Consider the following 57,332-nt stretch of genomic DNA (forward strand, 5'->3'; position numbering starts at 1 on the left):
AAGCCACTCCTCAATCTGCATATAAGGTAAGGTAGTGATACATTTGTCTCTGCTCTCTCAGACAGGCAACTACCTTATTGTGTCCTTTTCAACATTGACATTTCAACATGTGGAAAGCCATTAAAGACCACAGAACTCTCATCATGCTGTAGGTGTATATGGAGGTTTGATCATGCTGCATTGATGCTGTTACAACATATTATTACAAAGATTCTCCTTATCAAAAATCAGGGCTTTCTGTGCTACTCAGTGGCCTTCACATTTAAGGAGCCAGTGGCACTTTGGCTCTTCCCAAAATTTCTCAGATAACAGTATTTACCAAAACTTTCAGAAAACTTTTACTCAATCAAGAGTAGACTAGCAGACTACCTTAGATGATTTCCAGAAGACCACAGATAGGTGGCTGCAAGGCTTGTTAGGAACTGCATTAGTATTTGTAATAAAAAGAAGACTAGAATTTGTAGGTTGCAAAAATAGGAGGAGTAGAACTGGCAAAGAGAATGGAGGGTACAGGGCACAATGACTGCATTTTACACACTCAGCTCTGGGCAGTGATGCAGAAATAAATCTTGGGTGAGACAACAGCACAAACTAATTCCTTTGAGGTTAGTGAGGAACTTCCAGCAAAGGAGGAGGCACTTTGTGAAAAGGCCAGAGGTGATTGTGTAGGAAACAACAGACGAGACAGTGAGGACAAGTGTTACTGACAGAGAGCTCTGCTCAATGTGACAATAATGCTGAGCCACTGCAGAGCCAATTGTTCAGAAACTTTGACGAGGACAATGAGCTTGCCTTTCATGCTGATGAACCAGAAAGCCAAAGAGAGACTCAGACATTATGTCAGCAAGGAAGGTAATCCTCACAGTGCAATTCTGAATGAGCTTTTGGAGAGCACAGTGGAAGTGCAGGAGATGCACAGAGAAGTTGGGAACAGCTGAGGTGTGAAGTGACAGGGACACTGGGACAGTCAACAAGGCTGAACCTCTTAATCCACATGTAGGAAGAAATAAAATATTATAGACACATTGTTCATGTACAGCTCCACAGAGACTGCAAGATCTGATGCCTTGAGAGGCTACCTAGAACAGAGGCTGGACAGAGTTAAAGGAATGAAGGAGGTATTTAATAAAAGCCTTCAAAGGACACCCTTTGGGCAGTACAAGAGCCTGGCCAAAGCTATACCCAAGATGGATGACCAGTCACATGTTTACATGTTTTCACATTTTGTAAGCTTAGGTCCATTTACACATTGGGATTAATTGTCTAATTACAGCTTCAGATTATGAAGTCCCATCCTCCCAGATTGCTCTCCTCAATTTGCTGGGTTTTACACTTTTTGGGCCTGAAGCTGCAACAGTGTCCTTGGCTCTCTCTCTTGGAAAAGTATTGTTTGGTCTGACTAAACTGTGAGGAGAACTTGCTAACACTTTATAATGAAGTGCAGAGTTATACACTAACGCAGTACAGAATCTGGGAAATATGAAAGCTAAAACTTAAGGCATCATTCTATTCAATTTAAAGACCTAGATGGCTGGAAGGGCAGGGAGGCATTTACAGTACAAAGATGGAGAAACAGAGGTTTGTGACAGCAAAAAACCAGGACCTGAATGTATTGTGCCAAGTATAAGCTGTGGTAGCTGCCCTCAAGGAGGTGGCAAAAAGGTACTGATTTTAACAGGGCATGAAAAGACAGGCCAGCAATAGAGGGGAAGAGCTGTGAATCACCGCAGTAAGATATGAGCCAATGCCAAATTGATGGATAAGAGACCCAGAGACAGGCTCACAGCCATGAGGACTTCAGGGATGTATTACAGATCCTGATTAAAAGCTGATTAACAAGAATCAGCTGCTTTAAGAGAAATAGCCAAGAATTAGAAGGCACACTGGACAAAACACAAAAGCCAATATGAAATCTTGATTTTGGAAGTGATAGAATGACTTGAATTGTCAGATGACACTGAGAGGCCAAGGGAGATTCAGGTGGAATTGGAGGGCTGAGATCTGGGCAGGAGGAAGGCATGCTCAGCTTGGGACAGCATTTTCTGTGACTTGCAGACATCCACAACTTTATGGATTGTTGTGATGGTCAAGAAGGCAAATGAGGCTGTGCCAGAAACAAGGCTGTGGCAGTGGACAACACATTCCATTGACTTTGGAAAAAAAAGTCAAAATAGCTTTAAAGAGCACAGTTGATCATTAAAGGGCAAGAGGCACTGTAAAGGATATCTAAATCTATGGATGAAAAAGGAATGCATAAACACCACTTAGAAATTAAATGCTATTTCATCATTACAATTAATCAATGAGATCTGGATAGGATTAGGAAATCCTGTGTGTGTTCATCTGACTAGAAAATCAGGATAAACTAGTTACTAGAAAGCCTTTTGCCAGAGTGTGAAGGAACAGAAGTCACTCCCCTCCTCTGTCTCTCATTCATGACTTGTTTGAATACACACACACTCATCGATCATGTTTCTGACCCACTCTAGCCAGCAATCTGCTACAAGCCTTTGTTTAGAAGACACAAATTGTTGTTCCACCCTTGTTTGCCGTGACTTTCGTGTAATTTTAGGTTGGCTCAGCTTCCTTCATTTTGTGGCCTATTAGATGAGTCGCAGATTTGTTTTTCTAACCTCAAAAACTACAGGAATGACTTTCCAAGGAATACTTTTCCACACTAGCTTGGTATTTCATTTCAGAGGCCAACCACGAAGCCAAAAACCAATGAGTAACCCATCCTTTTCCCACTGCTTTGCTGAGATGACATCTGTGAATCAGACCCGTGCTATTATGGCAAGCTTTTGAAATTTTCCTATGCTGAGTTCACTTAGCATTCTGAACAGCCCTGTGTCTTCTGCCACTGATTAATGAACAGAACTAAACTTGCACAGGAGGAGACCTGAACGAAGGCATGCAGTTCAGCGAGCTCGGGAAGAAAAAGGAGAGGTAACAGACAAAGTCTGGTGGTATGCTAAAGCACAGACAGCGGTGTTTTACAGAAAGAGGAGTGGAGAAACAGGGTGGTTTCATATGGCAGAACCAGAGGGACATGGAGGAAAAGGACAGGAGAAAAAAAGTCCCAAGGGGAAGAAGGGAAAACCAGAAAAAGGCAGGAGAAGAGAGATTCTGGTCTTTCTCTGGGTGTCTTTACCCAGGTATTCAGGCAGTTGGCTTAAAGTGACTCTACCATCACTCTCTTGAGGGTCTGGGCAGGAAACTGGACAGGAATCTGACAGATGTTGGTTACTTTTCAGCACATATCCCTGAAAAACCCTAAAAAATCCAGGGTGGAAAATGGGTAGAAGCAGTGAATAAATACTTCAGCCAGCACTGCTGCCAAAAAAGAGGATCATGAGATCAGGGCCTGGAGGGAAGATGAAGCAAAGGGAGTGGATGAAGGAACAGAAGGACTAGGAGCAAGAGATCAAACTAGTGGTTACATCCAGTCTGATGAAATTTCAAGCTGCTGAAAGGTCAGTTGCATTCCCACCCCAAAAACCCTTACACCACATCTAGCACTCATACAGCTGAACACAGAGATATTTCAATGAGCTGGTGGAAAAAAAACTTTGATTTTTCTCTTTAATTTTGTTTTCTCCTCTTTTGTATCACCTCAGTGACTCATTTCACCTTGCAGCAGCCATGGGACCACCAGATCCAACACAAAGGAAACAGCAGGGATAGGGAATGTGGAACTACCTCTTTTCAATTAGGTTTTATGCCACACACTAAGGGGGCAAAGACCAGTCAATCAAGATTTTAAATAGGACATTATAGTAAAGGTTGCACGCTGAATAAAGTTGAAAGAGGACTGGGAGAATAAGAAGATATAACAGGTCACAAAATAGAGGAGTGGGGGGTACAGCAAATCATTCCTATCTATATTTGTCTTCCAGGGGTGAAAGATAAAGTAAACTAGGAAAGGTCAGACAACACAAGAACAAAAGATCTGTAAAAAAATGGACAGCAACAAGTAAAAGAAACTAGGAAAAAATCCACCAGAATATAAAAAGAAAAAAAAAAGCAAAACAGATGAGTTGGACAAAATGCATGTGTTTATTAACTGCAGACAGAAATGCCTGAGGAACATGAAGATCTGCCAGAGTCCCTGGAAAACCCACCTTGGGGAAAAATATCCCCAGGCCAAGGGGAGAGCAGAAGGGAGAAAGCAGAGAGGGCAGACAAAGAGGTCAGGCTGATTTCAATATGTTACTTCTTAATTTTCAGGGAGGCAGATCTACTTCACCTAGTCTGGGTTTAACATTCAGATTTTCGACAAACTTTTCTCACTTCTTGAGTCCCTTTTAATATGCAAACCCACACAGATACTCTCATTTGGGCAGTGTCAATATTATTCGAGATCTCCACTGGGAATCTCCACCGCAGTATTTTGCCCCACCTGCCCCTGGATTCCTGTTTAACACTTTATTTTTCAGTAAAAATGACATTTAGCTTTAGAACTCCTAAATCTTTGCTGACAAAACTGGAACTCAGTATGTCTATAAAACACTGCCACAAGCTTTCCTTTCCAAAATTTTGGTATTTGGAGGGAAGACCTTGATGGAGCTCAAGCCGTGATTTTATGATACAGTGTCCAAGAGTATTCATTGTCATCTATGCATTACCCCTTCAGCTGCCTTCCCCAGGGCTTGTAGGGCTGCACTGAGAAATCACAGTGAATTAGCCTGAGGCAGAATTAACTCTGTTCCTTTAAACCAGTCCCTTGTGTCACCTCACAAACACAGAAACACCAAGAGAAAACAGTGTGGGAACGTGACCAAGCAGCTGGGGGAAGGTGAAGCTGTGGGAATTATTGAAACACTATCACTGCCAAAGCCTCCCTGTTAAGAAAATGCAAACTCAGTAGGGAAAAAGAAACATAGAAAGACAGAACAGATTTGTTTCCCACTAAAATAATTTTCCAGTGTAAATAAACTGTTAGAATCACATGCACTGATAAACTAAGGGAGGAAATACAAATGTGTATGAATAAATATAAACCACACCACAGGCAGCAGCTACAATTTCACAATCTTCATCTTGGTATTTGCTAGCTTTTTTCAGAAATTTGTGCCTGAAACATTAGTTCTCCTTCTATTTTTACTGCAATGACCTCTATATTTTAGAGCAATATTTGACAAGAAAAGCAGCTCAGTTACCAAGAGCCATACGGTCTCCCACATGTCATTTATTAACAAGATTCATGACTTTTTTGCCCTTGGATTTCACAGCAGCTGCCACTGCACTGTGGCAATGAGCTGTTGAGACTCAATAGACATCAGATTCTGGAGGGGAAAATACTTCAATAATTATAGATTTTATAAAGCTCCACCACGACTTGTCCAGTCTCCCTCTCTGTTTCTTAATCTTCCGACCCAAGGTCATGTGCTTTTTTTTCTGTCTTAATTTTTCTTCTGCAATGAAGCCAAGGTGCCACTTCTTTGCTACCCTTCATCAAAAAAAGCAGATGACAAGGAGAGAAGGAAATGCATCCCATCTCCCAGATCCAGTCCTTAGCTTGTGGCAGAAACAATTTGAGGAATATTCCAGTGAGCTCTGTGATGGAATCTGCAAGCTCCATCATCCTCCAAGAGACACAAATCTAAAGTCAACTTGCTGCCTAAGAGCAGCAAAGGATGGAGCCCCAGCACAGTGCAGGACTTCTTTTTCTTCAGGAAGTCATAGAATCATGAAATGGCCTGGCTTGGAAGGGACCTTAATGATATTCTAGTTCCAGCCATGCAGGGACACCTCACATTAGACCAGGTTGCTCAAACACCAATCCAAACTGGCCTTAAACACTTCCAGGGATGGGGCAGCCACAGCTTCTCCAGGAAATCTGTGCCAGGGCTGCACCACTCTCACAGTAAAGATGTTTTTCCTAATATCTAATCTAAACCTACTCTCTGTCACTTTGAAGCCATTCCCTCTTGTCCTGGCACTCCACACCCTTGTAAAGAATCTTTCTCCATCTTTCTTGCGGGCTCCCTTTGGGAAAACTGCAATTAGGTCATCCCAAAGCTTTCTCTGTTCCAGGCTGAACAATCCCAGTTCTCCCAGCCTTTGCTCCCAGCAGAGCTGCTCCATCCCTCTGATCCCCTTGGTGCCTCCTCTGGCCTGGCTCCAGCAGGTCCCTGTCCTTGCTGTGCTGGGAGCCCAGAGCTGGATGCAGCCCTGCAGGTGGGGTCTCAGCAGAGGGGGCAGAGGGGCAGAATCCCCTCCCTGCCCTGCTGCCCACGGGGCTCTGGGTGAGCCCAGCACTCGGGGGGCTCTGGGCTCCCAATGGCCAGGGCATGGCCAGCCTCTCACCCACCAGCACCCCCAGCTCCTTCTCCCAGGGCTGCTCTGGGTCTGTCCATCCCCAGCCTGGATTGGTACTGGGGCTGCCCTGACCCAGGTGCAGCACCTTGGACTGGGTCTGTTAAACCTCATGAGATTCCCAAGGGACACCTCTTGAGCTTGTCCAGGTCCCTCTGGATGGCATCCCATGCATCTGTCTTTTTTTGATAAAATCAAAGAAAACACCCCAAGAAAACACAATGAAAGAAACTGCAGAGATATGTTTCAACACAGGAGCCTCTGGAAGATTACTTAGCTCTCCCATTAATAATCCCACTTTGACATGCAGGAATGCGCTGCACGTAATTTCCGTCAATTGTGGAAATTCCCCAGACGAAAGGATCGACCTCTTCCCAGTGTTGCCAACCAAGAGAAAAAGAGAGAACAGGCAAAAACTGGCGCCCAGGCTGTTCCACCTAAACTTGAGGAAGAACTTCACTGCGCAAGTGAACACATGCCGAAACAGGTTGCCCAGAGAGGGTGTGGAGTGTCCCTCACTGGAGATATTCCAGAAGTATCTGGGCGCAATGCTGTGCCATGTGCTCTGGGATGACCCTGCTTGGGGAGGGAGGTGAGACCAATGACCCTCTGCGGTCCCTTCCAACCATACCCAGAATCTGTGATTCGGAGCGCCAGCAGAGCCTTGACCGGGTTTTAATATCGTTTCCTGATCGGAACGATATTCCATCACCGCACCTTTTTTGTTTTTAGCCCCCACCTCTAACACAACCCAGCCGCCGCGGCTGCCGGGCGCGCTCAGCATCAGTGTCGCCGGTGCAGCCGCGCTCCGGGTGAGTCACGCCGGGCAGCCCCAGTCGCGACAGGAGCCCCGCCCGCCGCCCGCCCACCGCGCGGCGCAGACCAACTGCTGCGGGGGGAGCGCGGCCGCTCTGCGCCGCCCTGCCCGCCCGGAGGCCCGGGGAGAACCGGAGCTCCTGGCTGCTCGCGCTTCGCTGCCCAGCTCCGAGGCGACTCCAACCGCTGGGGTGCGGCGGGGCGCGGTCCGAGCCCCCCGGTGCCCCCCGTGCCGCCGGGCCGTGGTGGCGGCCCGAAGCGGCGGGCGGTGCCCGGAGCCGAGAGCTCCGGCGGCGGCGGCGCGGGAGGGCGGACAAAGCGGAGCGCGGCCGGGGCGGGAGGCGGTGAGACGGGACGGGGCTGGCATTCGGGATCGGGATTCGGGATTGGGATTCGGGATCGGGGTCGGGATTCGGGATCAGAGTAGGTTTAGCGGTAGGGGTTAGGGCAGAGCCGGGGATATCGCGGTACGGGCGGTGGAGGGGCGTCCGCGCCGCTAGTGCGCGGAGGGAGGAAGGGAGGGAGGGGGCAGCGATGATGGAGCTGGTGATGGAGTTGCTGGGGAGCGGGACGGGACGGGACGGGGCAGCCTTGGGGCGAGGGAAGGGAGAAATCTCGGTCGGTGCGGCCTGGCCTCAGTTTCTCTAAAGGGAAAACTTTGCCGGGACGCGCCCGCCCCCGTTGCGGGGCCCTCCCCCTCGGCGGCGCGGCCCGGCGGCTCCCGCGGTAACCCTGCCGTCCCTTGTCGCCGCCGTCCCCCTCCCCAGGGCACTATGAACGAGGAACAGTTCGTGAGCATCGACTTGGACGATGACAACATCTGCAGCGTCTGCAAGCTGGGCACCGAGAAGGAAACGCTCTCCTTCTGCCACGTCTGTTTCGAGCTGAACATCGAAGGTGAGGTTGGGAGCAGGAGCCTTGCCGGGCCGGCCCGGCCGGGGGCTGGGCGCACAGACGGCTCCTCGAAAGCTTCCGTCGGGTTCGGGTTTGGGAACGTCTGTCTGTAGATGAAGTTTTAAATCAGTTTGTTTTCTAGCTCGTTTCTGGTAAAGGTGGGTGCTGCTCCTCCAGACGTGAAGGTGAGCCCCCTCTTTGCAGAGCCTCTGAAATGCCCTGGTGTTTATTCCATCTCCTGGCATTAGACCTCTGATGTTGGACTTGGGGTCTGAATCACGTTCTGCCTTTATTCAGCGGGTTTGCTCAATAATTCGAGGGGTCTATGTATAAAGCAAGCTTAAATTGCAATTTTTATAGCATGCTATTTGGGGTTTTTGGAAGCAGGTCACTTTGCTTTCACTAGATCTACTTAGTGGAACAGAATTTTTGTTTTCATATTTTCTTTTTGAAATTATGAAAGAAATTTCAAATTTTCGTTTTGTTTCTATATAATGTTGCCATGTGTAATATAGCAAAACAAGGTTCATTATCAAAGCTTCCTAAAGTCAGCAGATTGTAAAGTAGGAATTTTTGCCATCTTTTAAAAGACTAATCTTGTAGAACCATTTTGGCCTCCAGAATAGTATTTTTAAATTTTTAAACCTGTTTTGGTAAAGAATTTCCCCATCTTGTTGCTTTTGTTCATGCATGAATGAGCAATAGATTATCTTTGTCCCTTTTGAAGTCAAATTGCTTGATTTTGGAGCAGCAAAGTAACTTCTTCCCCTTACATAGAGTGGTCTTTGCCAATTATATGTAGATATGAGCACCCAGAGTAATTTATGTTGCTGTGAGGCAGTTGAATATGAGGATCTCAACAGTGTTAGGTGATTAGTCCCATCATTTCAGTTATCATTTCTTGATAACAGATAGTAGACTTTTGTTGCTAGTAGAGGCAGTGTATTTCAATCTGACCACTACTTGGATACTTCAGAAGTATCTCAATATGGAGAGGGGATGTTTCTCTCTCTAGGCTTTGAAAACATACCAGCACACTGAGAATTAAGTGCTTCCATTACACTACTAATCTAGTTTTGTTTTGAAAGTGTTGAAAGTGATAGAACACATTAAAAAATTGCTGGATGGTTTCAGTGCTCTGTTGTTTGAGATAAGCTGTGGATTTGTCAGAGCTGCTTGTTATGGCTGTGACTTTCCAAAGTGATCATGTGTTTTAAGTGGAATAGGTTTGGGATTTTTTGCTCTAAATAGCCTTGGTGGTAGGAAAGACTTAATCTGTGCAAACCTTTACATAATCTTCTGAATTTCCAGCTAATTTTAAATGGAGGCTGCATAGAATAGAATAGTGATAAAAGCTTCCCTGAAGTTACATAGGCCATTGTAATTCTTTTATTTTGCATAATAAAAGTATACGTATCTTTGATCATGTTAACATCAAAATGCCTCAATTTCTGATAGTCTGTCTTTTGTGTGCCACTTTGAAAAGATGTACTGTTACTGCTCATAGGGAGGGGAGGCTTAAAAGTGGCAGTGGCTGTGTCAGTGACTTTTTATATAGAGTCATTATAAGGCTTTTTAGCTGAACTACTGCATGAGTCAGCTCTTTACCATACCTATGGTCACACTTCTCCTACTTTTGACATATCTCTACATTCCTGTATTTTTTTGTGACAAAGGCTGATTTTTTAATGTGTCTCAAATAAGTCTTTAGGCAGCCCTGGGTGCAGCATGAACTGGGTAATTTACTAAATCACAATGTTATGCTGGATGTTTTCATACTGACCTCCTGGTTATGTTTTAATGGAGTTCAGATGCATTAAAACTTGTTGAACAGAATCAGCTGCAAGTTGCATCAACTCCTGTAGATGTGTTATCCCACACTTACAAATGAGTGTCGATCTCGCTGATAGTTTGTCTTTTTATGTAGCATCATTTTTAAAACTGTCAGCAATTAAAACCCATACATATATTAAGTATTTCAGGAAGTGAAGTAGGCAATTCTAAAAAGATACTCATGCAACAGCTAAGACAGGCTTGCTCATTTTTGGTGTTGATGTGCATGTGGAACTGCTCCCTCAGAGAAGCAGGAAATAGCTGCTGTTGGAGAGCAGGCAGGGTATTAGTCACAGCTCAGCATCTTGCAGGATGCTTGAGTACTCCCACTGTTTGCAGCACCCTGTTAACTTCCATGTGTTAAGTGCTGTCTGACTTAATTGGAATGTGTGGCACCTCTTCCATCTCTCCTGACCTGTGCAGTCTGCACCAGGAGCTGGGTCAGGATGGAAAGGAGCTTTACAGATGGGTGTGCGAGGGCTAGCAGTGGGCTTGGCTGTCTTAGGTTAGCAGTTGGACTCAATGATCTTGAAGGTCTTTTCTGACCTAAATATACTTCTGATTTGTGAGTCTAGGTATGAAATTCTGGAAGTAGGCTTCCCAGCTCTCTTTTTTTAGCAGGGCATCATATTAACAAAACTGCTGAGGACAATTCTGTTTCCTCTCATGCCAGCAGCATCTGTCTGCTTAAACCTGGACATGGCAAATCCATGTGCTGGGAACTGGTGCAGCTGAACCCTCGAAACAGACTTTCTCAAGTGTCTGTGAACAAAATACTACAGAAATAAAATTTACTTAGCTGCACTTAATTACAGTCTAATCTAGTGATGGTGAATCTTTGCAGCTCCTGGCATCTGTGAGTTCAGCAGCTGTACAGGTTTGCCTGTGCCTCGATAGTGATGTTGTTGATTGGCTTGGGTCAGTAAGAGAGGAATTAGAAATGGGGGACTTGGAGACCATCCCCATCTCCAATAATGACTCATTTCTGGATTAGTGTTAGGACATTGCTCAGCCCTTACTTTCCTGACGCTGGAGTGTTTATTCGTAACCTTCATTATGTTTCTACAGTATCTTGGTAATGTTACATAACTGGGGGGGGAAATGGTGTTTCTTTTATAGTCCTTTATAGAGAATACTGCTATACAGAAAGCTTAATCTGTCTTCTGTCTTGATTAAATAACTGTTGAATTTCTATTTAAGGAAGTCAGTTACTGTGCCATAAAACCTTTGGTTTTTTTCAGATATCAAGTCTCCATCCTGATTTTTCTAATAATAGATTTTTAATATTTTAGTGAAATAAACTGTGATTATTCTTCTTACTAAGTTCAGTTAATTCACAGAAACTGCTGGTTTGACTGTAACTGGGAGATCAGCTATGGTGTCTGTCCCAGAATTTATTCAGGAGTGGTGTATATGGATTATAGGATCTATTTCTCTGAAGCTGACTTGAAGGAGTGTAGCAAGGGGAGAAGAAAAGAGAACATGGGCCTTGGAATAACTAAAGCCAATATGCAGGTTTAAACTTAACCCTGTTAAATGTCATCTGTCTTTCTTGAACAAGGAAGGAGCAACATGCTCAGCAGAGTTTAGTAGGTCTGGTCTTCAGTCTGGAAGGGGTGAGAGCAGTGTTGTCTCTGCGAAGGGCAGTATATTTTTCCTGTTGCACTGGCTCATCCAGCTCACTTAGTTTGAGGATTCACACTCAGGGAATCTGAGTGTACTAAGCTACACCTAAATACTTCTGTTGCCAAACTAGCTTTTGTGTCTGAAGGTTCTTAGTCAGATGATATAACACAACAGAATATTAATGTGCTTCTTAAAGTTTAAAATATGCAGAGTACTTATGTGTGAAATACTAAACATTTTGAAAAATGAAGCTGATTGTGGACAGTGTTTTTAAAGTTTTACATGGGCTTTAGAATATCCTGGTGGGCAGGATCTGCTGGACTTTAATGTTGGGCTTTGTTTGCCTTGTGCAGATGAAGCGAGCATCAGAGACGGTGCATTGTTTGCTTTTCTGAGTAGGTGTCACAGTAGTAATCAGTGGATTGAAACAGGAAATGTTTTAAATTCATCTGTGACTGGTTTGCATAAGCCAGGAAATCACGTGTTGTGTGTTAGTGGAAACAAAGTTCTTCTTTTTAATTTCATTAGAATATGAGAAAATGATTAAGCAAACTCTGCTAGCAGAGATAAAGTACTAACAAATCTGCAGTGATACATCAAGGATGGGGAGAAATGCATGAAAACTGAAAAATACATGCTTGTGTATGTATAAAAACATGTCTGTAAAATGTATACGTCAACAAAACAAAATCCTCTGCCTGAATATGGTGTTTTGAAACTCCAGTTGTAGCATTTCCAAGTTGTGGATGCTCCATCCCTAGAAGTGTTTTAAGGACAGGTGGGATGGAGTTCTGAGCACGCTGCTCTAGTGGAAGGTGTCCCTGCCCATGGCAGGGAGCTGGAATGAGATGATCTTTAAGGTTCCTTCCAGCCCAAGCCAGTCTGTGGCTCTGTGTCACCGTGTATCCTGTGTCCAACCCCTCACACAGCAGCAGCCAGAGGGTCCTGCCTGTGGTGCTGCTTACAGGTGTTCAGGTTCCTTCCCATGGGAAGGCATTGCACAAGGCAGCTGTGTCCTGGGATCCTCTGGACGCCTATGGAATCCCAGCTTCAGGATGTTCATACTTGAATGGTTTTGTTTGAACATCAAACTTAGAAGTCTATAATAATTATGACTTACCTTTACATTACTTTACGTAGTGTATCTGTCTTTAACTGGGTTTATGCTGGTTTTTCTTAATGCAGAATTATTTAAAGTCTGCATTTCTTCACATTCAAGAGTTGTAATGGTGACAAATGGTAATAGAAGTGGGAAATGTGATTTTTTGAGATGATTTTTAACTCTTTTGCTTGTCCAGTGCTGCTAACTACAATAACATCTTGGAGAATGCTGGCTGACAAGCAAACTGGCTCACTTCCATTTCTGTTTACAGCTGAACAGCTGAATAGCAAATGACAGTTCCCATCCCAGGTCCTGTAATGTAAGAGACAGTGTAAGTACTGGGCATCCATTCCCCTGATTTATATTGAAGTAGTTAGGTTTCCATGGTCCTCTAAAGTGCTGATAGACTCAGCTTTTGAGGCAATTTCAGCGTCAGGCTATTGCATCTGAGTCTCCAGGCTGAGACAAGGATGTTATAAATAAGTCTGTCTTACCACATAGCTTTTTTCCTGTTAAGGTCTACAAAATCTTGTATAATATTCTCATTCTGTGTTCATAAAAAAAAAAAAAGGAGGGGGTGGGTTTAGTTGTTGCAAACGTGTAAACACTCAGATTTCAGGGGTTTTTTCCTTTTTACACCCTATAGAAGAATATCTCACTGAAATAAAATGTGTTGTAAGGTATAGTTGAAACAAGTAGAAATCACTGTTTGATTTAATTCTGTTCCAGAATATTACACATCCTTATTTTTTTAGTGTTAATGAAATGATAAACAGTAAAATAGATTATTCTGGCAACAAAAGCTAAAAATTTCCATCGTTGCCCTTTAGACTAGCCAGATGAGAACTTGTTTCAAGGTAGCATTTGCAGGCCAGGGGTATGACTCATTTCTGCAAAGTTGAATGGACATGTGAAATTAACTCTTAACTACAAATTCAAGTCTGAACATGATGGGACGTGATTCTTACTCTGAATGGTGTGCTGTACACATACCACTGAATAATGCCAAGCTGTGGAGCTGGTTCAATAAAAACATTTTTGCATTCTTAATGTGCAAATTTGGGAGGTTTGTCCATGCAAACAAGATAATTGAGTATTTATGTTACCTGGCATCATCCAGACTGCAGAAATACCAACTTATGACTTCCACTCTTTTCTAGGTGTATTTAACAGATTTTTCTTACAAAGTATGTGGCATAATGTTTTCATCAGAGTGCATTGCTTTGTTTAATACCGTAGCAAATTCTTCTTGTTTATAAGGAACATGATTTTTGAAAATATATGTAAGGGGCCAGCTGGATTTCTGTTCTGTCTGATATTTTTGCTCTGTGCTAAAATACAAACGAGCTGATAGGAATGAAGTGGGAGGTGATTTGTGTGCACACTTGATGTATGGAAAGTACTGGCACGATCATATGAAAGTGAGGAGAGAACTTTAATTTATGAACAAGATAATATCTAGTATTTGCAAAGTGTCTGTTTTAGAAGTTAATGAATGGCACTGGCATCTTCCTTCTAGCCAGTCTAATAAATCATAAGATTTAACTCTCAAATGAGATTGCATGTAAACCCTTAAAAATTGCAGTTGGCTTTACATCTTGTCAAGCAGATGTACTGGAGATATACATCTCTAATGATCCTGCTTTTCAATGTTGGCAGAATTGTACAGCTGAAGAGTAGCAGGCTTTTGTCATTTAGACATGTGGATAACTTGTTGTCTTAGGTTATCGTGGGCTGCTTTTGTCTCATGCATTTTGAACAGGTCTCGGGATCTGCTTTTCTGGGAACCCCCCTCTTTCAGCACTCTTGGTTAGCAGCCTATGCAGCAGTGGCTTAAAATAGATAGACATGAGCATTGGATGTCTTGTGAAGCCTTTCTGTCTGCTGCAGGTCTTGGCCCTGCACACGAGGTAAACCACACTGGAGCTCTCTGACCTTTGTGTTCCTCGTGGACACTCACCAGATGTCCGGGAGCTGTTCCATGAGCTGGCTGAACATCCCTGTTTACAGAGTGCTCCTGAGGTGGACAGCTGAGGGGAGCAGCAGCTGGAACATCTGGGAACACACAGTGAAGACCAGGGCTCTGAACGGGGGCAGCCAAAGGCAAGGGTTCTTGCTTACTTTAGGATTAAAGGAGAAGAGCAGAGGTGTCTGTCAGAAATCTCTCTGGAGTTTGCTGTTTCTGGTGAGGTGAATTGTGCCTGAGAAGCATCACTTCACTGGCTGTGAAATACTGACCTGATAGTCTCCACAGCTAACTCAAACTGGAGGCAGAAGAGATGGTCAGGTATAACTCTTACCCATAAGTATTTGTAAATTCTTTTAAGAGGCTTTAAGTAACTAATGGCGTAGTACAAATTTATTATTGACTATTCATGTGTCTCCAAGTATTCCTCTTAATTTTAGTTCATCTTAGATTCAGGGGGGATTTTCTACTTCAGCTGCTATTCACCATTGCAAAAAAACAATTAGTGTACAGGAGTACATTGGAAAAAGCCTACATCCCCTTCTTAGCATTCTTTAACTTTATTTCCAACTGATGGATCTGAAAGACCAAGTATGAAGTTTGGTTGTTTTTTTTTTTTTTCCTTAAAGAGAATAGCAAACAAATGGAAAAAACCCCACTGCTGAAGATAAGCAGGCTAATGATCACTGATTATTTTTTTCTATGGAAACATTTGTGAAGGGATGTGGAATAATTTTGGTATTCAAGAACATTCCTTTTGAATTGGTTGATTTGTTGATTATTGTTATAATCTCCAAATAGGACAACTCTTCTAGCCAGCTTGAGCAAACATTTCACTTTTAGTTCTCTGTCTTTATAATGAAGAAGGGTTATACATAGTTCTCAGTGAATCAGTTCAAAGGCAGAAATAGTCTTTGTAGGTTTCTTACTCTAAAAAGAGCCAGAAAGCAAAAAACTTAAAATGATGGAAACTCATTTACTATCAAGTACAAATGCCTTGATACGGGGTAGAATTTGTTGAGATGTGATTGCTCACCTGGTTATCTTGTAAATATTCTCGCTGCTCTCAGCTACTTTACAGTTATGAATAAATAGAAGTTACAAAAATGTGTATTAAACTGCCTGATTGCTAGTCATGCATTTACAAAATTACTTTGTAGGAGTGGATTAGGAGTCATGTTGACTGGCTGCCTTGCATAGCTTATAAATTGAAAGTCAGGGTTTGGGTTGAGGTTGGTTTTTTTTTGCCTAAGCATCACGCACTTATGTAGGAAGTCCTGTTCTTCAAGTCAATATACAAAGATATTGTTGAGTGAAGTGATATGTTCATGTTTCATCTAGGACACATGAATTAATAGAATCAGAAACAAATAATGGATTGTAAACAGTTATGTTGTTTTATGATTTGTCTGGAGGTTTGGCATCAGCCTGTGAATTATGTGCACTTGAGGAATGATCTCTGGCATGAGCTTGTTTCCTAAGAGCATCTGTGCTGTCTTAAGTTTGTTAGATATGGTCTTCTAGGTATTAATGAATTTTGTGGGGTTTTTTTTCCCCTGTAGATTAAACTTTTCTTCTCTGGGCAGTTGTTGAGTGGGTTTTTTGTTGCTTTTTGAGGGGTTTCTTCCTTCTCTGAAAAAATAAACATGAAACTTAGGGTGCACTTGGACATAGTCTGCAATCCTGTTCTTGGTAAGTAAGACAAGGAGCAAATGCACATACCTGCAAGTGGGGGAGCAGGGAGGGGAAGTTGATGGGTTTATGATTGCAGATTTGAAGAACCAGACAAAAAGTAAGAAAGATTGAGGTTGATGTTAGCAAACAGAAATGTGGAGACAGAACTGAAACCCTGTGAAAGTCCCCGAAACTCAAAATAGCTGTTTATCAAAATTACATACTGCTTCTTGTTTTGTACAGAAATCTTGCCATGCTTTATTCATCTGTTGGTGTATAGTGTTGAATAAAGTAATAAAACTGAATCATTTTTATATGTCACTTGGTCCATGCCAGCTCACCAGATTGTAGCTTTTTCTGAAGTTGTGATGAAGGGAAAAATATCAAGTAGTCTGAGTGGAGTATGAAGTCTTCCCAAAAAGAAATGGACATCTTTTCTGCCTCATAAGGCTGATGGTATTGCCCACAACAGAAGGATTTGTTCCAAAGAACCATGCCCTAACTGGCTGGAATTCTAGTGTGTGGTTGTTAGTTTGTGCTGGCACAGCAGCTGCTGTCCCTGCTCAGCTCTTCCAGAAGGTTATGGCTGATGTTCTCTGCATAGGAATGGACTAATTGTCACCTTAGGACAAAAGAGAGATGGATGGTTGTTTTAGTTTTGTGTGTGATTGTTGCAGTAAAAATCCAAACCAGTTATGTGAAAGCTGAAGCAGGTCTGTTAGCAGTTCTCTGCAAAACTGTTTTGGATGTGCACATTTTCAGTTCCTTACTTTATTCAGGATTCCTTAGATAGGACCCCTTTGGGGGTTTGCAGTGTAATAAGAGAAGGGGTAGGATGTAAATTCTGATCTTGTATACTGGAAGTGGTTTGCAATAACCTGCCTTGTGCTCAGAAAGAGGGACATTGAGGCTGATGCGTGGCATATAAATAGCAAAGTTTAAACTCTTGAAGTAGCAAGGGTTTTTTTTTTCCTCTGTAATAATTGCTCATTTCAGGCACTCTATTACTGAGTTCAGATAAAACAGAACTCTTTGAGCAGCATGCCTTTAGAATGGGGAAGTTAGCAATGTTCAGAACTCTTAAAAGATAAATTCATCAGAAGGAAACACTTGAATAACCTTGAGCTTAAGACTTGGACATAATTTAGTTGAGGCTTCATGAGGTCATGCTGCACTTGTTCTTTCTTTGTGTAACAATTTGTGTGCTGGCTATTTTGTGTGTTCTCATGCTCCTCTCCTACTGAACAAGTAACATTTATTCTCATTGAAATAATGAAGCAGCCTCCAAGGAATTTCTTTTTATAAGTGATACCATCACTATTCTGTCATGTGTTGTGCAGGTGTGTTTGTTAGGTGGGTTCCTGAGCATTATTGTATAGAAAATTGTGCAAAACATGTTTTTCAGCCCATTGATTATTTTCTGTAAGTAAAAGAAAGCACAATGAGCAGCACCAAAGTAGAATGTTGAAGAATCACTTGGGTAAAGCAAGTAACATTTAAGAAATCACTCTAGTTTTCTAGGGTTTGTAGTGTTGTGAATATATTTGCCTTATCATTTCACTTGACAGTGTTTGCTTTTCCTTGATGGCTTAAAGACTTAAGGTTTCCATCATGCTACTTCAGTTAAGCAGGTTTGCTCTATTTAAATGGTGCTGGTAAGTCATGAAAACAAATGACTGTCTTTCTTGTTTTCAGTAGAAATGTTTGTTGGGGTTTTTTAAGTCTCTGTAAAGATATAGAGGTAAAATAGCATTGCAAGTAGGCAGCAGATTATGCAGAGTTTAAGAAAAGTTGGTATTTGTTTGCTGAAAGAGGTTGAAAAGTATTTTGAGGTATGCAGTGAGAATCTTGGCTGCCCACTGAAAGTTCCCCCTTACTCTTACTTCTGGAGTAAGGAGTGTACTTTACTCCAAAATTTCTTCCTTAAAAGTTGCCTCTGGTTAATATGTGAGTTTTATTTCTTCTAATAGTTACCTCATGAACAGAAGGAACATCTGTTTTCATGACTTTACCTTTTTCCCCTGATGTTAAGAACAAAATTAATTCCACTGCTCTTTTATTTTCCAGTTTTTTAGATATTTTTGCCCCATAAATTGTGTGCACTCTCAGGAACTCAGCCAGAAAATAATGCACTTAAATTTCAGTGCTGCCCAAAGAGTGGAAAATCAACAATTTGTAATGGCTACTCTAGATGTTTGAACTCTCCAGCTTCAAACAGCAGATACCAGCAAGTGAGACAATCAAAATGAAGTGCTTGGATTTGTTTTCAGTTTCATGTTAAAAATTTTACTTTTTCGGATTAGTTATGCGAGTAGTGTGGGATTTTGTGGGATTCAGTAACTTAACAAAAACATTGTATCATTTGTTAATTGTATGGGGTGGGGAGATTACCCTTTACCACAAGAATTTAGGAGGGTAAATCAACTAGAACTGAGACTTGTTGTAACATGTAGCTTTGTCCTAACTGTCTGTTAATGTCTCTGTTACCAGCTTTTGTTACCTGTTGCATTTCATGGTTTTTCTTTTATTTTTAGTCACTTTTAATGGCTAAAAGATAGGATCGCTGCATGTTAGTTCATGTTGCTTAGATTCAGAGATCCAGTTACATTGTTTGTTGTTTTAAATACTTAGTTCACAGGTATGTTGTTGTTATTTGCAGGGACAAAGTTGTTAGACAGAATTGGTTTTCATTCTATAGAAACCCTCCCAAGTAATATATGGGGTACTGAGATAAATGGCAAACTGTTTATTATTCTGCACTTGGATTCTGAATCTACTGTGTAGGTGAAGAAAAATAAATATCCACTGAAGTTGCAGAAAGTAATTTTGTAGTGGGGCACTATTAACTTTCTGGAATAGTCATTTCTCATACCATCTGTGTTCACTCACCAACTGCAAATCTTCACAGATTGTGTTCCTTTTTAACCTGTCAATCACTAGCTGTTACTTAGAGGTTTAAGTTACCTGCTGTAGCTATTTGAACAGTCTTTGAGGGAGGATGAGCAAAGAGGAGAATAAACATCCATCTTGTGTGATGTCATGGTTTAACCCCCGTGGGATGGGGAGAGAATTTCAGCTTGTGGGTTGAGACAAAGAGAGTTTCAAAGGGAGAGCAAAAGCTGCCTATACAAGCAAAGCAAAATAAGGAATTCATTCACTGCTTCCCATGGTTGTGCAGGTGTTCAGCCATCCCCAGGAGAGCAGGGCTCTGTCATGCATAACGGTGACTTGGGATGACAAATGCCATCACTTCAAGCATTCCTCCCTTCCACCTTCTTCCCCCAGCTTTTTACACTGAGCATGATGCCATCTGGTGTGGAATATCCCTTGGGTCAGTTGGGATCAGCTGTTCCACCTGTGTCCTTTCCCAGCTCCTTGCATGCCCCCAGCCCACTCGCTGTCAGGGTGGTGAGAGAGGCAGAAAGGGCCTTGACTGTGTAAGCCCTGCTCAGTGATAATGAAAACACTGCAGTGCAAATCCAAAACACAGCCCCATATTACACTGGGATAAAAATTAACTCTATCCCAGCCAAAACCAGCACACCTCAAATGAATTTCAAGACAGTTTAATGTTGGCAAGCATTGGCAGTATTAGAGCTTGCTTCCCTAGCTAGGCTGCAGGCTTGTGCCAGAGCAAAATCCTAAACCATGACTGACATCTGAGTTACGTTTGACCACTTGAAGGAGACAAGCCTGCACCCTGCAGTATTTGAGCAGATGGCTTATAACATTATGCATAGAAGATGGGAGCATGTATGAGTGCTGTCAGACTGCTCTTCAGGATCCTTCTATAGGACTTGCTGGTACACAAGTTGGGTTTATTTTACTTCTGCAGCTTATACACTTGTGTGTAGGGGGGATGCAGCATGTGTGGAGTTGTCAGTTGGCTTCATCTCTGTCACCGTGCAAGAGGCACACACTGAAGTCCTGCTCCAGAGATTATGGTGTGCAAAACATTTTGCCTGACAAGGACTCAAGCCTGAGGGTAACTTAACAAATTTTGGACTCTGAGGTGCCCTTGTTTGCTTCAGGGATAAGACTGTTAGTAGGAAAGCATCACTCAAGTTTTTGTTTTCTTGGTTGCTTGTGAGTAAAGATATTAAACAATTTGCAGTAAGTGAACTTCTTTCTGTTGTGTCTTTACAGGAGTACCAAAGTCAGATCTTCTACATACAAGATCTTTAAGGGGGCACAGAGACTGCTTTGAAAAATTCCACTTAATAGCAAATCAGGACTGTCCACGGTCAAAGCTCTCTAAAAGTCCTTATGCAGAAGTAAAAAATATCTTGAGCAAAAAAATTAACTGGATCATACAATATGCACAAAACAAGGATTTAGACTCTGATTCTGAAAGCTCAAAACCATCCCAACACCAGCTTTTTAGCTTCAGACATCAAACTGATAGAAAATTACTCCCACAGTTTGACTCCCCAGTACCTAGATACTCTGCAAAATGGATAGATGGGAAATCTGGAGGCATCTCAAGCTGCTCACAGGCTCTGCTGGAACCAAGAGAATCCACTGATTTCAGACTCGGTGCTACCTTCTGCTGCAGCAGCGTTTTGTGGTCCAACCGCAGCCAGGTCCAGAAAGCTGAAAAAGCTGAAGATGATTCACTTGCCAGTGTTCATAGGAGGCATCCTCAACACAGCAGGGAGGAACGTGAGTATACATCCCTTTACACACAGCCCAGCAAGCAAGGGCATTCTTTCAAATGCCTATTGACCACTTCATGTCTCCACAGGGCATTAGTTCTCATCCTCAAGTCCAGCATGTAAAATCTTTGGGGGAAAAAAGAGCTATCTGGCTGAGCAAATAGGATGGTTTGGCTGGTGGTTTTTGTTTTTGTTTTTCTTTCTTATTTTATTTTACTCTTAACTGTAACCCAGTGTGATGCAGGACATGCCTAATTTATGCAAAAAATTTAATTTCCATATGTCATTCCTGGGAGTTGCACAACCCTGCTTGTGGAGGTGGAGGTTACTCAGCTCCTGCAAATCTCTCTCTTATTGAACTTGCACAGTGCCCTGAATTCCATTTCACAGAGACCTGCCCTAAACAGCAGGGGAAATTAGAGGTCATATAGCAGAACAAACTTGTGAAATAATAGTAGCAGACTTTCCAGTGCATTTTACTGGATTTGTTTTTTCCTTGTGTTTGTTGAGTTTAGGAAACTGGGAAGGCCCTTCTGCCATCATGTCCTTTTAAAGGCTGTAGCAAAAGACCTGAACTGTCTTTTGATGACTGTGGTGATGGTGAAAATAACAGAAAATTAGTTTCCCGGTTAAGAAGATCACTAGAAGAAATCTTTAGAGAAAGCTAGGATATTTTAGTGTCTCTGGAATCAGGCTGCATGAAATGTGTTAGGAATAGATTCCTAGAGGTATGTGCTGTTACCATCCTGCTTTTTAGGCAGTGCTTGGTCCTGAACTGGTGTATGTCCACTCCTACATTTGTAGATAAGGAAAGTAATTGGAGACAGTTTCTGAATTTCAAAAGACCTGAGAAAGAAAACCAAAGCACTGATAAAATATTCCAGGGAAAAACAGGTGATTAAAAACAAGGTAGTAATGGAATCAGAATGTCAGAAGAGTCAGAGAAAGAGGTACTGTAAAAAGTTGGAATTGGCTTCTTTAGCCTCACATTTTTTTTAACTAATTGACAACTCTATCCTTGCAAGGCTGAGTCATTTCTCATTCTTTATGAAAGGATTTTACTTAACTGCTGCATGATGTGTCATGTTGCATTTGTAGTGAATTAGTAACCTTAAAGCCATAAATCAAAACAGATACACTGGGCTGTTTGACCACCTGTCCACTGGAGTCATAAATTGGGATTACATAAATCAGGACAGCATATAACAGAGGAATTATGGAGGCTTGACCTGGTTTATGGGGTTGTCTAACTGAAGTTAGTGACTTGGAATTTATCTCCAGTCTTTGATTTCAGGATGGGAACCTAAATCTGCATTGAGCACAATAACAGTTTTTTTCTTCTGACTACATACTGCAACTTTGAGGTATTTTTGCTTGTATTTTGCAGTATTTACCATTAAAAGACATTAATTTGGAGGCTCTGTGATTAAGTTTGTATGCTAGATGTAAATTTAGACTGCCAGAATTAGGTACCTTCTTACTGCAATACTTTCAGTCTTAACAACATAGCTGTCTACTGAAAAACAGTATTAATGGAAATGTAAATAGCTTGGCCACTATTTTTTCAGAGTTTGCCTCAGCTGTGGATAGAATAATATTTTACCATTTAAATTCAGTGCTCTGTTCCTTCTCCCTTTCCCTTATGCATCAGAATAATGTGCCATGAAACAGTCCTGACACAAAACACTCACATGAAACATGTGAACCAGTCTGTCTGCCAGATGACAAAATGTTAATGAAAATACTGAAGAATGGGGAATTAGCATCCTACCACAGGGTGTAAAAGGGGGGGGGAAATCTTGACATTTTTAGCTGTTAATTACTATATTACATTTGGTCAGGGTTTTTATGGTGCTTAAAGGGTGGTAGAGTGTGAGAAGGGACTTTTCAGGTTTATTGATAGCTGAAGGTAGGAAGGAGCACCATTTTACCTGACTGATGGAGTAGAAAGGTGAATCTGTTTTATTCTTAGCTGGGATTATGTCTTGAGTACCAAGTCGTAGCAATTGCCAGCTTCTTTGGTTTGGCAGTACTGTCAGCAATTTAACATCCCACAACTGCCAGCTGTGAGAAAGTTTGAAAGGGAAGGCTTAGGATAATCAAATAATCCAGTGAGTAGCTAAACCCCATCTTTTCAGAATTCAGGACTTTAAATTTGCCATGTAGAAACCTTCTGCACAGAGAAATCTCTGGCAAAAAAGCTGCAGCATCGTTTTTTCTCTCAAGTATGTGATGAGAGCTTTGCTAAGCTGCAGCAGAAACAGCTTTGCTGAAGTTTAAAAAGAGCATTTTAGGATTGCAAGGTCTTAAAGCTTGTGCCAGTGCCCAGTACCCCGTGTGGTGTTCAGATTGTCACTTTTCACCGTGGTGACAAGGGCATCTCAGCAGCAGCCATGGCACCATGTGTGTCCACTGCAGGGTTGAGGGAACCCCAGGAAGCAGGCCAGTGCTTCCCTGCTGTTGATCAAGGGCAGTGAAGAACTCCTTCACAGTTCCCTCCTCTGAGGCTTAATGTGTATCTTCTGTGAGGGTGATCAATGCACACAACCTGAGATACAGAAGGGCTTTTGAATGATACAGAGGATCCTCTAGTTCTCACCAGGAGCACAGAAGGAAACCTATTTTTATATGCTGGTCTTCATATCAAGCCGGGGTTGTCCTTCATTATTTGTCACTGAGACACTCAGTGGAAACTGTGCAAGTTATCCCTGTATGCATAAAGCACAAACCTTGATGACCAAAACAGGGAGCCAGATGCTGAAAATTCTGTCAGGAAGCTGCTTCTTGCAGGCTGGGAAACATAGCAGGTCTTAGCTCAGAATTGTCCCCTTTTATAATTGTCCACAATTAAACAGATGTGCTTTCCTGGGTTACACTGGGGAAATCATGTTTGGCAGTCAGTGGAGGGTATAGTATCTAAATGTGCCAACAGTTCTGACTCTGGATGCCACTGTTTTCAGGGCTTGATTTTCCACCTTTTTGACATTGAAGAGAGGGTTTTCTAATGGAGTAAATCCTTGTCTGTGTCAACATTAAAAAGAGAATTTTCAAATTTTCCCCAAATCACTGATAAGTACTGTTGTGTCTGACTTACTGCCACACATCTGTTGATTATTAGGATGCAAATAGGAGAAATCTTGAGAAAATAGGAGTCTGCTTAGGGATGTTTGTGTGACTTTGGCAGTAGTAATAACAGATTTTATTGTTGCAGTGGCTACAATGACTGTAGGAGAGTTAAAGCAACTTAATGAAAAACTGCTCAAGCAAATCCAGGGTGAGAATTTTTCAATACTCTTTGTTTTGGGTTTGTGGTTCTTTGTCATAAAAAAAGGTGTGATTTTAAAAAAGGAATTTTGGTTGCCTTTCTGTCAGTTATGTTTTTAATGGATGTCTCTTGTTTTGCATGGAAATGGGTGATAAAGAGAGATTTCTAGGTGCTCTCATTATGTAATCTGCTTTGGTGCTGCAGACTGGCACAGTATTCTCTTCAAGAATTTTACTAGAACCATAGAATTGTTAAGGTTGAAAATGATCCTTAAGATCATCAAGTGCAACCATAAGCCAGCACTGATAAGTCCCCCCCCAACACCAAGTGGTTCCTAAATCCCACATCTCCATGTCTGTTAAATCCCTCCAGGGATGGTGACTCTGCCACTTCCTGGGCAGCCTGTTTCAGTGCATGACAGCCCTTTCCATGAAGAAATGTTTCCTAATATCCAGTCTAACTTTGCCTGGTGCAAACTAAACCATTATCTCTCATCCTGTCACTTGTTACCTGGGAGAAGAGCCTGATCCCACCTGGCTTCACCCTCCTGTCAGGCAGTTGTAGAGAATGATAATGTCCCCCCTGAGCCTCCTTTTTCCCAGGCTGAGCCCCCTCAGCTGCTCCTCATCACACCTGTGCTCCAGAGCCTTCCTCAGCTCTGTTGGACACACTCCAGTCATTCCATCACCTCCATGTCCTTGCTGTGAGGGGCCCAAAACTGAACACAGGACTGAAGTGTGGCCTCAGCAGTGCCCAGCACAGGGAGATGATCCCTGCCCTGGTCCTGCTGCCACACTGCTGCTGATACAGGCCAGAGTCAGCTTTGTTTTCAATTCTATACTGATCCACCTTGGCTCAGGTTGTCTATAACTAGAAACAAAGTGATGCTGTTCAGTTTGCAATGCATACAAAGCTGTGCTGGAACCAGGAAAAGCAGAGCTCCTGTGCATGATCCCACTTAAATGTCTGTGCCTCTTCCCCAGTGTTGTTTGTCACTGCTTCCTAAGGCTGTGTCAATCCAGGGACCAAGGGCATTGACCCAGTGCTGTTGTTGCAGATGTGTTTGAGGAGCTGGCACAGCAGGTCCAGGAGAAGGACTCCCTGGCCTCCGAGCTCAATGTGCGCCACATCGCCATCGAGCAGCTGCTGAAGAACTGCTCCAAACTGCCCTGTCTGCAGATGGGAAGAGCAGGGACCAAATCCAACGTCCCCATATAGAGGGAAACAACTTCCATCCCCCTAGAGCAAACTGTCCCTAACAGCATTGATAACCATTAAGTACAGCTGCACCCATATTTAGAAGCTTTTAAGAAAACTTGGGCAGCTTTCTCTTTGTATTCATAATCCGTGGGAAGTCTTATTCCACTTTGGGTTTAACAAAAAGGGCAAATATTTTGGGTATTAAAATCTGCTGTAATAAGGTTTATTCACATCTGGGGATTATTTTTTTTCCCATAACTACGCATGAGCCTTGAAATGAATTCTGTGTTTTGTTTATAATAAAATTGTTTCTAGCAAAGAATGACCTGAAGCCTGTAAACCTGCCTCCTTCATACAGAGGACAAAATAAAAATTTGACTTTTGATCAGGTCTGATCCTGTTACATCCAAGAGAGCTTTAAAGGGAGAACAGTGTTAATAAAACTCATGTTTTCTTATTTATTATGAGCAATATTTTATTATTGAAATTTTATACTAAATAAATATCACTATTTTAGGTACTTTTCCAGATCTCTTTATAAAATGTCTGAGTTACTCTGTGTAACGTTTATGCCTTGTGTATGATTGTTTATCCTTTTTCAGGTCTGTATCTTTCATGATACGATTTTAAAAAGTATTGTTTCCCAAAGAAATGAATTTCACATGTTGAAGAAAAAACTAGTGGTGTATCAATTATTTTTATCAGCTTTATAACTGAAGAATTTGGTTCATGAGATGTTTAAAAAAGCACAGCACTTGCTTTAAATTAAAAAAATAATCCATACTTTGGTTTTAATGCATAGAAGTTGTTTTATATGTGTGAAATTTTCAATGCTGAAAAATTACTTTGATGAAACTCAATAAATTTGTAATACTACACTGCCTTGTTATGATTTCTTTATAAAGTTGGATCAGACTGATAAAGTGTTTTCATTCTGAAATGCAAGTAGTAATGATGCATAATAAATCAGAACAGCCTTTGTATTTTTTAAACTTATGTCAGTCTGCTATGACAAGAAATCTTAGTCTGCCAAAAATACTGCAGGGCTGCATTTGAGTAGCTGAAAGTTGCTGAGTTGCACTGAAAAAATCTGGGGGAGGATGGGATGAGTGGAAGATACAGACGCACACAGAGAAAAGTTAAAAGTCTATGTGCTTTTAGCTCTTGAAGTGAAAAGGGAGTAACTTCTATAGCTGAGCTGAAGGCATGCCTAGTGTGAAGAAAGGTTTCAGTTTGATTTTAAACTCAAGCTGAGAAATAAGCCAAAGTTCAGAGTAGGTTTCTTGATTGGCCTATGTGTAGTGGTAACTGGGTATCATAGAACAGGTTGGTTTTATTTGTGTTTTTATTGTTTTCTTCCATATCCTCCAGCTGTTCCAAAGCCCCTCTACAAATGCATGAGTAGGGACTTGAGCTTGTCTCAGTATTGCACGGTTCAGGAGGGGAAAAAATCAGTAGCATCATTGCTTGTGTATGCAAGTGGACCCATGAGTAAGTGGGCAGCAGAAAATCCCTGATTCTCGTTGTCAGAAGGTGGATTAATCTCCGCGTGCGAGTCTGTTGGTAAACCTTGCTGATTCAATACCAAGGTAAGGCTCAGGTGAGAGGAGCATCTCTGAGAATAGCCTGGTGGAGAACCCTCTCTGAGGGCCTTGGTGGAGAGCAGACTATCCCTGAGCCAGCAGTGTTCTTGTGGCCAAGAAGGCAAATGGCATCCTGGGAGGCATTAGGAAGAGCATTTGCAGCAGGTTAGGGAGCAATCCTGCCCCTCTGCTCAGCCCTGGTGAGGCACCTCTGGAGTGCTGTGTCCAGTGCTGGGCTCCTCAAAACAAGAGAGACAGGGAGCTCCTGGAGCAGCTCCAGTGGAGGTTACAAAGATGATGAAGGGATGGAGCATCTCTCTTATGAGGAAAGGCTGAGGCAGCTGGGGCCATCCTAAAGCTCCCCGGCACAACCTGAGGTCAGGGTTTGGGTAAGAAAATGAATCCATGGGATGTGGAGAGGGTGGCAGGAGGGGCAGCAGCACTGTATCCCCTTCTGAGAAGGCTTTCCCCCAAATGCACAGGGGCAGTGTGGGGAGAGGGCTGTGTCCAGCCTGGTTGGGAGGGCTTTGGGATGCTCGTAGGCCCCTCTGCTCCCCTGCCTGACCCTTGACAGCTGTGGACACTGGTGTGTGTCCAGCATGCAGGGCCACAGCAGCTCTGAGCACTTCTTTGCTGTGGGGTGCACACAATGGGGCTGCGGCAGCCCTGGGCAAGTGCCCAGGTCCTCTCTGAGCCCAGGGCCTGGTACAGGGGCTCTCAGGATATCTGCCAAGGACATTGTCCTCCCAGTGGATCCTTTTTTCTCCAGGTGGCTGCATGCCAAGCTCCCCAGAGCCCAGACCAGACCCCAGCTTCCTGCAGCTTCTGCCTGCCTCCCTCTGCCCCAGGCCAGCTGTGGGCAAACAGTCCCTGGCATTCCCTTCCTGGCGAACAGCCAGCCCAGCCTGGCACACTTGTGGCCAGCTGGCAGCATTCATTGGGCGAGTCTGGCCTTGAGATGTTTGTTTTGGGGTGCTGGCGGGTGCTGGGCTTTGTCTGCCCTGGTCAGAGGATGCTCTGAGATGGGAACTCAGGGGGAGCAATGAACCTCCAGTGGGAGCCGCTGTCTTGTGTCTCTGCAGCAACATCATCGACATGTCGGCAGCGGATTCCCAGGGCATGGAGCAGCATGAGTACATGGACAGAGCCAGGCAGTACAGGTGGGAGCTGCACTTCTCCCCTGGGGTGCCTGCAGTCCTTCACAGCAGTGTGTGTCCCTGGGCAGGTCCCAGGGCTTTTGGCCTGGGAGAGTGAACTCGGCATGTAGAAGGGCTGCCTCATCTCAGAGAGCAGGGTGCAGCCTGCTCAGGGAAGGCTGCTGGCAGTGCAGGCAGCAGAGCCCAGGACAAAGGGCTCCTGTGTTCACCCAGCCCTTGGGACAGATGGTGGGGGGCTGGATGTGACTGCTTCTGCTTGACAGGTGCCTGTGTGGGAGAGCTGGAAGCTTCCTCATCCTCCTGCTGCAGGGAGTGAAGAGGGCTGGATGCTGGGAGTGCAGCACCTCTGCTCTCCCTTTCTACCCCTGGGGAGTGCCGGGTGCCCGGGGGTGCAGCACCCATCTTCTGGATGTCCCCATGTCTTGGCATGTCACTGATGTTCACTGCTCTCCCCTCACAGCACACGCCTGGCCATGCTCAGCAACAACCTGACGCACTGGAAGAAGCTCCCACTGCTGCCATCCCTGACTAACCAACCGCACCAAGTGCTCGCCAGCGACCCTGTCCCCTTTGCAGACCTGCAGCAGGTGAGCAGGGCTGGGCTGAGCCCCGAGCCCTTGCGATGCTCCCAGAGACACATCCTCTTCCTGGAGGAGCAGTAATTCCCAGAGCCCTGACACAACTTGTTAGAGCGGAGGGCAAAGCCTGGGTCAGGTTTAAGGCCTTGTTAGAGGTGGAGGCAAAGTCCAGGACAGGCTTAGGGACTCATTAGGGCTGGAGGCTAACCTCCTGCAGCAGTTTCTTTGGGACAACTGGGGGTTTCAGCAGCCACCAGTGACACGGCCATGTCTTCATGCCTGCAGGTGTCCCGGATAGCTGCCTATGCCTCCAGTGTGCTCTCACAGATCCGTGTCGACGCCAAAGAAGAACTGGTTGTACAGTTTGGCATCCCCTGAACCTGCCCCCACCACTGCTGCTTCAGCGCTTTGGGTTGTTTTCGGTTTTTTCCTGATTTTTTTCTCTTTATATCCCTTCCCTCCCCATGCTGCTGCCACAGAACTTGGACAGATACCCTGTTTCCTACTAAATGCCAAGGCGCCCATCATTGGCACGTTGAGCCCACCTGCTTTTCTTGAGGCTTTCTCCTCGTGGGTGGGTGGGTGGGTGGGTGTGGGGAGCAGGCTGTGTCAGCTGGATGCTGCCTTGCACCGGGACAAGCACAAAGGGAACAGGCGGTGCAAGGAGGCCCTGGTGTGGGTCAGCACCATATGCCCGGTCACCAGGATGCGTGGGCTGGAGCCAGGCAGATGTAATGCTCTGCATGGGGCCTGGTGGCTCCAACACCATCCCTTCTCCTTTTTACATGTTTAGACCTTTATTTTGGTTGTTTGTTTTTGTTTGGTTGGTATTTGGTTTCATTAGTAAATTACACACTTGGTTTTAATCTCATTCTACGAAGGATGTTTTTCCAGTGATGCCCCACAGTTGTTTATTGCCAGCAGTCCTGGCTAGACTCAGCAGCCATCCAATTATCTGTGTTTGAGCCATACACGTTAGCTGCCGTCCTCTGGGAATGGGATGCTGGCTGTGTCCCGGCGGCAGGCCGAGCGTGCCCCCTGCAGCCCGCCCTGAGTGCCGGGCCCCGCCCCGGCCCGCCCCGGCCCGGCGGTGCCCAACGGGCGGCGGGGAAGGCGGGCCGGCGCGGCCCTTCGAATAACAGCGGGCCGGGACCGGACCCGGCAAGAACTGGAGCCTCGGCAACGGTGCAGGAGATGAAGACGGACACGATTCCCCGGCCATGGTACGGGTAAAGCTAACACGAAGCGGGCTCCGGTGGTTCCCTCGGCGGGTCCCCTTCCCTAAGGGCGGGCGTGTGGATCTTCGTTTCTCGGGGCTTGGCCAAGTCGGAGCCTTCGCCAGCGGCATTCGACGGCGGCGTTCCTCGCGGCGGGCTCCTTTGCTATCCCCATCGCCGGTTTGAAAGAACCTTCTCCTTTTGCCCTTCCTGTGCCGTGCTCGGGGCAGCCCCGTCCTGCGGCCCTGAGCCTCCTCAGGCAGCCCCGGCGCTGCGGAGATGACTTCCGAGAGTCTCCGGAACAGCAGCGAGGGGTGAGCGTCCCTGCCTCGCCCGAGTCCTCCCTGGTCTAGCTGGTGACCCGTAGGATCCGGTTCCCGTTGAATCTGTGGCCGCGGGGTGTGTGCATATCGGGGGTAGTTTTTCAGGGTTCAGCTGGGATGTGACTCCAGTCAGGTTAGAGGGAGATGTAGCATCGGGGGCCATTCTCTGCCGGGCCCCGGCTTCCCCGAGCTGCGCTGGGGCCGGGAGCGGGTCTGTGCCGGCCCCACCGGCACAGCTCTCCGTCACTCGGCCTGGGCAGGGTGACGGCGGTGAGCGCGTCCAGGCTCGGACGATTCCCCTCCCCGTGGTGAGGCGCGGAGGTTTCTGTGCCGTGCGCCTTTAACGAGCGCGGCCCCGGCGCGGTGACGTGGGGTGGCGCAGGGCCAGGAAGGGGAACCGCTACCTGCCAGCCCCGCCGAAGAGAAGCTCAACAACTTTTCTTTCGTGCGTGGCCGCTGGCTCCCCGGCCCTTCCCGGCTTGCCGCGCTCATGGCAGATTAACCCCAGCTCCGCCGCCTCGCCGCCGCGTACGGTCCCCGGGGCCGCGGGTGGCCGCGCCGGGCTCGCCAACACCCGGGCGCTCGGGTCGGCGGCTGCTCTCCCCCTCTGCCAGATGCGGGCCGTCCGTGCCGGGGGCTGCCGTGGGTCGCTCACCCAGCCTGGGTGCTTCCCGCAGCCGGACCCCTGGCCCGGGACAGCCCTCGGCGCGTTGGCACGTCGGGAGCTCCGGAGCGCGGGCTTGCGTAACGCCGTGTTGTGACCGGAGCGGCGCAGGGGAAGGAGGGGATGGACAATGCGGGGATGCAGCTGGAAGGCGCTCACGGCCGCTGGCGGGCTCCCCGACCGCTTCCCGCCTGCCATCAGGAATGGCACGTCCTCACGGCGGGTCGTGGCGTTGTCTCAGACGCTCAGGGTGGCCAGTGTTACCAGTGACAGGCCAGGCTGTGACCGCGGCAGGAGCGGGTAGCCCTGCCCGTCCGGATCTCGCACCAGGCACCAGTGTGTTTGCAGACTGGTTCTGGTGAAACCCAGCTCGACGCTGGTGGGACACGGTTTTCTCCGAGGGTCTGCATCCAGTGCTGCTAGTGTGTTGCCCGGTGTCTTTGGGTAGATTTTTAGAGAGAGGTCTTGGCTGTGCTGCCGGGGGTGGGGGACGGACAGTAGTTGCTGAGTGACCCAGCCGTGAGACAGGGAGCGGAGTTTTAGCCAAATTGGAGGGAGGACCTGTCCTGCCGAGGATCCCATGCTTCCCAGCTGGACTGACGGCAGTGGGAGCTCTCTAGTCCCCAAAGCCACCGTGACTGGTTGGCTGTGCTGTGCTGAGCAGCTGCAGATCCCAGCCAGGCTCCTGGCCCGTCATGGTGCAGGTGTCCAGGTGCAATACAGGGTGAGGAGCCCCCTCCTCATCTGGGGTTACTTTTTGGCTCCCAGCAGTCCCCTGCCCTGGAAGACTACCAGGGTGGCACTGGGGACAGCCACCGTGGAGGCAAAGGTCGCTGTGAAGGGGACCTGGCAGTGATCCCAGATCCCGTCAGGGCAGCTCATCCCTGCTCCCACCCAATGGAGCTGTGAGCTCCCTGTGCCCCCAGCAGGTGGTTCCTTCACTAGCAGCAGTGGGAAGGGGAGCTGGCAGTGCTTCAATGGCTTGGCCACTGCCTTGCTGGACAAGAAATGTTAGTGGCATTTGGAGGCGAGGGGAGGGAAGATGGCACAGCAGGAGAATGAGGAGCCTGAGCAGCAGTTTTCTATTGACCCCTTGTCAGGATCCTAATCTGTGGGAGTGGACCTGGCTGCTGCTTAGCATTGCTCCCCACACTGAGCCTCTGGAGAAGCAGGAGGATGCTGGCTGCTCCTGCACAGCTGGCCAGATGCAGGGACACATCCTTCCTTGGTGGTACAAATGCCTGGTGCCAGGCCTAATTCATTTAGGAACATAGTTACCTTTTTTTGTTGTTTTTAGGTTTGGGCAGGGACCTGATAGGCTGGCCACGATGTCTCTTCAGGGCGCAAGAGTTACTGCTCTCCTTGATTAGGAAAGCTCCCCCTCCTGTGCTGGAGCTCGCTGCATAGGTGGGACATGCTGCTGCCAGCTCTGGCAGCTTTGGGGCACGATGCTGGGGCTTGTCGTGGCTGGGGCAGGTCCTAGGGTAGCCAAGTTCCTACTGTTCTTGGGCAGGTGGGTGTTTGCAGGAGAAGTCTTGCTCACCCTTCCTGTTGAGTAACCAGAAATGCTGGAATGGCTTGGTCTGGTCATGGAAACTGCCTGGGAGATGGAGCTGAGCCTGAAGCAGGCAGCAGCTGTACTGTAAAGGTGTTATTGGATCTGTCTCACAAAGTACTGCTGTGCCCAAGCAAAAACTCAGAATGGTTTGGGTTAGAAGGGGCTTTTAAGCTCATTCAACTGGAATGTCCTGCCATGGGCAGGGAGACCTCCCACTAGACCAGCTTGCTCCAAACCACATCCAGCCTAGCCTTGAACTCTTCAAGGAATAGGGCAGCCATGGCTTCTCTGGACAACCCTCTCAATGAAGAATTTCTTCCCAATATCCCATCTAACCCTGCTCTCTGTTAGTGGAAAGCCATTCCCTCTTGTCCTGTCACTCCAGGCCTTTGTCCAAAGTCTCTCTCCAGCTCTTTTGGAGCCCCTTTAGGCACTGGCAGGGGCTCTAAGGTCTCCCTGGAGCCTTCTTTTCTTCAGGCTGAACACCCCCAGGTCTCTCAGCCTCTCCAGAGAAGAGGGGCTCCAGCAGTGTGATAAGTGGGACCTGTGCCAGACTCCCAGATGTGGAGCTGTGGGGATCATGTTCATCTGTTCCCTGGGAAGGGGTGGTTTAAAGAGGTGGATTTACTTTCACTCCCAGACCAGTCTTGCTGTCCCCTGCCAGGACTGGAGGTGGTGAGTGGCACAGCACAGTGTTGTCTTGGTTTCTGTCTTCTGACTGTCCCACCCCATTTCTAGGTGAACAGCACAAAGGTTTGTCCTGATCCCCTCAATGATCTGTCCCAGCTCCAGGACTGTAGTGTCTTCATCAGAATTATCCACAAAATGTGAGTATGGGGAGCTGTGTACACATTTCAGACCACACAGCTGGGTCTGTGCTGTCTCTGAGCCATGGCCTCGGCCCCCAGGAGCTAAGGGGCTCCTGTCTTGGGCAGCGTGGGAGTGGGGATCTTGGGGTATTTATTCCTCCTCTGGCATATGAGATGCTGAGATCTGCATCTCCTCTGTGCCACTGCACAGCTGGGGTCTGCCTGCAGAGCTGTTGGGTCCTACAGAGCTGCCCAGGGAATGTTTTGGTCAGAGTTCCTGTCATTTGAAACTTGTTATCTCATCTGGCACTTAACATCTGGGTTTGGTCCTGCCATTGTAGAACAGCCCTGAGTGCTGCTGCCAGTGGCACAGGGTTCCTGCAGCTGCACAGGGGTTATCCATTTTTCCTGATGCTGCTCTGGTGAGGGAACAGCCCAGCAAGTTTTCCTGAGTGGCAGCCTTTGGACCCCGAGGAAACTTTGTATCTGGAAAGCAGTGTAAAGAATGACAGTTTATGCCTCGTAAAGTGCTTCTGTTGCCTTTTCAGGCTGCTGCTGAGTATAGTGTGGTCAGGATGGAGCCTGTGTGCTCTGCCCTGGGACCTGAAGCGGCTGGAGTGGGAGGAATGCCTCCTTCAGGAATTGTGTCTGTTCCCTGGGAGCAAGGGGCAACCAGAATCTACAGGCCATAATGGGCATCAGAGGTGGGATGAAGCCTGGTGGTTAAGGAGCTGGCAAAAAAAATTGAGAGGGTGTGAGGCTGCCATGCATTGCTTTCAAACTCTTCCAGTGGGAGGCTCACTGGGAGCCTGTCTGCTATGATTACCTCCTGCACAGGGTAAGGAGAGCCTGCCTGGAGCAGGGATCTGCCTGCAGTGGGTGGGGAGGAAGGAGCTGCCTGCACCACAGATATATTTAGTCAGACCTGGTTAATCTCCTGGGTCTGTGCTCCAGCTCGGATTAGTAGGGATCCTGGTGGCACATGCTCTCTAAAGAGGCCTGGCCATTGCTTGATAAAGTGGGGTGGCAGCAGGGCAGCTGCCACAGCAGCTGGCTTATCTGAAGAGCTCCTGGTGGCATGAGGAGGAGCAAATCCTTTTGGCAGCCCCTATCCCAAGCCAGGTTCCTGGTTTTGGCACCTTGGGAGTAAGTGACAGTACTGAAGCGGTGCTGGTCAAGCATGATTGGTATGGGTTTTGGGCATGCCATTTCTGAGCTGCAGTTGGGTTCAATGACCCTTGTGGGCCTCTTCCAACTCAAGATATTCCATTAGCTGGTGGCTGCTCAGGAAGAGTGTAGTCACAAATAAGGGCAAGAGGAAGCTTCAGCCTCCCCAAAATCCAGCAAGAAATGCCTCAGGCTCCATGCATGGACTGGCCCCTGTGGTGGTTCCCAGTCAGTGGGGCCACCACAAGCTCCCTGTGCTATGCTGGGGTTGGCAGGCAGAATAGGAAGCAGTGCCCATAGTGGGGGTGTCGGCTGTCCAGCTCTAGCTGCTCTCCCAGGAGGGGGATTCCAGGATTCCAGGGGATTCCACCCCCATGCATCTTGTGGTTTGTCCTGGCTCTGCTGGCCCTGGTGTGGGGGCTAAAGGCAGAGCAGTGCCCCAGAACCAGCCTCTGGCTCAGCAAACCCTGCTGCACAAAACTCAGCGTTGGTCTAATCCCTCCAGAAGGAGTTAATGCAAACCCTCCACTCTTCCAGCCACGGGAGCAAGGAGGGGGAGTCTGTGCTGGAGCAGCCGCTGCCAGAGAGGATCTCCTTCATCCATGGTTTCCTGCAGAGTAAGACCCTCCGCTGGTGCTGGGGAAAGCGACTGCCCCTGCTCGGTGCCCCTGACCTCTGAGAGAGTCTGGTCTGCTGTCTGCAGCTTCCCTCTCCACAAAGTGACCCCCTCACCCCACATCAACAGCTTTGCGAGGTGGAAGCCTGTGGAAGGGGAAACTTCCAAATGGGAAACTTCCAGATGGAAATCCTTATCAGAGCCTGAGTTCAGAGCAAAGGAGGTCCTGGGTGCAAAGGGCAAGGTGCCAGTGGCTGCTCTGGTGATGCTGCCTTGAAGCAGTTTTCCTAGCTGGGTACCTGGACTCAGGATCTCATACTCTTGCTCAGTCTTTCCTGGAGGGAAGACACCATATCCCACCTCATATCCCCCCCCTCCAGAGATGGAACTGTTTGTGCTGATGTTGGAGGGGAGGTGCCACGGTGGGGAGGCTGGGATTTAGAGTGGGGTTCCAGGGAGGGGAATGAAAGTCTGTCAGAGTTAATGGCCAAGGCTGACCACTGGGATCTCAGCTCTGGAGCCCATCCTGCCCCATGTCCCTTCTCCCTGGGGATGAATTACAATGCCCTCCTGGCCATGAGTGCCACCTCAGGGGAGGCAGTGTGCCCAGTGGCTCCTGTGTGACTCCTGTATGACTAGGAATTCTGCTTCATATTGCAGAGCACTGCAGGTACAAATTCACTGCAGAGAACGTGGTCTCTGTACAGAAACTTGTGGAGGGGAGAGAGGCCAGGACAAATTAACTGAATATAATATTGAAGAAGGCAACCACTGGACTGTTATGGATGGAGGGGGAGACAATGATTGTTTTTTCTGAGGAAGAATCAGATTCATCAATCTCAAGCCCAGCAGACTCAAACTGGGAAAGAGGCCTATCTTCCCCCTGCCTCTGCCCAAGTCAAGAGATCCTCCGAAGAAGACTCAACAACACTCCGTAAACAGACTGGGCAGCAGTGAGATGCAAAGCAATAAAAGAAAAAGATTTTGATCTAGCTAAAGAGCCACTCTTAGCTAAGCCAGTTAGAGAAGATGCTAATCCAAGATGGGAACCGTTGAATTATGATGATATTAAATATTTGAGAAAAGCAGTAAGGGAAAATGGATTAGGCTCACTGTATTTCAAGCAATTGCTGAAAGGAATATATTGTAATGTAAATTTAACATCATATGACTGTTGCTATATTTCCTCCATAATATTGACAGAATCACAATGCATCTTATGGGACCTGAAGTGGAGAAAATTCATAAATAGATTACTTGAAACTTATGCCGGGGCCCCCTATGCTGCATTGACACTGGCAGATTGAGCAGGAGACCCTCCACATGACAGGTCTGAAGATCAATCAGCGTACCTGCCTAGAGTAGTACTTAATGATCAAAATCAAAAACACTGCTTGCAAAGCCCTGCTGCTGACTCAGCCAGTGGGGACTCCAGAAGGGACTTGTACAGAAAAAAGACAGGGGCCAGTAGAGGCCTCTTCAGCATTTATTGACTGCCTGACACAATCTCCAGAGAGACAGTATGAAGATGATGTGTCTCATCCACTTCTGCTTCACAACTTTGCTTATGCAAATGCCAATGAAGGATGCAAAAAGGTTATCTGAAGCTTTCCTGATCCCAAACCTGCCTTGGCCCAAATGATAGAGGCTTGCAGTAAAATTGGCAGCCCTCAGCACACAGCAACCATTTTAGCAAATACTCTGGGAGAGACACTTGGAAAAGCTTTTACAAATCAGGCAGAAGTGAGGGATGAGAAACTTGCAAAACCCCTCAATGCCGTCAGCTTGACACTTCAGAAGAACAATAAGGCATCTCAAAATGAGACTTCCAAAAGATTATGCCATCAATGTGGAAAGCCTGGACATGTGGTAAAGAATTGCCCAGAGCCAGCAGGAGGCACAAAACCACCTCACCGTAGTGGCATTCCAGCAGCCAGGGAGCTTTCAAGGGGCCAGATGTGTGAATTGGTCAGGCCAAATCCTATTCACTGGATTGCCAGCCACCTGCCAAGTGACCCCAGACTGCTGCCCCGAGGGACACAATGTGAACTGGCAACTTCCAAATCAGTTTGCTTTCTACATGATTGTCATGCTGTGGTACCCACAGGTGTGACAGGAGCATCATAAAAGAGACAAGATTTTCTGATTATAGGCAAAGAAAGGAACCACATTTTGGGACTAGTAGTTTTTCCATCTATTGTTTCAGCGAATTGCAATGAAGAATTAGCAGTTCTACTACAAACATGGTGCCCCCTGCTTGTCATTCCAGCAAAAACTCCAACAGCCACAGCTATTGCTTTGCCAGCCAGAATGATAGAATAACTCACAGAATGCCAACAGATATCACCTGAGAGCTCAAGTGTAGCACCAAACATCTTTTGGGTACAACATATAGGTTGCAATTGACCAAAATTGACCTGCAGTTTAACACATAGCAACAAAACAATCATAATTACAGGTCTCCTGGACACCAGTGCAGAGGTTACGGTGATTTATACGTTCTGGCCGAAGGACTGGACTTTAGTGACACCTTTAGACTCTCTCACAGGTATCAGGGGAGCCACTCTAAGTCTACAAAGTAGATGCATTATTGCAGTTAAAGGACCTGAAGGGAAGACAGCAACTATTCATCCCTTCGTTGTGGAGAAACCCATCACAATATGGGGAAGAGATCTGTTGTCCCGAGGGGAAGCAACACTGGAAGTGGATTTTTGATCTGTTGGCATTCTCTGAGTTATTCTAAGGGAAGATTGACTTGGATAACCTCCCTGATACCTGCCCCAGAGAATAGGGATGTTGTCCCAGAGCCTGACAGTGCCCTGGAAACTAGGGATGCTGCCACACAGCCTGACCTTGTCCCAGAGACTAGGGAGGCTGCCCTTCAGCCTGACACTGCTCCACAGCCCACCTCAGAAATGAGCCACCCAGACTGGGTGGGAGTCTAGCAAATGAAATACATGAGATGGGCTAGATGCTGAAGGAGTACATCTCCCCAGCTGGTGGAAAATTCTCCCCCTGCCTGGAAGAGGGAGAGCCTGATGGTGCAGCCACTGAACCTGCAGACATTACAACCATCCAGGTTCCAGCTGAGCTGCAAGGGCAGTCACAGCCAGTAGCAGTTGCCCCTGTGGAATCCAGGAAGCCTAGGATGAAATCAAAGCACCCAGATAATAGGTGTCAGAAAGGAGGGCCCTCACAACCCACAGAGGACTCAGAGGCTGAGATCACCACCAAGTCCCTGCCATATGAAAGCCTCCGTAATCTGTACAAAGACATTGCCACTCAGGTAGAGAAGCTACCTGTGAAAGTTTGCCATGTAGATGCCCATGTCCCCAAGAGTAGAGCTAATGTGGAGCACTGAAACAGTAAGCAGGTTGACCAGGCTGCAAAGATAGGGGTCAAAGATAGACTTAGAGTGGCAACATAAGGGGGAGTTGTTCCTAGCTCGATGGGCTCATGGTGCCTCAGGCCATCAGGGCAGGGATGCCACCTAGAAGTGGGCACGAGACCGAGGGGTGGATCTAACCATGGACAGTATATCTCAGGTTATCCATGACTGTGAGACGTGTGCTGCCATCAAACAGGCCAAGTGGGTGAAGCCCCTGTGGGGTATGGTGGGCGGTGGTCCAGATGTAAATATCAGGAGGCCTTGCAGATTCACAGAATGACTAGGTTGGAAGAGACCTTAAAGATCATCGAGTCCAACCCATCCCCTAACACCTCAACTAAACCATGGCACCAAGTGCCACATCCAGTCTTTTCTTAAACACCTCCAGGGATGGTGATTCCACCACTTCCCCAGACAGACAATTCCAGTACTTTATCATCCTTTCTGTAAAAAACTTTTTCCTAATATCCAACCTGTTTTTCCTTTGATGCAGCCTGAGACTGTGTCCTCTGGTTCTGTCAGTAGCTGCCTGGTGAAAGGGACCATCCCCCACCTGACTACAACCACCTTTGAGGAAGTTGTAGAGAGTGTCTGGTTGGTGTGCCAGTGGATGCTTGGCCAATTCCAAAAGAAATTGACAAAGCCATGCGAGATACATTAACAGGATCATCCACACAGCATCTTTGGTCCTCAGTAGATGTGAATCAAGCTTTAGTTAAAGATGTTTCTCTTTATCACGCTATATATAAAATCAGACCTTTTGGTGTAATAATACTTCTTTAGTTCAGTCTGCATTTAATGATATCTCTTCTCAATTACCACAGAGAATGTTTTTCATTTGTGGAGATAGAGTTTGGCCTGCTATCCCAGCACACATCATAGGTGGACCATGTGGCATCAGGAAACTTACTCGGCTAACATCCAGTGCTAAAATGTCTATGAAACATGGAGATAAAAGATCTATTAATCAATATAAGCCAGATTACAAAGATAATTTTGAACCTTGGAGTTTTGGAAAAAGGTTCCCAGCATCTCTTTTTTTACCAGTTCAGTTTTTACTTAGTTCAGCAGTGGCACTAAAACAATTAGATTGACTATGGTGTTGCCTGAGTAAGGAGTTCAATTCTACCTTCTTTGCATTGAGTGATATGCTAACAGGTGTCAGCAGTATTAGACATCCAACTTTTCAAAACAGGGCTGCAATTGATTTTCTCTTATTAGCACATGGACATGGATGCAAAGATTTTGGAGGAATGTGTTGTATTAATCTAATTGATCACTCTGAGTTTATCCACAAAAGCATACAACAACTCAAAGTGTGTCAAAGATTATGAAGGAACTTGGTTAGATGGCCTGTTTGATGGATGGAGATTAACATCATGGGTGAAAAAGCTTTTAAAAATTAGTCTATACATTTTAGTCTTCATAATAGTTGTGCTAAGCGTGGTGCCTGGTGTGCTCCAATGCATTCTCTTTGAAGACCCAAGGCCCATTCATAACTCAACAGAAAGGCAAGTGCTTGGCCCTGGCTTTTCCTCCTGTTTGTGCTGCCAAAGCTGCCCAGCCATAAAGGCAGCTGCGCAACCCAGATGTGCTCAGCTACAAAACAGTGCCCTTAAATTCCAAGAGTAGGGCTACCTTAGACCTGCTGGCTCTTCCTACTCAGCAGTACCTCAGCCTTTCCCTGGAGGAGTGAAGCAGGTGGGATGCTGACAGTCTCGTGGGAGCAGGCCATTCTACTGTTTTTGTCCAAGTCCAGAAGCCTTGAGTCAGCAGTGATGGAACTCCACTGATCCCTGCTCTCTGGACAAGCCATGAGCCACCAGGTGCAGCACCTGTTGAAGTGGTCTGCCTTGTGCTGGTGCAGTGCTTTCCCAGCCAGCTGAACCGAACAAAGGCATCCCCTCTGCCCCATCTCCCCTCCCTCAGCACCAGAGTGCTCTGACTCTCCACTGCAACCACTGAGCCAGCCCTGGCCTTTTCCAGACCCTTCTGGGAGCTGGTCCTTGAGAGGTACAAACCCAGCTGCAGCCTTTGCTGGCTCTGACTGGCTCACAAGGAGCACCCACAGCTGGGCAGGGATGAAGGTCAGGCAGGACAGTGATGAGTGGGTGTGTTGGTGCAGCTGGTTGGCATGAGGGAGGCTGAGGAGGTTTGTGCTGCCAGCTCACACCCCTGCCCACCCTTTGAGGAAAAGAGAAAGAGCCATAACCTCATTCATACTGAAGCACATTTCTAACCACATCCCTTTCCTTATGCAGCCTCCTCTGCATTTATGGGTGGACAGGCACAGGTCCCTGTGCACTGTGTTTTGCTGGCTTATTTTCACCCAAATCCGTTCCCTGAGCTGATTCACACTGTGGTCTGAGAAATGGTTGAGTTGATGTGCTTCACAGGCCATGGCAGGGCTGCTCCTGGGAACAGGCACTGCTGGGCAGAGGGAGGGCTCCATTGCCTCCAGGCAATGCCCAGCTCCAGTATCACACTTCACCCTTCCTGTGTAGAAATTGGTTGTAGAGCAGCTGCAAAAGAGCCAAACTGCATCCACAGACACAGCCAGGCACTCAGTTTAAAGGTTTAAAATCAGAATCACAGAATCATTTCAGATGGAAAAGACCTTTGCGATCAAGTCCAACCATTAACCCAGCATTGCCAGGCACATCACTAAATCATGACCCTCAGTTCTGCATATATACAACTTTTAAATACCTCCAGAGATGGTGACTCCACCACTTCCCTGGACAGTCTGTTCTGATGCCTTTAAAGAAAGAAATTTTCCCTGATGTACAATCTAGACTTTCCCTGGTGCAGCCTAAGGCCATTTCTTCTTGTCCTGTCACTTGTTACCTGGGAGAAGGGACCAACCCCCACCTGCCTGCACCCTCCTTTCATGCAGCTGTAGAGAGTGATAGTGTTCCCCCTGAGCCTCCTTTCCTCCACGTCAAACACCCCCAGCTCCCTCAGCTGCTCCTCACCAGACTTGTGCTCCAGACCCTTTCCCAGCTCTGTTCCCTTCTCTGGACACCCTCCAGCCCCTCAATGTTTTTCTTGCAGTGAGGAGCCCAAAACTGAGCACAGGATTGAGGTGTGCCCTCAGCAGTGCCCAGCACAGGGGCACAGTCACTGCCTGGTCCTGCTGCCACAGCACTGCTGATCCTGGCCAGGTGCCACTGGCCTTCTTGGCCACCTGGGCACAGCTGGGTCACGTTCTGTCACTGCTGGCCAACATCCCCATGTCCTTTTCCTCTCAGCAGCTTTCAGCCACCCTGCCCCAGCCTGTAGCACTGCTACAACCCAAGGGCAGGACTCAGCACTTGGCCTTGTTAAGCCTCACACCACTGGCCTCAGCCCATCAGTCCAGCCAGTTTATTTTATCATCATTAACTCTGAATGATGAAGGTGGCTAAGAGGAGAGTTACCAAAGGGCACAATGTCTTGCAGGGTCAAATCCTATGTTGTTTATGACAACTTTTCATCTTTTCTATTAAGCACAGTCTCAAACTCTAGCAACTAAAATCTCATTTGGAGCTGATAAATTTTTAATATGATCAGCTCTGATTGCATACCTAGTCAATTAAGTAGTGCAGCAATGTGCCTGTCCTGGAATATCACAGGATTCTCAGCAAGCAGCTAGTGCAATGATCACAAATAAAGACCTCATTCTGGAGTGAAAAATGAAGGTGGAATAAATTTAAGAGGCCCATTTCTGTTAAAATAAATTTTTGAAAGCTACATTGGAATACATCTACTGCCAGAATGGTTTTTTTTGAGCACACAAATAAACTAGAGCCTGCTTCTGTACCAGGATACATTTCTAGCCAGAACCACCAAAGTCTGAAATCTTGTCTATATAAATCCCAAGCCAACATGAATAGCTAAGCTTTTCTAGGACTTTACAAAAGTTTTAGGCTGTAAGTGTTTTTATTTATTTAATGACACACACACAAAATAAAAGCTTGGAACATGGCATTAAAGACAATCTATAATTAAATTGGCTTGACATAACATGCCAGAATAATTCACGTGACCTGTGGTATGGTCTTTTTCTCCAGGGCTTCTTGCTATTCATGTCTACATACAATTAGATTGTGTGGAGTTTGGTCATGTGTCTGGCTCACTTAGAGGGTATGTGTTGCTTTGGTGGCTATTTAACATGCTGTTTGATCTCTTTCCAAAAAAAAAAACCATATAGAGTACACTGAGACATTGCAATGAGGAGCATTTAAGGCACTAAGAAATTCCTATGTCAGGCATTCCTAGGACTAGATGGTTTCTGGAAGAGAGCAGATCCAGCTGTAATTATTCTACCTGCAGTGAGAACTGCTTCTTTACAGGCCTGAACCTGCCTGTTCCCCAGCAGTCCCTGAAGTTTTAGTGTGGGAAGGAGTGGTGTGGCCCAGTAAAGTGAAGGATCTGAATGATAACAATCATCTTCCTCTGAGAACAAAGGACATGGTTGCCTCAGTGAAGGGTTCCATGTGCTTTCACACAGGTCTCAGGAGGCTCACACGATGATGGTGTTGTTCACCTTTAAAACTGCAAACACACTTCTGCAATGAAAGTGGAGAAGGGATATTGGGGAGAGCAGAGAGAGGGGTGCTTCCCCTCAAACCACAAGGCTGGTGGAGGTGCTGGATCCCAGTTATCATCTGTTTTGCCTGGTAATCCTCCTTGCAACACTAAATGCCCAGGAAAGAAGCCAGGAAACCTGCAAACATGTCCTGACACTTCCCAGAAACAGCTTCAGTGCTTTGACCTACCTGATTCTGTTCTGAGCCAATGCTGGTATTTTGCCACAAACAATGCCAGATAAAATACATTCCAAGCTCTACCACACAGACAAATGAAGAATAAAACAAAACTTTGTGTGAAATTGTATCCATTTCATGGAAGCTGTTTTTCTCCACCTAAAAAATCCAGAGCAATCAGAAAGAGTATTTCAAAGCTCAATGAACGTGTGTTCGCATATGTGTGACAAATATTTTGCAACTGTGTCATGTGTCAGTTGTGGAAATCAAAAGTGATATTCCCAGAGCAAGATTATGCCTGAGCTTGATTGGTAAAATGTTGGATTTGATGGTCTTGGAGCTCTTTTCCAACCCATGTGATTCTCTAATGCCATGAATCTATGATTTCATGGCAAAGGAGAGATGTGCAGCACAGGTCCCCATTCAGTTTGAAGGGCACTCCCATCACTCTCAGAGTATCCCACGCTCTCTAGATTGTACCAGCCAAAGTCAGAGGAACCAGTGTCAGACCAGGGCCTTGTTGATAGGAAACATTCATCTTGTAGCAGCTTTCCCCTGGCTGACAGCAGTTCTACCAGCTGTCCTGATTGCTTAAAAGGATCAAGTGTGCAGTTAAAATGGTATCAGTGCTGTGAAATTCAATTCTTACTCTCCATCTAATAATTCAACACTTACAAAACCTTCCATTGCGAGCTGAGAGCTGCAGTGCAGCCATGCGCAGTGTCCCTGATAAAGTCAGCAAGACAAAAGCTCTCTCTGGTGGTGCATTTCAGTCGGTGCAGTTTCCTTTCCCTTCCATTCCAAGCAGGCCGAGCAGCTCGGCGCTGTCCCTCCCTTTCCTGATGAACCCACCCCAAGCTGTACCAGGATTAGTGACAGCACCGGAGCAAACAGGGAGTAGGACATTGTCCTGCTTGCACAGAGCTGGGATAAGACTAGACAGTACAGAGAGTGAGCTGGAAACTATATCTAAAGCCATGAGGTCAGAAAATTTCCATGTATTGGCATTTACCAGTGTTTCATACGTGTCCAAACACATCCAGGAGCTCAGGATACAGAATCTACCTCAGGTTTTAATGATTTGATTGTTATTATTATTTTTACAGGTACAATTTCTTGCCACAGCAAAATATAATCTGTCTGCCTTTTTAGTCCCAGGAGAGAGCTTGGAGCAGCAGATATGCTTATGTTCAAATCCAATTTCTGTGCATAGCACTGACTGCTGAGCAGCTATCACTAAATTCACTTGCCTCTTCCAAGGTGGAAACATAACAAGTAAGCTAATGCCCTGGGAATGAAAAGAGGCAGAATAGCCATTGCTTCTATAATTTGCTGCTGATTTCTCTGAGTACAATTCACAACAGTAGTAGATTTATGTTTAATATGGATAGTGTTAGTGCAGCTAGCAATTATTTATAAGGCAATATGCCTTCCTGTCCTTTCACATAATGTCATTAGGCACATTTTGGGGGGAATGTGTCCTAATGAATAAAACCCCTGACTTCTACAAGATCAAAAATGCATGATACCAAGGAATCCTTGAGTCTCCAAGTCAAAAGCTAGGGCAGAGACTGCGTTGTTTCTTTACATGCATATAATATTCACGTCTGTCAACAACAGCACACTTAGGTTTGAACCCCAGAAAAAAAAATCAGATGTCACACAGACAGTCATATTATGGCTGTCTCCTCATTAGGCATTTGTGAGTATTCAGCACAGGTTTGCCATTTACCATATTGTGTGAATGATGGATTTCAGTGAATTGCCTCCTCATTCCAATGGCCTATTTGTACCTTTTGGCACACACATCAAAGGAAGTCAGGGGAGCCTGGAGTCAAAAACACCTGGGTAATGCTCAAAAATTCATCTGATTGCTAGTAGGCTGGCTGTATACATAATTGTCTTTTGTACAGGTAGATACATATATATGTACATATATGTACATATAAAATGTATATGTAGATTGGATCTTTGCTTTCTGTATCATGAACTAACACATGACTGGGAAAATCACAGGCAGAATTTCAGACCTGTGACTTGAGTAGAACTGTTCATAGGTAAAAATTAAACATTTGTTTAGGTACTTGATTAAGCTTTAGGTCAGGGTTAGGTTTGTACTGGCACCTAGGCAGCTTGGAATGGTGTGCAGGGACAGGAAGATTTCATAAGAAAACTTTTTATTTCATAAGAAATAGTTGCACATGCCAACATTAAAGAGCCTTTAGCACTTTGTCATGTTTTGGAAGAATTTGAAGACAAACAAATATATTTGATAAGAATCTGGTGCTGATTCTGTCTCTGTCATAGACACATTTCCAGTCTGCCACATGAGGAAAACTCATTCAGTCTTATTTGTTATCTTTCTAAAGTTTGCCATTCCTGTTAAATAACAATGGTCCACACAGGTGGACTCAGAACACCCCTAAAGCAACCAAGAAACTTGTGTCTTGTATCATAGTCCTAACAATTCTTGCAAGCCTGAATTTCCATGCGTTTTAGGAAGTTTTTCTTTATTTAAAGAGTAGGTTCTGATGTTTGCTTTGTGGCAGAGGATCATTGGTGTGCTCCAGGAGCAGCATGCTGTAGACAACTGAGAGCACACAGAGCTGGATTACAAACATACATAAAAGACAGTAGGCATTTATACTGCTTCTTGCAGAAACATACCTGAACATCCTTGTCACAGCCCTGGTGGATGAAGAGGCTTTCAGTGGTGGTTTTACACAGGCAGGCTAGAACATGTATCTGGCATGGCTGGCAAGGGCTGTTTTTTAAAGGAGGATTCCTGCAGCTGATGTAATGCACTGTGCCAAACTTGACCTCATTCCATCCCAGCAGTTTAGAGGTCCAAGTCTCCCTGTCACTTTTCATAGTACTTTGTTCATTGCTGAAACGAGTGTCTCACCTAGGACAGTGGGCACCAGGGAAACAACATTTTCATCCATTTCAAAAGAAGATTCAAGAGTAATTGCACTATTTTATTATTCTGTCTTACTTCTAGCCTGCCACAAAGTCCAGAGGAGGGAGTAAGGTGATGACAGAGGGAAGGAAACCTCTGACAGAACTACCAGTCTGGCACTGAATCAGAAGCAATGTGCTGACCTTTGTCTGGAGCAGACACCAAGCTCCCCAGCACTTGTTCAGGCTTGATCTGAACACAGAAACAGTGGTACAAAGTCACTGCTCACCAGTGACTCCTGAAATTCTAGCTCACACTTCTCCCCAGTGTGTCAAGGGGTGGGGGCAGAGCTGGGACTATGGTCTGAAGCTGTTACTGTCTAAATACAGGAGAAAATAGTGCTGCTGGATCTGGGCTTGCCTTCATAAAAGCTTAAGTAAAGCTGCCTGGATCTCAAGCTTTAGCATGTGTTTTTTGCCACCATCACAGTAAGAGTTGGCTACTTCTGCTCTTCTTACACAGGGTGTTGTCATCATATTGCAAAAGTTCCATACCTTCTTGGTGATTTCTCATGGGCAGCTCCTCATAGTACTGACTCTTTCTTCCTCCTAGCAGAGCCAACAACTCCATCTCTCTTCACAGCACAACCAACAAACTCCAACTCTCTCCCCAACCAGCTAACCCACTCTTTTGTGGCACTTGTCTTCTTATTGGGCACTGCTGTGGCCTATTAAGGGCAGGCCTCTTCCTGATCTTTGGTGACTAGTACAGCTGCAACTCCTCAGGGGCAAGACTACCTTCTGCACTATATTTTCTTACATTCTATCCCTCCACAACAGGGGATTTATATTGTCCAAGAAATTTGAGCTTTTCATCAAAGACTGCTTTCCATGCATACAGAAACAGATACCATTTCACACACAGAATATGCACAATTTCCCTCTTTGCAGTGCTTGATGTCTAAGTTCTTGTCTTTCACTTCTCCTCCAAGCCCTTTACAGCCACCCCACAGGCTGGTTCTGGATAGATGGTGCTTCTTAAGCCAACAGGCCAACTTTGTGACATGGGAAATGCAGCCAAGAATGGCTTTATCTTTATTAATAAATGACCAGAACCCAGGTAAACAGGGAGGCAGCAAAATGGTTGATTATTGGTTGATTAATCTTTGATTAATAACAAACTCACAGCTACAGCATGATAGAGTTAAACATTAACCTGAAGAAACAGGGCATTGTGTTTGTAAATGCACAAGTGGTGTATATATTCCCCTTAGACCAGTCCTGGGAAACTGAAAAGCAGAACAATTTAGCAATGTATTCTCTCTGTAAAATGGTATTAAAGCTTTTCTTCAAGAGCAGCCCTGGGAGAAGGAGCTGGGGGTGCTGGTGGGTGAGAGGCTGGCCATGCCCTGGCCATTGGGAGCCCAGAGCCCCCCGTGTGCTGGGCTCATCCAGAGCCCCGTGGGCAGCAGGGCAGGGAGGGGATTCTGCCCCTCTGCCCCCTCTGCTGAGACCCCACCTGCAGGGCTGCATCCAGCTCTGGGCTCCCAGCACAGCAAGGACAGGGACCTGCTGGAGCCAGGCCAGAGGAGGTACCAAGGGGATCAGAGGGATGGAGCAGCTCTGCTGGGAGGGAAAACTGGGATTGTTCAGCCTGGAACAGAGAAGGCTTTGGGATGACCTAATTGTGGCCTTCCAGTGCCTGAAGGGAGCCCACAAGAAAGATGGAGAGAGACTATTTACAAAGGTCTGGAGTGACAGGACAAGAGGGAATGGCTTCAAACTGAGACAGGGTAGGTTTAGATGAGATTAGGATGAAATTATTTACTATGAGGGTGGTGAGGCCCTGGCACAGGTTGCCCAGAGAAGCTGTGGCTGCCCCATCCCTGGGAGTGTTCAAGGACAGGTTGGATGGAGCTCTGAGCAACCTGGTCTAGGGTAAGGTGTCCCTGCCATTGGCAGGGGGATGGAACCAGATGATCTGTAAGGTCTCTTCCAACTCAGGCCATTCTATGATTCTATAATTCAAGCATCACATTCTTAAACTAGAGAAGCAGAGGAACTGAACCACGCCAGACAGAATTGTCTCCTCCCTGTCTCACAAATCAAGATCTAAGCTGAAATGGACATTCAAGACAGAACCTTGGACCAGTGTTTAAAGCTGCACCTGCTGTGAACCAAAATGCAGCTTGAGCTGCTTCCTACCAAGCCTCCTCCCTCTCCTGAAAAAATGGCAATTAATTTTGCTTAGTGGTATTGTCACATAATCTGTCTTCTAGACACAAACACTGTCAAAATACTGTTAATTAGCATATGAGAATACATTGGTAAACTAACGTTCTTTAAAAAAAAAACAACTAAACAAAAAGCAATAAATTGGTTCAGGTTAGAGCTGTCTGCTGCACTGTACAAAGTGCCTGCTTCACTGGACTACTAATCCAAAGTAATCCTCTTTTGAGATCACTGATTCACCATCTGATTTGTACTCTGATTTGCACCAGGAATGCCTGCTGCAGCAAATTATTCCAAAGTGGCAGATTATACTATTTCTCACTGCCTACACTTTGATCTCCAGAAACTAAGAGACAGCACAGACTTTCCAACAGCTGATGAAATAAAACTGGAAAAAAAAAAAGATCCACACATTTTTATGAAGTCTCTTACTGGGGATAAACCTAAAATAAATGTATTTTGGCACTCATACCTCAACTATCTGTGAAAGGAAGGTTCATAAATTAAAAGCTTTGCTTTTAGCTTTTCCATAATCCTACCCTCCAGTTTCTCATTTCCTCTTTCTACCTAATGACTCACAATTCTGTCAACCTCTGCAACTCATGCCTAGGTAAACTTTCTCTTTTGCTTCCACGGCTCTTGTTGCTGGAAGAATTCTGACCTGGTGAATGCTCTGGACTTTGATACAGGAAGCCTGGATTGGGATTATTTTTCTGTTTCAGGGACCCTCATTGATGTGTGGTATCTCTCTGAAATAATTGCTGACTTGGCTCCCCCTCTGTAAAATGAAGACAACCCTCTGCCCACTCCCTCACCTCTCATTAGCATTTAATTGTATTTATTATTTAGCTTACAAGATCTATGTGGTAGGACAGGTTTCTTACTGTTTGCCTGTAGTGTCTAACACAGTGAGGCCAGTCTGGGTGAGAACATTAGACTCAAACCTACCTCAAAAATAGCAGTATTATTTGCTAGTGATAAGAGTAAGTGTGTTTAATACTTTAATGAAGTTAACACCTGAAAGAAGAACATTATTAAATTTTTCCTTACTACATCTCTGTTTACTAATTATACAATAAAGGTTAACAACAATGCATGTGTTAATATGTGTGTGCTGTGTTTTTGTATATGAAATACTTTGGGGGTTTTTTGGGTTTCATGGGATTGTTTTACTTTTGTATGATTGTTCTGTTATTCTTAATCAAGTATTTCACCCCCCCAAATTGCCCTTTCATTAATTAATTCCAGCAGCTCAAGGCTAAAGGGAAATAAAGTCAAATATCATGAGTACAGTAAGACTACAGAATCTAGCACTTCCTTCATAGTTGTATGTGCCACTTCATTATCATGAATGTATAATGTCAAGTCATTAATGTAGGAAGTTTTGCCATGTGTTTTCTTTCTCTTCAATTATATAGATTAAGTTAGAATTAACTAAATCCATAAGATAAAACAGGATTACAAACTGGGAATAGAGAAGTACAGAGGAGATGAAAGGACAGAAATACATTTATACTTCAGAAAGTTTTGGATTCATGGCTATGACACTTTGCCATATCTCATGAACACACAGGGTGATGGTCTCTGGATGAGGTTCAGCAATAATATCAACAGTCATTTGAAAAACATTGCTAATTAGCTTGAGGCTGATTTTATGAAGCCTGTCAGATTTCTTAGGTAGCTGTATGATATATCCAGCAGAACTGATAATTGGCAAGAAGTAATTAACCACATTTCTCTCTTTGGTGCCTGCCAAAAACATTTTAACTTCCAAATAGCAACAGTTCCAATGAATATAAACAAATGCAAACTTGTCATGGCAGGTTGAGCTGCTTATGTAGTGAATCTGATAGAAATGGATGTTTTCATAATGCACCCAGGTTTGATTGACAGAAATTTCCACAGAAAGCCACAGCACATCCTTTGCATTGCTTTTAATGAAGCTGCAGTTTTCATTCTTAGCTACATCTTGTTGCCTGAGCAACAATGGTTTGGATTTGGCTTTCTTTGTTTCTCAATTCTAGTCAAATTAAACAGGGAAAGAAAAAAAAAAAAAAAACAGCAGCATAGAACTCAGCAAAAAGTGCTGTGCTTTTCTAGCCCCATCTCCCATAGATTCACTGCTTACCCAAATTGTGCCCCAGCAGAAACAAAAAAGAAACAAAAGGGCTCTTGCTGCACAAGTTTAGAGCACAGAGCTTCAGCAGCAGCATCTGTAAGTCATGGCATATGTTGGCTCTAGCAATGAAGTTGCTTGACAGGGAAAATAGAAAAAAAAGAGACAGGAAGGTAAAGAGAGGAAAGTGGCCAGCAGGAAAGCAGCAGCAAGCTGCATGAGGCTGGGGAGGCTACCTCTCATGCAGATGCTGGCTGTGATGAGGATGATGAGGCCTTTTTGCCATACTCTTCCAGTAGCACAACACACCAGTTCCCACCAGCCACATCTGGGTCTGCAGTGCATGCTGAGGTGACCTGGCCAGGGGGGACTGAAGTGAGTGGCATAAAGAAGTTTCACACAGGGTTTCCAAGCAGCTCTCCAGAGCCTTTCCTCTGCTCAGACAGAAGTCAAACTGACAAGCTAAAGACCACCCCAGTCTGAGTTGTGGTTTTGCTTTATAAATCTTATTTTTCAGGGCTTGTATACCAGGACCATGTTGTCATGCCTCGGTTGTTCACTATGAAGACAGGAGCTGGAATCTAAACAAGATAACTGTTTCTTTCTTTTTCTTTTCTTTTTTTTTTTTCTGGAGTGGAGAGTTCAAATGCAGATTTTCTGAAAGTGTCTGTTCAACATAACATGCTGTTTGGAATTTATGCACTTATACCCCAATGAAGATCTTTCAGAGAAAGCTCTCTACTGAGAAATATGTTAAGCTTAATATTACTTTTCCCATCAGAACACATTAATTGCACAGAGAGAAAATCAGCCACACTCAAATGCACGGCTTGTGCATTCCTATGAATTTCTACTGTGCCTTAAAAACAAGTAACAAACATAAAGAGTATTTCCTGCAGTGCTCATTGCTGGATAGAATTCATGCCAATTACAGGATTATGTTAACATCTCTAGGAAAGCATGAATAATATCAAAACTTGGAAACCCTTTTATTTGGTTAAATATTAAGCCACATCCTTCACACTTTAGATAAAGGAAATAATAGTTTGACATCTAGTTGCTTTTACATTAAGTATCCAGCCCTATTTTAGTATTATGTTAATATTAACATGGTATTAAAGCAAAGTCATGTAGCCAAATTGGGAAAACACCTCAGAGAGTGCATAATTTAAAAATATATACACATAAAATGTGTTATATATGTATATGACACCTAAAATCCAATAATAAACAGTGTATCTAAAGGCATTTCAAAAATAGAATGAAGAGCAGGAGCTTTAGCAGAAATGATCAGACAAGCAATCCTAACCGCTTAAGATTTCAACTGTAAAATCCTTTTATTAAATCCATTTTTCCCTGCTCAGCTATTGTTTTATTGCTGATTCCTATTACAAGCCTCTCTTCAGTGATGCCCTCTTGAAATCTCGCTGTTTCTGAGCACGCACATTCCCCACACATGAATCACCTCACAGCAGGACAAACCTAATCCCTGTTCTTCCGCATGGAAGCGCAGCGCCGAGCCAGAGCATTCGGGGACCGACACTGCTCAACACATCCTTCATCTTCTTCCATACATTTCCTCCCTCCAGGCAACTCACTGACATGCCAAAATACAGCTTTTTAGTGTAATACAACAGGACAACAATTTACTTGTGTACAATGTCTTTTATGAATAGTAATAGCATTGTCTTAGGTCAAGAAACAGTCAGGCTTACTTTCCAACTAAAAGGATCAGTGGAGTCAATCCTGAGTGGATTCTGACCCCTAGGAGCCAGGGAAAGTGGTCCTGAATCTCATTTTCCCCTTGGTCCCCTGAAGCTCCATGCTGCGTCAGCCATTATCCTGCTACTCAAGGTAAAAAAAGCAAAACATGAGTTTTCCATCCATTTACAGCAGTAGTCAGGGAGTCTGGGAAAGGTGAAAACCCTCACTTTTGCAGAAAACTCTGGCATCACAAGGCATTCAAAACCCTGCAGGGTCCCCTTCTGGCCCATACTACCACTGTTCCCTGGATGTGGGTGGAAGAGGAGCCCACTGCACCATTCTGATGTCTTCTAGTTTCTTTCTTACATGCCTCCAAATTATTTAGAGAAAGACTAAACCATTACCATTTTATCTTCTTATCAGCAGTGTAGAAAATCATGTGTAATGATTGTCATTACTACAAATACTTCATGTTACAAATACAGATTTTTTTGTTAGCATCTCCATTTCTTCTAGCATACAAGCTAGGCCAAGAGCAGCTCATGCAGAGACCTGCACAACAGTCATTGGAATGAGTCTTGTGACATCAAGATGGACTCGTTGCTTACCACACCTTTGCTCTGCCCAGGTGCTTCCCAACAGCATCTCCTTCTCTGCTGTATCCAGATGGAAAAGCTGAAGGTATTACCTACAGTTGTCATCATATTGCAAAGCTCTCATACCTTCTCAGTGATTTCTCATGGACAGCTCCTCACAGCACTGACTCCTTCTTCCCAGCCAACAACTCCATCTCTCTTCACAGCACAGCCAACAAACCATATCTCTCTTCTCAACCAGCTAACCCACTCTTCTGTGGCACTTGTCTTCTTATTGGACAGACCTGTGGCCTATTCAGGGCAGGCCTGTTCCTAATCTTTGGTCAATAGTACAGCTGCAACTCCTCAGGTGTGAGACTACCTTCTGCACTATTTTCTTACATTCTATCCCTCCACAACCGACCGACCATTCTGCTGGCATAGTAGAAACTGTATACACACACATTAAATTAATCCCACTAGAAGCCTACCCAAGGTCATTTAATCCATCCCCATTGTTGTACTGAAGCCAAAGCAGAGGTCCTAGAATGACAAACAGCCATCAGACACTAACAGTGATCACTGAAATAGAGCACTGAGAGATGATAAAGGATTCCTCTTTCTTTAAGGAAAAAAAAAAACAACAAAAGTCAACCCCCAGAAATCTGACAATGTAGGACAACTGCTATGTCCTAGGAAAGTAACCACTCCACCTCCCCAGCCTCCTGCAGCACATGGTCCAGGGCAAGAGACCAAGAGCTTGCAACTGGCAATTCACACTTCTCACAAAAGGCCAAGATTTTGGGGAGAGGCAGAGAACAGAAGCCTCCCCTCAGCTCTGGTTCACCCCTGGGACTAGAACCACCCAGGATGGCAGCCAGCACTACAGAGCATGGTGTCCATGGTTTGGGACTGTGTGCTTGAAGCTAATCCAGGGCACAACTGCTCCGGACCGATGCTTTGCATGTGGAGGGATTATGACAGGCAATGCTCACTGTTAAAGACAGTTAATCTTCTAAAATTTTGCTCTAAGGTTTGAAACTAGCCTAGCTACTTCTAAATGCACCACTTCATAGATAAATTCCTGATTTAAATTATAAAAACATGTATAAAATTATGGAATTATGGATCATAAAGTGTGAAACTTGTCTGTCACAGACTAGGATTTGGTGTGTTAGTGCTCCCTTTCCCAGCTGCAGCAACTCACTCCTTTGCAAGGCTTCCATGCACCTCATCTCCATGTTAGTGCATGACATAAGATTTATTAGAATTTCCACCTTCTTTTCTGTTAACCTCAGAAGTAGGAATATTGGAGTTTATGGAAAAGTTTGACTTCAGTTAAGAGGAAAAAGGTCAGAAAAGCATAAATGAAGGGAACACAATTTCTCTGTAAGGACAGCAAATTCTTATTGCATTAATAATGACTCAGTCATGAGGACAGAGAGAAGACATTGTCAAGTTAGATACTCAGAAAAGGTAAAATGCAGAAGTGACCTGGTGTTAATGAAAACAGCAGTAATCCCATTATTATGTTTTTGCCAGACCTTTCATGGCTTATGTTGTGATAATTGTAGTTAATGTCATTTACTTTGTAGCAGGCAAATTATTCATAAAGAACATGGTACATACAGCTCATTGTAAATATTTTTGCATATTCAGCGTCAGCTCACATCTAGCTGCCTCCTGAGCGTTAATGCAGCCTGCACTGTATTGTAAAAGCAAGCCATTCAAAATAAATTACTTGAGATTTTTAATGTATCCCATTTTCCTGTAAACAATGAAAGTCATGTGAGGAATAGAAATGAACTGGAATGCATGACACTAAAGTTGCAGCTATGCCATGTTAACAGTGTTGTTAAAACCCACTGAGCGGCGTCTCCAGCCTGCAGATTTTAACAAGCAATCTTTGAATGCGGCATTGAGTAACAGAGAAAGATTGTGTGGCTTCCTTTTAAGCAATGATTTCCTCCTTTACCTTCCACATGCTCCTGAAGTTGAGATTGAAGTAAGTTCTTTCCCTTTGTTTGTGTTTGACCCACCTGGATTTTGTCAGTAACACAGGAGAGCTGCAGCCTGCCGAGGGAACTGCGGTGCCAGTCACCAACCTGCATGGCTGCTGAAGCCAAAGGTGGTTTGCCCACGTGGATGCTCCACAAGATGCCTTAGGGAGAGACTCGAGATTACTTCAGAGTCACATGAAATAACTGCATACATTTTTTTGCAAGCTCATAGTTGATGACAACATCAGTATTATCAACTACCATCTCCTTTAAGTCTTAAAAGGAAAGTGGCAACTGCTGCCAGCGTGCTCTGTCCCGGCACTGAGCGGAGCAGGGTGCCCTGGGAGCATGCTGTCACCCCTGAGAACACTCAGCAAGGCTCATGTGTGTGGCAGGCAATGGGGTGCACAGGCAATACAATGCAAGCTGTGCATCCCATGCAGAATAAAGGGTTTCTGCACATGGGAGGAGGGTACAGGTGCCTGGAAACACCAGTGCCAAAAGCTGAGGAGTCTGTAGCTTTGAGCACCGCAGCTGAGGATCAACATTTTTTGAAGGCAGAGAGAATTTGGCTACATGCATCTTTTTTATAGGATCACAAAGCACTGAGCTGGAAAGCTCCTCTGGAGTTTGTCTGGGCCAATCCCTGTGCAGAGCAAGGCAGTTAAGTGCCTTGGGCCTTTTAGCCCCACTGCTGAAAGTCCTTTGTTGTCTGCCTTTTTCTTGTACTTTGATCCTTCTTTCCACTTTCACACTGCCTCCTTCCCCTGTTGTCAGCACAAATATCAGTGCAGCTGCCTGATGAACTGAATGATGAATGTACCAAGTTCAAACTACACTTCACCATATGTAAGCAATTTTAAACCATATCGTGTCTCTGATGTGGCTCACGGCAACTGCACCAGTGCTTATGCTGACAGGATAGGAGGGAGCCCAAGGCCAGGAAAGAAGAGTCAAGACAGGCTGGGCCAAATCTTTCTGCAGCATGCCAAATGCTGCAGTTCAAAATGCACATTCCAGAGTCACAATTTGAGGCTTAATTTTATGCAAGTACTTAGAACGATGCCACTTCAGACAGGGATACAGCTGTAGCCATGCGAAACTGCCTTGCACTGGCATAGCTTCTGTTGCAGCCATACTGCCTGCAGGACACTGTTGGAATCCAAATCCTCCCTTGGGACCATGGGACAGTTCACCTGGTGAGCTGCCTGGCTCATCTCATACTCTACGGAGCGTGCATGATGCCACTTGGGCAGTGTGAGCCCACAGAACCAACCTCAGAAACAACACACTTCTTCCAAGTTCCACATGACTGCAAGGCCTGGCCACCATGGAGAAGATCCCAGGAAGCGTGGGAATGGCTGAGCACAGCACTGCTCCTCAGACAGCTGTAATTATAATGGCTTTGGGAGAAACAGAGCTGTTTCAGAAGTGGTCTGAACTAAACAGAGATCTGACAGCTCCCATTTGGTAGAAAAATGTCATATGCAAGATGGAGGGAAAGCACTTCTAGTTAATCTCCTTGCAGCACAGATACAGCTGCTATTGGTGACATTCAGGCTTTGTGACTCTCCAGGTCCAGGCCAGCATGCAAAACATCACATGAGATTCCTGTGGGTGTGAACAGGAGCACAGCTAGCAAACAAACACATGCTTAAACTCTCCTGTAACAAGCAAGCCCTGGCAAGAAGTAAAGTACCTGAAATGCACTACTTCTCATTTAATAGTGTTGGCACGAGAGTCAGGGAGTTTTCCACCTGCTGACCAAGCTGTTCTATGTATTACAAAGGATAAATAGTTGAAAAAATAATCTATACCAAGTAAAACTTTCCCCTGATATTTCCAGCCACTCCTAAACAGCCACAATAATCTATAGAGGCACAACCCCCAGGCTTAACCATCGTAGTTTTCAAGCCTGATGAAGGTGGCAGAGAACAGACTGAGAGTGAGAATAAATCTTCAGAGTTTCTGTGTGGCACCAGACAAACTTTCAAACTCATGTCCTGCTTACACCATAACAACACAGCAACATAAAGTTAACAGCCTGTGCTTGGTGACTTCAGGCATGGTGGACTTCTGGACTAACTACCCAACACAAAACACCCTCCAAAAAAACTCAGTATCTGGAAGACTGGTAAGAAGATGGGGATTAGCCAAGCAACTCCTCAAATGACAAGATGACAAGAAAGTTTTACAGTTACTAATTTCTTGGGAAAAAAAAAGAAGAAATTTCTTTGCAAAATTGACACATATTTACCTTCAATGACAGCAATAATAATTTTTTTTTTTTTTTTACTTACAATATATACCTATTAATTTGGATTGGAATTTAGGAACAAAAAAGTTTATTTCACTTATTTATTTAAGAACATGTTTTAGTCCAGCAAGCTTTGCAAACTTTTCTGCAGAAAGAAAGTTCTACAAAATTAACTTTTTAAGCAAAACTATAAGCTTGCACAGTTACTCCTACCTTTCTCCTCCTTTCTTAAACACCAGCAATTAAGCATTAGATGATGGTGATCACTGAGGGCAGGAAAAGGCACTTTCTCATCTTATATGGAGTACACCATAGCATAAAAGGTAAATGCTGTCCACAACTCATTACCTTACAGTTGCTGCTCCTTGACAAGGCAACTTTCATACTGATCCC

The 57,332-nt window shown here is 45.2% G+C and overlaps 2 protein-coding genes across 3 annotated transcripts; both read left to right on the top strand.

Moving 5' to 3' along the window:
* The first annotated feature begins 7,244 nt into the window (after positions 1-7,244).
* On the top strand, positions 7,245-26,227 carry LOC311166419 (protein EURL). 2 transcript variants are annotated; one of them, XM_084226378.1, is made up of 5 exons: positions 7,245-7,325; positions 7,902-8,031; positions 20,376-20,891; positions 24,096-24,158; positions 25,207-26,227. In XM_084226378.1, the coding sequence occupies exons 2-5, from the start codon at positions 7,908-7,910 to the stop codon at positions 25,365-25,367; spliced, it is 864 nt and encodes a 287-aa protein (XP_084082504.1). In that variant the 5' UTR covers positions 7,245-7,325; positions 7,902-7,907; the 3' UTR covers positions 25,368-26,227. The 2 variants fall into 2 exon arrangements, with proteins under 2 accessions (XP_084082504.1, XP_084082505.1); XM_084226379.1 differs by having other exon boundaries at positions 7,259-7,478.
* A 1,354-nt stretch (positions 26,228-27,581) lies between these two features.
* On the top strand, positions 27,582-29,045 carry LOC311151006 (ragulator complex protein LAMTOR1-like; the record flags this gene model as incomplete). The annotated part of the gene is made up of 4 exons (XM_084201067.1): positions 27,582-27,637; positions 28,015-28,092; positions 28,550-28,676; positions 28,953-29,045. 4 exons carry the CDS (start codon positions 27,582-27,584, stop codon positions 29,043-29,045), a joined length of 354 nt encoding a protein of 117 aa, XP_084057193.1.
* Between the last annotated feature and the right edge of the window lie 28,287 nt (positions 29,046-57,332).

This window comes from Fringilla coelebs, assembly GCF_963513975.1.
Source record: "Fringilla coelebs genome assembly, chromosome: 2".
NCBI classification, from domain to species: Eukaryota; Metazoa; Chordata; class Aves; order Passeriformes; family Fringillidae; genus Fringilla; species Fringilla coelebs.

What these genes read in the sequence shown, in the direction of transcription:
- LOC311166419 (XM_084226378.1), top strand. Translation starts at nt 7,908, where the DNA reads ATGAACGAGGAACAGTTCGTGAGCATCGACTTGGACGATGACAACATC. An exon ending in TCAACACAGCAGGGAGGAAC is followed by an intron (nt 20,892 to 24,095) that starts GTGAGTATACAT and finishes TTATTGTTGCAG; the next exon opens with TGGCTACAATGACTGTAGGA. An exon ending in ACTGCTCAAGCAAATCCAGG is followed by an intron (nt 24,159 to 25,206) that starts GTGAGAATTTTT and finishes CTGTTGTTGCAG; the next exon opens with ATGTGTTTGAGGAGCTGGCA.